Source organism: Bidens hawaiensis, unplaced genomic scaffold (assembly GCF_021521415.1).
Source record: "Bidens hawaiensis isolate Kalapana, Puna unplaced genomic scaffold, B.hawaiensis_p1.1 tig00015059_1, whole genome shotgun sequence".
NCBI lineage: Eukaryota > Viridiplantae > Streptophyta > Magnoliopsida > Asterales > Asteraceae > Bidens > Bidens hawaiensis.
The window spans coordinates 522245-594333 of record NW_027492336.1 but is presented as its reverse complement, the minus strand read 5'-3'; the positions used below and the strand labels follow the sequence as shown (position 1 = coordinate 594333).

At 39.0% G+C, this 72089-nt stretch overlaps 2 protein-coding genes and 1 pseudogene across 2 annotated transcripts; all 3 read left to right on the top strand.

Moving 5' to 3' along the window:
• Positions 1-27197: 27197 nt before the first annotated feature.
• Positions 27198-29226, top strand: LOC143548381 (large ribosomal subunit protein uL2). Its single transcript, XM_077039569.1, has 2 exons — positions 27198-27698; positions 28708-29226. Exons 1-2 carry the CDS (start codon positions 27259-27261, stop codon positions 29045-29047), a joined length of 780 nt encoding a protein of 259 aa, XP_076895684.1. The 5' UTR covers positions 27198-27258; the 3' UTR covers positions 29048-29226.
• Positions 29227-29526: 300 nt separating this feature from the next.
• On the top strand, positions 29527-31599 carry LOC143548370 (polyadenylate-binding protein-interacting protein 7-like; annotated as a pseudogene).
• A 35734-nt stretch (positions 31600-67333) lies between these two features.
• Positions 67334-68689, top strand: LOC143548354 (organelle RRM domain-containing protein 2, mitochondrial-like). Its single transcript, XM_077039544.1, has 4 exons — positions 67334-67519; positions 68033-68101; positions 68187-68293; positions 68368-68689. Exons 1-4 carry the CDS (start codon positions 67360-67362, stop codon positions 68470-68472), a joined length of 441 nt encoding a protein of 146 aa, XP_076895659.1. The 5' UTR covers positions 67334-67359; the 3' UTR covers positions 68473-68689.
• Positions 68690-72089: the final 3400 nt, after the last annotated feature.

The following is a 72089-nucleotide window of genomic DNA, read 5'->3' as shown; positions in this document are numbered from 1 at the left end:
AACCTGATGGAAAAACTCAAAACGGATACATGTCCTATTAAGGTATGTGACGAGTTTAGGTATACTTTTGAAATTTCTTGTGAGTTTGAAACGGCTATGAGAATTGTAATTTGTATGAGTAGGTTCAAGGGGACTAAACTTAGGATAATTCTAAGTAATTTGACTTTGCTCATCCTTTATGCTAACTACTAACAAGTAACAACATGGTTTATCACGCTTCTCTAAAATATATATTTTTTTTGTCAAGTCAAAAACTTTAATATGTTCATTCTTGAATTTTGCTGCTAGTAACAACATAAAGACAACTGATAGATAAACTATATATCTACATAGCCATCTTAACCTTTAAACAAACCCAACTATATTACTATAATAATTAGTTTTTGTTTGGTCCGAAAGAAAATTCTTTTATTGGTCACAAAAGTAATTAAGGACATATCTAAACAAATGTCAAGTAGTTTATTATCGTGATTTAAGGATGGATGTATTACCTATCATATTAAGATGGACACATATCATTATCAACATGACATAGAAATAGAAGAACCGTGTGTGTTTCTTTGATAAATTTGTGTAGTTTTTTTTAACAATATAAAGACAACTGATATGTAATGTTAATAAGTTTCTCGCTATAAAATAACATTATGATCAATTTTGACGTTGACATGTAATGTTTTGTTTTCACAGTAAATGTTACATGTACTCCTTAGTCCTTACTCATAAATTATATCAGGTATTACTTCTTACTTTTTATGTCATAGATTATATTTTTATATAAATCAAAATAAACATAAAAAGTAAGATGATATGTTAATATGTTTTTGATTGAAACCAGTAAGGTTGGTATGGTCGAGTAACACGGCCGGCGTTAACCGCCTCCATGTCAGCCACCACCCTTAACATTGACTGTGACACTCGTCAATTTCAGGTTAACTCCGTTAACTCAAACTCCGTCAATTCAAACTTAAAGATCATTGAATCTATAACGCATATCTCATTACATTTAAACTAAAGTTTTAAATGACGCCTGACAACTACTACATGTGTAGTCTTTCGGGAATTGCACCGAAACGCAAACGAGTTGACGCAAATAATTGGTGAATAAACGAAAAACGTCAAAACAATAATTATGTGATAATTATGTGTTAACATATGTGTTACTTGATTATATTATGTGTGATGCTAGACAAGAAACAAGAACTAGTTAAAATAAGCTAGAAAAGTACAAACTAGAAATTGAGGGACTAAAGTGTAACATGTTATTATAAATAATAATATTAACCTAAAACCCTAACACTAACTCTCTCTCCCTCTACACCGATCGCCCCCCCCCCCCCCCTCCCCCTTGTTCTTGGCTGCCGTCAACCACACACACACACACACACACAAGATCTTTCAAGTTTAATCGAAGATTAAGGTGCTAGGAAGATATAAACAACTATCCTATGTATTTACATGCTTAATTTTGAGTTTGAATGGGTTAATTATAAACCCTAGAATCCGAAAATTATATATATGGTGTTCATATGGCTTGTTTTGATTAGATGATGGTTAATTATGTATTGATTGTTGATTTGATAACTAGAATTGATGTTATTGCATGTTAATTGCTTGTTTTCTTTGATTTTGAGTTCAAGTAAAACCCTAATCATGTATGTGGTGTGTATTTGATGTGCATGGATAGTGATTATGGTGTCTAGAATGTCATATGAACGGATTATGGTCTATAGATGGTTAATATGTTGATTTTGGATATAAACAGTTTCTGGACAGATTGTGTTGTTGATGATCAATTGACTGTAACGGGGTGTGAATGTGAGAATTGGTCGAGATTATTAATACTACAGTGTACTAGGTTGAGTCTAGTTTCTAAGGAATATAAATTTGTAATTTTTGGACGAGTAAAAGTTAATCTTTATGATTTTACAAAAACGTTGTGCAAATCTGAATTGTGAGACCTGCTGTTAGGTTGGTTTGTAAATATTATATCTCATGAACTACAAGACCAAATGGGTTGGTTCCACTTCTGGAAGTTAACTTGTTTAGTTAAGAACCTAACCCAATTGGTCTTGCATTTGTTGGATTTTTCATTTAACAGGAATGACAAATAACATTCTGTTGCGCATGACTTTGACTGTTGTGAGTTTGCTGTAGTAAATTGATCATTGTGAGAAATATATGTGGAATAAAAATACAACAAAATATGTTCTGGAAACCTAACACATGTATGCTTTTGTGATGATTTTTGGTGAATTAATGAGATGATATGATCTGTTGAATAGGATAATCTTTCAAGTAGAATTCTGTCTCGGTAAAGTTAGCTGCTGAACTTTGTGAAAATACATGAAAAGTGCTAGTTGCTAGTTAATTGTTATGTTTTGACCAAATTGCCCTTGCGGGGAATAATTGCTAGATACGTACACTATTAACACTTGACACGTAAGTAGTTACTCACACGTGTAACGTATCACAAGTATGTTTGTTAATTCACACACGATTCACAAACGAAACACGAAACGTATCTCGTGCTTAGGAATTATGTGCCGGGTCTATAGACTCGATAATAGTTCCGATTCTTAGAAAATCTCCTTGTTGTTATAGAACGCTAGTGAGAGTTTTCTGTGACGCGCATCACTTGGTGACTTGTTTTTGGGAATTCTTCGCAAACAGTGAGTTTCACTTTCCCCTTTTTAAACTCTTTTAAACGCTTTTCACTTGGGGGAGATAACATACTCCGAAAACGCTTTTAAATTTTGTTAGTAAATTGTATATCACTTGTAAAGGCTAAGTGGCAAACGAAACAATTGAATTCCTACACATCGAACCGTTTAGTATTGGAAAATAGCGAGTCACTGTTGAGTAGTACTACTGGGTTTGACAAACCCCACCCAACGCTAAACTCGACTGGAGGTCGAGTGGGTGTAATTTTGGCTAACACATTACCATGGTCTGGATGACCTGGTGGCAAGGCACTTGATAAACAGTCAGCTTCGGTGTCGAACACTTAGTAATACTTGCTTTATAGGCTAGCTACCAATAGATATATAATTGATATAACACTATCTGGTAACGCAAAACGCTAAACGCAACATGTTAAACGCTTTATTTTATATAAACTTGTGAACTCACCAACCTCGTGTTGACACTTTTAGTATGTTATTCTCAGGTAGCCGAGGCGGGCGCGCGGTATAGGATCATGCATTGATTGAAACGCTTTTGTTTATGCAAACTGATTTTAAACTGTTGTCATTGGATTTTAAGTCGTCCTGCGTGACGCAACTTTTGTCTTTTGGTTTTTACGCTTCCGCACTTGTTTTCTTTTAAACGTTTTTATGGTTTGATTATAACTAATGATTCCGATCCTGTTAGTTCACACCCTCTGACGGTAAAACTCCGTTAGTGGATTTTGAGGGTGTGACAGATTGGTATCAGAGCCATTGGTTATAGCGAACTAGAAGCTGCATGCATACTAGACTATAACCGCGACGACCCATTAGTTATAATGATACGCACTGCATATGTTTGTGTAGTCTTTGTTATCTTATCTCTTTACCTCTTTCACTCATACGCGCGCATACACGGCTTACCTGTAGGGATGTCGACGCCACCATCATCATCATCCGATCAGATGACTCATGCTCATGGGAAGGAGCCGCAACTACCTACCTCATCGCCACCCCGTGTAGTCCCGGAACTCAAAGCTCCTGCACCGAAGAGGTATCGCTTATCCGGAGGCATGTACGAAAACGAAGTTAGCTGGGATTGGTACCCTAATATGATTAGGCGTATGGTCTATCACGAACAAGTTCCCCCGCTACCTCACCCGAGCCATCCTGCTTACCCCAACACCCTACCACCTATAACCGAACCTGTAGAGCGTGTGCTCGCAGCTGTTGTTTCTTGTTTGGAGCGTGACGTTGGTTACATGCGCTATACGAGAGCGAACGTATCCGGACTGTTAAAAGATGGAACAGAAACTAAAGAGGAAATTTCCCACCTGACAGCGGCAATGAAGGAAATGTAAGAGGCTAATGATCAACAGATGAAGATTATGAGAAAGATGCAAGCCGAGATGATAGACTTGCAAGAGCAACTCCAAGTGGAAAGGACCCGAACCGAGATAGCTTTAGAGCGTTGCGATGTCTTACAAATGCAAATTGCTCAGAACGCAGCCGAACCTGAGGCAGAGCCTGAAGAGGAACCCAAAGAAGATCCCGAAGAGGAGCCTGAGGAGGATCCCGAGGAAGATCCCGAGGAGGAACCCGAAGAGGAACCGGAGGAAGAACCAGCTGAGGAGGAGGCACACTCAGAGGTGTCCTCAGACGATGACATCTAAGGATGATAACACCTAGATGGAGGGGTTGTCTCCATCCAAACTATTATTTTCTATGATTTTAAGGATTGGTTTTAAATACTTTGTAGCGAATACAATGGTTTTAATCATGAATTATTATTTGGATTAATATATGGTTGTGATATGATGTTTGTTTCTTATTTATTTCTTACCTATCTTTTTATTACATGTATGGTGTGTTGCATATGAAGGAAAAATTCATGCTTAACATTTTATGCTGTGATTCTAGGAAATGGCTGGAAGAAATGCTGGACACGGTCGCGGTAACATCAACTTGACCGCAGCAGAACTTCAAACCCTGCTGAATGACCACGCGACGGCCGCTCTAGCCGCACATGTTCAGAACCAAGCTGGAGGTCCAACTGGAATGTGTACTTTCAAGAACTATTTGGATTGCAAGCCCAGTTCGTTTAAGGGCACCGAGGGAGCTATAGGCTTCCTGCGTTGGGCTGAAAAGACTGAATCAGCGTTTGAGATGTGTAATTGTCCACCTGCCAGTAGGGTCAAATTTACTACTGGAACACTTGAAGATTCTGCTCTCACTTGGTGGAATTCGAATGTGCAGATTCTTGGATTAGAACTGGCTAACGCTATGAACTGGAGGAGTTCAAAAACATGATGCGAGAAGAGTATTGTCCGAGAGAGGAGATTGCGAAGTTGGAATCTGAGTTTTGGTCATTGAAGATGGTGGGTTCAGAAATCGAAGCCTACACCACCCGTTCTCACGAGTTAGCTGTGATGTGTCCACGGATGGTAGACCCGCCGAGTAAGAGGATTGAGATGTACATATATGGGTTAGCACCGCAAATTCAGGGCATGGTGACGTCTTCCAGACCAGCCACGATTCAACAAGCGATCCGATTAGCTCACAAACTGACGGATCAAGCAGTGACCCAAGGTGCGTTACCACCTAGAGGTTCAACCACTAAAGCCCGTGACAACCCGAGCACTGACAACAACAACAACAGCAACCCGAGTAATGGAAAGAGAAAGTTCGACAACGCCAGATCCTCATCCTCGAACCCCCCACAGCAACAACACTACCGTAAGCCCGAATTCACCCGGAACTTCAACCATCAGGGTCCCAACAATAGCAACAACGGTAGCGGGCAGGGTTCGAGCGGCTATGTTGGGAAACACCAAAAATGTAACCGGTGCAACTATCATCATGCTGGCCCGTGTGACCGTGTCAAGTGTCTGAGATGCGGAAAAATGGGTCATCAGGCCAAGGAATGTAGGGGAGACCTAGCGGCAAAGGGTGCTCCTAAATCACCTATGACGACTAAAGGATGTTTTGAGTGTGGTCAAGAGGGTCATTTCAGGAAAGATTGCCCCAAGCTAAAACAGAACGAGAGCAATGGAGGCAGCAGCGGTGGCGGAAGCAATGGTAAAGGAAGAGCTTTCGTCATTGGGTCGGGTCAAGCCCGCAATGATCCGTGTGTGGTGACTGGTAAGTTTCCAGTGAACGACTGTTTTGCTTCTGTTTTGTTTGACACTGGAGCTGATAGGAGTTTTGTGTCGAAAGCCTTTAGTCAACTCTTAGACTTAACTCCAACCCCGTTAGATGCTAAGTTTCCTGTTGAATTAGCTGACGGTAAGACTATAGTAACGACTCATGTACTTGCGGAATGTAAGTTGAAACTGTCAGGTCATATTTTTGATATCGACCTTATACCTTTCACGCTTGGTAGTTTCGATGTCGTTGTCGGCATGGACTGGTTATCTGAGAACCGAGCGGAGATTATATGTCACGACGAGATAGTCTACATCACTACCCCTTCCGGCGAGATCATTTCGATCCAGGGCGAGAAGCGCGACATGACCACCAGCGTCATCACCCTCATGAAGGAGCAGAAGTATCTACGAAAGGGTCATGAAGAGTATTGTCCGAGAGAGGAGATTGCGAAGTTGGAATCTGAGTTTTGGTCATTGAAGATGGTGGGTTCAGAAATCGAAGCCTACACCACCCGTTCTCACGAGTTAGCTGTGATGTGTCCACGGATGGTAGACCCGCCGAGTAAGAGGATTGAGATGTACATATATGGGTTAGCACCGCAAATTCAGGGCATGGTGACGTCTTCCAGACCAGCCACGATTCAACAAGCGATCCGATTAGCTCACAAACTGACGGATCAAGCAGTGACCCAAGGTGCGTTACCACCTAGAGGTTCAACCACTAAAGCCCGTGACAACCCGAGCACTGACAACAACAACAACAGCAACCCGGGTAATGGAAAGAGAAAGTTCGACAACGCCAGATCCTCATCCTCGAACCCCCCACAGCAACAACACTACCGTAAGCCCGAATTCACCCGGAACTTCAACCATCAGGGTCCCAACAATAGCAACAACGGTAGCGGGCAGGGTTCGAGCGGCTATGTTGGGAAACACCAAAAATGTAACCGGTGCAACTATCATCATGCTGGCCCGTGTGACCGTGTCAAGTGTCTGAGATGCGGAAAAATGGGTCATCAGGCCAAGGAATGTAGGGGAGACCTAGCGGCAAAGGGTGCTCCTAAATCACCTATGACGACTAAAGGATGTTTTGAGTGTGGTCAAGAGGGTCATTTCAGGAAAGATTGCCCCAAGCTAAAACAGAACGAGAGCAATGGAGGCAGCAGCGGTGGCGGAAGCAATGGTAAAGGAAGAGCTTTCGTCATTGGGTCGGGTCAAGCCCGCAATGATCCGTGTGTGGTGACTGGTAAGTTTCCTGTGAACGACTGTTTTGCTTCTGTTTTGTTTGACACTGGAGCTGATAGGAGTTTTGTGTCGAAAGCCTTTAGTCAACTCTTAGACTTAACTCCAACCCCGTTAGATGCTAAGTTTCCTGTTGAATTAGCTGACGGTAAGACTATAGTAACGACTCATGTACTTGCGGGATGTAAGTTGAAACTGTTAGGTCATATTTTTGATATCGACCTTATACATTTTACGCTTGGTAGTTTTGATGTCGTTGTCGGCATGGACTGGTTATCTGAGAACCGAGCGGAGATTATATGTCACGACAAGATAGTCTACATCACTACCCCTTCCGGCGAGATCATTTCGATCCAGGGCGAGAAGCGCGGCATGACCACCAGCGTCATCACCCTCATGAAGGAGCAGAAGTATCTACGAAAGGGTCATCCGGCAATTCTAGCGCATATTGTCGAGAAACCCACGGAGGAGAAACGAATCGAAGATATACCGATTGGCGAGATTTTTCGGAAGTTTTCCCGGAGGATTTGCCTGGACTCCTTCCTATTCGATAAGTCAAATTCCAAATAGAATTGACCCCCGGTGCTGCACCCATAGCACGAGCCCCGTATCGACTCGCACCGGTGGAGCTTCAGGAGTTGTCCACTCAGTTGCAAGATTTGTTGGATAAAGGTTTTATCCGACCTAGCTCATCGCCATGGGGAGCCCCTGTCTTATTTGTTCAAAAGAAGGACGGGACTTTCCGAATGTGTATCGACTACCGGGAGTTGAACAAGGTGACGATTAAGAACCGTTATCCCTTACCCCGAATTGATGATCTGTTTGACCAGCTTCAAGGATCGAGTTACTACTCGAAGATCGATCTAAGATCTGGTTACCATCAACTAAGAGTGCGCGAAGAAGATATTTCAAAGACGGCTTTCAGAACACGGTACGGTCAGTTCGAGTTTTCGGTTTTGCCTTTTGGCCTAACCAACGCACCAGCCGTATTTATGGATCTCATGAATCGAGTATGCAAGGCGTACCTCGACAAGTTTGTGATTGTGTTCATTGATGATATTCTCGTTTACTCCAAGGACAAGGCTGACCACGAAGAACACTTGAGATTAATTCTGGAATTGTTGAAGAAGGAACAACTGTACGCTAAACTCTCGAAATGCGAATTTTGGCTTCGCGAGGTTCACTTCTTAGGACATGTGATTAACGAGAATAGTATCCATGTCGATCCCGGTAAGGTAAAGGCCATCAAAAACTGGGAAGCACCTAAGACCCCGACTGAGGTGCGGCAATTCCTAGGACTGGTCGGCTACTACCGGCGTTTTATCGAGGGATTTTCAAAGATTGCTCAACCCCTCACCTCTTTGACTCACAAGGGTACTAAGTACAATTGGGGTGACGCGCAAGAATCCGCTTTCCAACTGTTGAAAACCAAACTCTGTAGCGCCACTATTTTAGCCCTCCCCGAGGGAACAGAGAATTTTGAGGTACATTGTGACGCATCGATACAAGGTCTCGGTTGCGTGTTGATGCAACTCGAGAAGGTTATAGCCTATGCCTCTCGACAACTACGGATTCACGAGAAGAACTACACGACCCATGACTTGGAACTTGGAGCTGTGGTGTTTGCCCTTAAGATATGGAGGCATTACTTGTACGGTACCAAGTTTACCATTTACACCGACCACAAGAGTCTCTAACATATCTACGATCAGAAGGAGCTGAACATGCGACAACGTCGTTGGGTCGAGCTACTTAAGGATTATGATTGTGCCATCAAGTACCACCCTGGAAAGGCCAATGTAGTGGCCGACGCCCTCAGCAGAAAAGAAACCGATAAACCCAGGTGAGTGCGAGCATTGCAACTCACGATTCATGCCGACTTACCCGATCAGATTCGCGATGCGCAACTCGAAGCTTTGAAGGATGATAATCTTCCATCAGAACTCATGCAGGGCATGAACAAGCAACTTGAAACCAAATCGGACGGGGTCCGATATTTTGAGAACCGGATTTGGGTTCCACGATACGGAGAGTTGAGAACTCTAGTGATGGACGAAGCTCACAAGTCCCGATATTCTATCCACCCCGGCTCAGATAAAATGTACCATGACTTAAAGATACTTTACTGGTGGCCAAACATGAAAGCCGACATTGCCACCTACGTGAGCAAATGCTTGACTTGTGCAAGAGTCAAAATAGAATATCAGAAGCCATCTGGCCTGCTACAGCAACCAGAACTTCCAATGTGGAAATGGGAACACATTTCAATGGATTTTATCACGGTATTACCCAAAACACCGACGGGATGCGATACCATCTGGGTGATCATTGACCGATTGACTAAGTCTGCACACTTCTTAGCGATTAAGGAATCAGACAAAATGGAAAGAATGACTCGCGTCTACATGAAGGAAGTAATGTCTAGACACGGAGTGCCTGTCTCAATCATTTCTGATCGAGATTCTCGTTTCACTTCGCACTTTTTGAAGTCACTACAAAGCGCATTAGGTACCCGCCTGGACATGAGCACTGTATACCATCCTCAGAAGGATGGGCAAAGTGAACGAACTATTCAGACCTTGGAGGACATGTTGCGTGCATGCGTGTTGGATTTCGGAAAAAGTTGGGAACCTCACTTACCTTTGGTAGAATTCTCGTATAATAACAGTTACCACGCAAGTATTAAAGCAGCGCCGTTTGAAGCGCTGTACGGACGAAAGTGTCGATCACCTCTCTGCTGGGCAGAGGTGGGTGACAGCCAAATCACTGGTCCAGAATTGGTACTCGAAACCTCTGAAAAGATTGTTCAAATCCGAAATCGCATGGCAGCAGCACGAGATCGTCAAAAGAGTTACGCCGACAAGCGCCGAAAGCCTCTCGAATTTCAAGTGAACGACCAAGTATTACTCAAAGTCTCACCTTGGAAAGGTGTGGTTCGCTTTGGGAAGCGAAACAAACTCAACCCATGATACGTTGGTCCTTACCGGATAACTGAGCGCATTGGTCCGGTGGCGTACCGACTGGACCTACCAACGAAACTCAGTGGCGTACACAATGTATTCCACGTGTCCAATTTAAAGAAATGCCTTTCCGATGAAACCCAAGCAGTTCCTTTGGACGAATTGCAAGTTGATGAACAGTTACGCTTCATTGAAGAACCAGTCGAAGTTTTGGATTGGGAAACCAAAACACTCAAGCACAGTAAAATTCCAATCGTTAAGGTTCGTTGGAACTCGAGACGTGGACCAGAGTTCACATGGGAACGTGAGGATCAAATGATGAAAAAGTATCCTCACCTTTTTGAAGGGCTGACCAAACACAGAAAAAACCGCGAAACCCAACAAACCGTCAGAAATCACCGGAGGTATGAATTAAATTTCGGGACGAAATTTCTTTCTACTAGGGGATGATATGACAAACTGAAAATTTTCTTACTTTTTCAGACACTCATCGCGACTTGACTCAAATTTTCGGGACGAAAATTCTTTAACATGGGAATGATGTGACACTCGTCAATTTCAGGTTAACTCCGTTAACTCAAACTCCGTCAATTCAAACTTAAAGATCATTGAATCTATAACGCACATCTCATTACATTTAAACTAAGGTTTTAAATGACGCCTGACAACTACTACATGTGTAGTCTTTCGGGAATTGCACCGAAACGCAAACGAGTTGACGCAAACAATTGGTGAATAAACGAAAAACGTCAAAACAATAATTATGTGTTAACATATGTGTTACTTGATTATATTATGTGTGATGCTATACAAGAAACAAGAATTTGTTAAAATAAGCTAGAAAAGTACAAACTAGAAATTTAGGGACTAAAGTGTAACATGTTATTATAAATAATAATATTAACCTAAAACCCTAACACTATCTCTCTCTCCCTCTACACCGATCGCCCCCCCCCCCCCTCCCCCTTGTTCTTGGCTGCCGTCAACCACACACACACACACACACAAGATCTTTCAAGTTTAATCGAAGATTAAGGTGCTAGGAAGGTATAAACATCTATCCTATGTATTTTACATGCTTAATTTTGAGTTTGAATGGGTTAATTATAAACCCTAGAATCCGAAAATTATATATATGGTGTTCATATGGCTTGTTTTGATTAGATGATGGTTGATTATGTATTGATTGTTGATTTGATAACTAGAATTGATGTTATTGCATGTTAATTGCTTGTTTTCTTTGATTTTGAGTTCAAGTAAAACCCTACATGTATGTGGTGTGTATTTGATGTGCATGGATAGTGATTATGGTGTCTAGAATGTCATATGAACGGATTATGGTCTATAGATGGTTAATATGTTGATTTTGGATATAAACAGTTTCTGGACAGATTGTGTTGTTGATGTTCAATTGACTGTAACGGGGTGTGAATGTGAGAATTTGTCGAGATTATTAATACTACAGTGTACTAGGTTGAGTCTAGTTTCTAAGGAATATAAATTTGTAATTTTTGGACGAGTAAAAGTTAATCTTTATGATTTTACAAAAACGTTGTGCAAATCTGAATTGTGAGACCTGCTGTTAGGTTGGTTTGTAAATATTATATCTCATGAACTACAAGACCAAATGGGTTGGTTCCACTTCTGGAAGTTAACTTGTTTAGTTAAGAACCTAACCCAATTGGTCTTGCATTTGTTGGATTTTTCATTTAACGGGAATTACAAATAACATTCTGTTGCGCATGACTTTGACTGTTGTGAGTTTGCTGTAGTAAATTGATTATTGTGAGAAATATATGTGGAATAAAAATACAACAAAATATGTTCTGGAAACCTAACACATGTATGCTTTTGTGATGATTTTTGGTGAATTAATGAGATGATATGATCTGTTGAATAGGATAATCTTTCAAGTAGAATTCTGTCTCGGTAAAGTTAGCTGCTGAACTTTGTGAAAATACATGAAAAGTGCTAGTTGCTAGTTAATTGTTATGTTTTGACCAAATTGCCCTTGCGGGGAATAATTGCTAGATACGTACACTATTAACACTTGACACGTAAGTAGTTACTCACACGTGTAACGTATCACAAGTATGTTTGTTAATTCACACACGATTCACAAACGAAACACGAAACGTATCTCGTGCTTAGGAATTATGTGCCGGGTCTAGAGACTCGATAATAGTTCCGATTCTTAGAAAATCTCCTTGTTGTTATAGAACGCTAGTGAGAGTTTTCTGTGACGCGCATCACTTGGTGACTTGTTTTTGGGAATTCTTCGCAAACAGTGAGTTTCACTTTCCCCTTTTTAAACTCTTTTAAACGCTTTTCACTTGGGGGAGATAACATACTCCGAAAACGCTTTTAAATTTTGTTAGTAAATTGTATATCACTTGTAAAGGCTAAGTGACAAACGAAACAATTGAAGTCCTACACATCGAACCGTTTAGTATTGGAAAATAGCGAGTCACTGTTGAGTAGTACTATTGGGTTTGACGAACCCCACCCAACGCTAAACTCGACTGGAGGTCGAGTGGGTGTAATTTTGGCTAACACATTACCATGGTCTGGATGACCTGGTGGCAAGACACTTGATAAACAGTCAGCTTCGGTGTCGAACACTTAGTAATACTTGCTTTATAGGCTAGCTACCAATAGATATATAATTGATATAACACTATCTGGTAACGCAAAACGCTAAACGCAAAACGCTAAACGCAACATGTTAAACGCTTTATTTTATATAAACTTGTGAACTCACCAACCTCGTGTTGACACTTTTAGTATGTTATTCTCAGGTAGCCGAGGCGGGCGCGCGGTATAGGATCATGCATTGATTGAAACGGTTTTGTTTATGCAAACTGATTTTAAACTGTTGTCATTGGATTTTAAGTCGTCCTGCGTGACGCAACTTTTGTCTTTTGGTTTTTACGCTTCCGGACTTATTTTCTTTTAAACGTTTTTATGGTTTGATTATAACTAATGATTCCGATCCTGTTAGTTCACACCCTCTGACGGTAAACTCCGTTAGTGAATTTTGAGGGTGTGACATTGACCCCTCCCCCTCTTCCATTGTTAACCCAATCTCGCATGCCCTAAAGCCGACCCAGTAACACCGCTTCAGCTTGATGTTTAACGCTTGAAAACACCGTCATCCCTACAAAAGTGATGCCACGTCAACAACCATGTGGGTCTAACACCTCACAATGTATAGCCTAATCACAAATGATATGGAAACATATGTTTTCACGCCAATAATAAATAAAAAGAATAGTTGTTTCAGTCATGTGTATAGCCGTACACGTCTTCCATTAACATGATCATTGAATTAATTAGGAGAGATATAAAAGGTTGATCAAGAAGATATATTAAACTAACTTCTGCTTCCAACTAAGAGTTCCATTGTTGTCCAAGTTCAAAAAATCATAAAAAAAAATGTTGAAAGTTGGTACGCGTCAGTTTCTAAAAACAAAAAAGATTGTTCTGGGTGAGAATGTATACATTTTTTTTCAATTTGTTATATATATAGCTAAATATACACAATGAAATACTATATTATGACAAAAGAAGCAGTGCTCTAGAAGTATCCGCTGAAAAAATATTGTATGTGCGTCAGTGATTTTATCATAGTGGGCTAGAGGCGGTGGGAAAACTTGGAATTGGTGGCGGGTCAAGTTACTAGCGTTGTCTACAATCGTGAACGTATATGGCCTTTTGCCAAAAGTTGTACCCTGATGACGGGGTTCGTTGGTCTTTAAAAAAGAAAATACAAGATTATGGAAATCTTAATTTTAATTCTACTTCAAATGTGTTAACAATTCTAAATTCTTATTAATCAATTTTTAAAAGGAAAAATGACCAAAGTAGCCATACTGACCCCCCCCCCCCCCTTCCTAAATCAAAATAGCGATCACTTTCATAAACTCTTCAAAATAGGCATCTAAGCCGTTCGATCCGACGGAAATTTTAATGGATCTGATTGTACTCGTTAAAGAACCTCGGGTCTAACGGAACTTTTAATGGATTCAACGAAACTCTTCATCTCCATAACCAACCTCCATCTCCATCTTTTTTAATTTTATACAAAATCAAGCAAATTCACAGTGTAAATCGCTTAGAATTTTTGGAAGAACACAACCATGGTGTTTGTTTTCCATGAACCACGTCTGTTGTTAAGAAATTCATTGTCTTCTAATTCCGTTGGACCCATTAAAAATTATGTCAGATCCATTAAAAGTTCCATTGAATCCGACGCTTTGATGACTATTTTAAACGGTTTTAGATCCATATTGCTTACAAAACTCAATATAAATCTTTATTAGTTTTCTAACTCGTACTTTTTTACTAGAAAAATATTTTCTTTTCTATTATTATATTAAAGTTCACTTAATTTTGTTATTTACTTTTAGATTTTAGATGTAATAGTATATTATGTTTTTCATATTTTCTTTTCCTTTGGGTTTTGTTAGAATTATTTGGTAGCCTCTTAATACTTATGTTAAAAAGCCTATTTCTGAATTAATTAGAAGAGTGTTTGATTCACTTAAAAATACCTCTTAATTGTTCATCGAGCATCTTAAGTGCTTAGTTATAAAAATATGTTGACTTTCAGATGATGCCTTCTTAAATAATCAAACTTTAATGACTAAGCACAAGATTACAAAACAACCACTTAGAGGTTTAGACTATATCATTTTGCAATGGGGGTGTTTGGCCTAGCTTTTTTAGCAAAGCTTATAGCTTTTTTAGCTTGTTTTATAAAATATGTTTAATTTGGTGTTTGGTTTAGCTTTTTTAGGTTAGGCTTATAAGCTTATATAAGCTAATTTGAATAAGCTTATTTGAAGATGGTTTTTTAGCTTATTTGAATAAACTTATTTGTTTAAGCGGGTAAATTACTCATTTGCCTTCAAATGGTGATGGATTAATAATATTGAAGTAACTTATTATTATAACAACTTAAAAATGATGGATTTAACAACTTATTAAGATGTATAATCAATTTGTAAAATATAAGCTAATTCAAACACTTAAAAATAGCTTATCAAATAATATAAATAAGCTATAAGCTTCATAAAGATATAAACATAAGCACAAAAATATAAGCTATACCAAACACCCCCATAATGTATCGGTTTATTTCATTATTGTGATGACAATATTGACTAATTTGCATAACAATATGTATCGGTTTATTTCATAAAGCATACGCCATTTGATATATTGAATTATTTAACATCATCTTTTTCTCTTATATTTTTTGGGCTACATTAAAAGAGAACACTGGGCCCTTGATTTGAGCCTTAGAAGTAGTAACCGTAATTAGATTAGAGGTGTACAGAAACCCAAAATCCGGAACCAGACCCGAAAAAAAATATCCGGAATCGGTTTTTTTATACATGGATATTCTATACCCGAAACCGACCCTACCCGTAGGATACGGATATGGTATGCATTTTGAACTCAATATCAGTACCCGGAACCATACCCGATATATACCCATTAATATCCAGAACCGGTCATACCCTGTTATATACCCTATACTCAATACCAATTTTATTAATACCCGAAATAATACATGAGTTTTGTTAGTGTATTTTTATGTTTACTTCACAAATTTATATTTAAGTTTTTTTTAAATGTATATTATAAAGTAAATAATACCTGAGTGAATTTATGTTTTGTAATATATTTTAAGTAGTTTTATATATTACAAAGCAAATTTAGGTGTCAAACGAATTTAAATATGTATAAAAAATTACAAATTGAAAACAAGGTATTAATATCCGGTCATACCCGCTTCCAATACCCGGTTATACCCGAATTTGATCATACCATACCCTGGGTACATAGTGTTGAGTTTTTCTCCTCAATACCCTACCTGAACCCTACCCGATTTCTCTCAATGCCCAATTTTTCAATACCCGATCATACCTGAAACCGGTTCCATACCCGGAACCGGGTATTAGAAAAACTCGATTTGTGCACCTCTAAATTAGATCCCAGTTGGAGGCTTATCATATTTTTCTCTTATATTTCTTTGGACTACATTAAAAGAGAACACTGGGCCTTGATTTGAGCCTTTGAACCATAACTAGATCCTTGTTGGAGGCTTGGGCCTATGTCTTTATTCCGGGCTGGGTACCGTCGTACCGAATACCTATACTCTGATTCTAACGAAAATCAATTTTTTTAAAATATAAAAAACTACATTTTTATAATAACTCATAGATTTTTAAACATGATTATCCTCATTATCGATTACTCTTTTCCTATATTATATTTACTGTTTTATACATTAAAGTTTATTGATCTTGTTTTAAACGTAATAGATTTTATAATATAAAATTCTATAATATTATATAGATTTTATAAATAAATTTCAATAACAAAATTTTGTACTCATACCGAACCAAAAGGAATATGTCAACCATCTTCCTAATGACCAGCACGTGGGAGTGAAAAACCAGGTTTGCCGAGTAGTGTGTGGCACTTAGATTGTCGCAATAAAGTGCGGGTGAGACGGTAGACTTGTAACCAAGCTCGGACAAGAGAGATATGAGCCATTGGACTTCCATAGTATAGAGGCAACGACCCTAAATTCAGCTTCGGTGGAAGAGCGTACTATGGTTGGTTTCCGTTTAAAGCTCCAAGCAACTGGATTGGATCCTAGATAGACGATGTAGCCCGTGGTGCTACGATAAGAGACCCGTCACTTGCTCAATCCGCATCGGTGAATGCATGAAGGTTTAAGGGAGAATTGTTTTTGAAAAATAACCCATGGTGTAGAGAGCCATGAAGGTAGTGAAGTAGTCGTTTAACTACATCCCAATGTATATTGGTAGGTGAATGTGTAAACTGGGAAAGTGTTTTAACAGCAAACGTAAGGGATAGGTATTATAAGGCGCCAACGAAAGCACGACATAAAGTGGGTGATGGTAGGGGGTGTTCTATTAGTGGGTGTGAGATGGTTCGAGAAGGACATTAGAGTGTTGGTCGACTTGTAATCACACATATCGGATCGAGTTAACAAAACAAGAATATATTTAGATTGGGAAAGAAAAGGACCATTGTTACGTGAAATGAGTTCGACACCTAGAATATGAGAGAGAGTCGAGATATTTTAGGGAAAAGCGTGAAGCAAGAGCGTTTAAAAAATAATTTATGAGAGATGAAAGACTTACCTTGTCTCTTGTGTTCATTTAAATGACGTTCCATCCGAGTGCAATTATACTCAAAGTTTCTGGCCGTCAGAGACTTGTACAGAACCTTCCACCAGTAGGCGAAGTCTTCCCCGATGTCCGTTCTATAAAGACTCTTCAACTTTTTTTTTTATGTTCAAGGAGATGTGCCATCTACATAATTTTTTGGTGGCATTAGGGAAGATTACATTACACGAGTTCATAAGGGCTCGGTCCGAGTCAGTCAATATCACGCATGGCTCCATACAATCGTCGAGTATTCCTTTAAATTTCTCGAGGGCCCATATGAAGTTCTTCTCTCGTTACCTAATTATAAATGTGTGGCCGATACAAACGAATTTGATGTCGACGTCACACTAACAAATTGAACCAACAGCCAGTTGTACATGTTGGTATTGTACGTCGTGTCAATCAACAACACCTCGGGAATGCACGCCACATTTTACTCGACTTATTATGACAGAATAAAATATCCTCCGTCCTGTCGTTGGTAGATTTATCCCTGGTATAGTACACGAAACCATTGTTATGAAAAAAGTTTTCCAGTACATGCATTGGATTTAATAAAACTTAACAAATATTATAAACACATGTTTTATATAGTAAAGTAGGAATGTTTTCAACCACCTTCATGTAGGTATCGCCAATTTTCTTATGATCTTTAATCTTAGTCAAGTAGTTGTGTATGTCCTTGAGTTTAGGTTTGCAACCGGGAAACTGCTCACGTACGGCTGTTTGAATTTGAAGGGGCTTCAAGACGTTCCGGTATAACGTCGCAACCATATCAAGTTAAGCGCTTGTCATTTTCTGAGCTGGGCGTACCCATCCTCAAAGACAACGAGATCGTGGTTGTGTGTCTCGTTTACTACTTCATGCCTCCAACAATTACCAGTAGCGTCGTGCCTCTCTAGGAGTTTAAATGGACAACACTTTTTAATACTATCGGTACGCATGATCGTGGCCTTTAGTTTCGGTTCCCCTCCACGATTGCATAAGGTCCACACCGTTTTTCCTTGACCGTTGGACCACAATAAGACACCCATGCTCTCGTCCTCTCTTCTTGGCCCAATCCCCCAACTCATTACGAGAGTCAAAAATCTGAAACAATTATAAGCTCATTCTTAAAACATGTTCAAAAAAAATAATAACTTAAAAAACATATGGTGTCTTACAGTATTTTGTTTTATACGAACCGTAGACTCCCGTATGTAATCAATATATCACCATCTAAGTTTCCCCCAGCATTATGATTATCAGCATCATGCTCGTTTACCCCGTAATACGGTGACACTTCTACTAGTACGTGGTACAAAGACTGGGTTCTGTAATACGATGCCTCTATTACTGGTAAGTGGTACGAAAAAAACTGACTTCCATAATCCGACTCTTCAACTGGTAACTGGTACGATGACTGACAATCGTAACCGAAATAGTCGCCAATTTTCTTCTGAACTTTAATCTTACTCAAGTTGTTGTATATATCCTTGAGTTTAGGGTTGCAACTGGAAAACTGTCACGTACGGTTGTTTGGATTTGAAGGGGCTTCAAGCCGTTTCAGTACAACGTCGCAACCAGATCAAGTTAAGCGCTTGTCATTTTCCTGAGCTGGGTGTACCCCTCCTCAAAGACAATGAGATCGTGGTTGTGTGTCTCGTTTACTACTTCATGCCTCCAACAATTACCTGTAGCATCGTGCCTCTCTAGGAGTTTAAACGGACAACACTTTTTAATACTACCTGTATGCATGATCGTGGCCTTCAGTTTCGGTTCCCCTCCACGATTGCATAAGGTCCACACCGTTTTTCCTTAACCGTTGGACCATAATAACACCCCCATGCTCCCGTCCTCTCTTCTTGGCTCAATCCTCCAACTCAATATGAGAGTCAAAAAGTCTGAAATAGTTATAAGCTCATTCTTAAAACATGTTCAAAAAAAAATAATAATAACTTAAAAAAACATAGGTGACTTACAATATTTTGTTTTATACGAATACGTCAACTCCCGTATGTAATCATCATCATATTTATATCATCATCTAAGTTTCCTCCAACGTTATGATTATCAGCATCATGTTCGTTTTCCTCGTAATACGGTGGCACTTCTACTGATACGTGGTACGAAGACTGGGTTCCGTATTACGGTGCCTCTACTACTGGTAAGTGGTACGAAGAAGAAGACTTACTTCCATAATCCGACTCGTTAACATGTAACTGGTATGATTACTGACTATCGTAACCGAAATACTCATGACAAACGTAATGGTAACATATATTAGTTTCAAATTAACTGATGACTTTATATTAAATAACTATACAATGAAACCTGGTTCAAATTTCGTAACCCCGGCGTGCTAGGCTAACCGTAAGACTGTTCAAGCTGAATATCATAACCAAAATACTCCTGAAAAATGTAATGTAGCATGGCTTAGTTAAAAAAGCCACTAACGACTTTATACTAAATAAACATACAACAAAACCCGGTTCAAATCAGGTAATCCCGGCGTGCTAGACTGATTATTATACGCATATCCCGGTTCCTCCTCGTTAGAGTCTGGAAATAAATGGCTAAACCAATCCATTTTTTAATTTTTGGTTCTCGCTTAGTGGGTGTATATTGTTACAAAGTGTGTGCATGTTGTGATATAATGTGTGTGTGTGTGTGTGTTGTTATATATAAAGAGAAAGGAGGGAGAGCCGGTGTGCTCAATAATTCAAATGGGCTCAATAAGTCTCATATAACACTATACGGGTCGGGCATATAAGGTACGAATTAACAACCTAGGACTGTCACCTTAATATGCCGCGTTACGGTGTATAGAGGTACAATTTTGTCTTACATGTTGTACTCTATGTCACACCCCGACCAAAGGCGGCGGGACATGCCGGGGTGCAACGTGATTGGACAAATACCCAATACACTATTTAAAGTGACAATATTTAATCAACTTATTTATTTCATAAAGCAATAATCAACACATCTCGTTCACATAAACAAACTAAATACAAGTAACATTTATATTGTTCATTTTACTAATATCCTAATGGTCTTTGTAACGTTTTTCGTCCAGTCCTCGAGTCAACAAAAGTCAAACCTGTAACATTTCATAAAATAAAGTTTGTCAACACAAAGGTTGGTGAGCAATTCATAAGTTTGAGCATATAAGTATATAGTAATAAAAAGCCACAAAACTTGTATACAAAACAATAAATAATAGCAACAATTTAGATATGCAAAAGATAAATAGTTTGGACCCTTTCTAAATGGTAACAACCAGGTATACTCAGATCATAGTGTCCATGAGGCTACCCGCCTTATGCTAAAATAGTTATCGTTAATAAGAATACATTAACGACACCCTGCATAAGAGAATACCAAATGGACTCGGGATTTCGTGAAGTCGTTAATAAGAATACATTAACGGCACCGTGCTATAAGAGAATACCAAATAATTCACGGATTTATGAATCAACCTTCCAAAAGCGGTAAACACATAAACATATAATCATGTAAGCTTATAACACCAAATCGAGCATTTATTTAAGTAAAGTATACAATCACGTTTGTGGGTTTAAAGATTCAAGTAAATAAAGCATTTAGTTTGATAAGTATGAAATGTCACCCCAAAACGAAATATGGAAAAAGGGGTATGAAAGTACTCACCTCGATTGATGAACCGAGAAATAATAAATGATTGACAAATAAATGAAGCTCGAACGGTAAACGAACAGATCCGACTTGAAAGCTAATTGAAAACGAATAAATAAAATATATTAATGAACTTGAACTTTAGTTGAAATTACATTGAAACATTGAATGAGACGGTTCGGTTGTTAATCGGGTTATCGGTTAGTTTGTTAACGATTAGGGACTCGTACTTAATTGATAATTAAAATAAACATAATATTATTTTATTGGGGCTTTTAAATAACTAAACCAATATTAAATAGAAACAAGACGTGTTTTAAATCAAGAGTTCGGTTTTAATAAAATGAATTGATAATAAAGTTTATAATAGTATTATTAATGATAAATGATAGTAATGATAATAATAATTCTAAAAGATAGGTTATATATACATATACATATAAATATAGTATAATACTAACAATAATTATTAATAATAATACTAATATAGTATAATACTAATAATAATAACAATAATTATTAATAATAATACTAATATAGTATAATACTAATAATAATGGTTATATATATGTATATAGATATAAAATAAAGATGATAATAATAATAACAATAATTATTAATAATAATACTAATATAGTATAATACTAATAATAATGGTTAAAGAATAACGATCTTAGTATTTATTAAAAATATGTTGATAAAAATAATAATAATAAATAATATTGATAGTAAATAATGATATCATCCTCGATGTTGGTTCGATTTCTAAACGAGTTCCCAAAATAAATATAACAATATTATTAATAATAATTAATGATAAACAAAACATGATATTAATAAATAACAATAATAGGATCTTTAATAATAATAACTTCAATATTTATAATAATAATGATAATAATAACAATATATAACAGTAACACTAAATAAATGTAATGCTAAGTTAAACCTAATAATACTAATAATAATTTCTACATAGTGATATTAGTATTAATTAGCGAAAATAAATTTGTTAAGTAATAAAAATATTAATACCAAAACCGATCTAGAATGAGACACGAACCCGTCTATCCATCTTTTTCCCAACACAAAACAATCTAATACCTATCCAACTCGTTTCAAAGAATATAACCAAAAGATAAAACTGATTACTAACAATTTAAATATTATAATTGATATACGAAAACTGATAGCACTAAAACCCGAAATTACTTTACCTATAAGATGTGTATATACTCGTGGCTCTACACTGGGAAGAACCCGAGCTAAACCCGTCGGAGACGAGGGCAGCGGCAAGGGAGAGAGAGAGAAACGGATGGAGAGAAACAGAGAGAGAGAAAGAGAAACCGAGAGAGAAAGAGAACACAGAGAGAGAGCTCGCCGGAGAGGGGGAGAACCAGAGAGAGAAGAAGAACGGCGGATAGAGGGAAAGAGAAAGCACGGTTGTGCTCCGATGTCAGCGGCGGCGACAGCGCATGCTGTTGGCGGCGGCAGAAAGTTGTTGGAACATGGTCGCCGGAGGAGGGAGGGGGCTCGCCGGAAATGACAAGGAGGGAAGGGTGTTCGGCTGGAGGTGTTTGGGGTCGCCGGAACTACGAAGGGGAGGGAAAGAAGAATGACCGGAGGTTCGTGGTGCGCCAAAGGTGGTGGCCGGAGGTTCGCTGTCGCCGGAAAACGGCCAAAGGGGGGCGGCGCCTGAAAGTGGTGGATGATATAATGAGATTAGGGTTAGGGTTGTTAGTTTATATATGGTTTATAAATATTACATTTTGGCCCCTCAAGTTTCAATAATGGTTTAATACGAGCTTAAAGGTTTGTACAACTCGTAACGACTTTACGAAAATCGTTTTGAACTCCTTATGTTTTTTTCTTAACGATAGTATAATATGGCAAACATCGATTTATTTATGATCGAGGTCTATAATAATATTATATAATAATTAATTAAAGTTCTAGAAAAGTTGAGTCGGGTTTACGTATTAAAAGTTTACAAAAACGAATATAATTCGAGGTCTGAATTTGACGAATGTCACACTCTATACGTCGCGTATAACACTATACGGCGTATTAAGGGGTGTCTAGGGTTTCCCAAGTAAGACCCTTTAATATTTAAAATTAGTTTGAGGCCCGTGTATTACACATGTAATTGATGAAAGTTATAAACTTTAACCATAAACATTAAGTGAAAAACAGTCAACAAAATAATCATATATTGTTAATACAATTACAATTTACATTAATTTATAGAAATTACATAACTAAGATCACACAAATATTTTACAAATAGGCAAACATTTCTTGTACACTACGTTTGTGATTGTAATATTGGTCGGTATATATTTTTTTATAGAAAATCAAAATCTTTAGTCCATGTCTGTTTGTAACTCTTATTATTAAAATGTAAAATTTAATGAACTTTTATAACATATTTTAATAATAAATGTTATACTTGTAAATTATCTTAATTTTTTTTGTGTATAGCTTTATTATTTTGAATATAAACCATAATAAACACTTTAATTTTGTACTGACCAACAAATAACACTAACATAACCCCAATTCGTTATATTTGTATAGAAATAAATTTAATAAGTTAATATAAGATTGAAATTATGTAATAACATATGGAAACAATGTTCTAGGTTTCAGTATCCTAAATGATTTTTGGAAAGAGAAAATAACGTAATGAGAATGAAACATATTTTTTGGTTTAAACTTTTGAATGCTTTTAATCAAGTAATTTGTCTTATAAGACATATCAAATTAAATATATCTAAATATAGAAAAAAAAAATATAATTCAAGTGATAAAATATATGTTAGTGAAACATTTGGTCTTAGTTATGGAAGAAAATATTGAAAACTAAATATTAATCTTCTTATTGATAAACCATTTATAGTACACAAAAACGTCATATAAATAAAGACAGATTGTTCATATAGTAAATTATTATACATATGAATTATAATTATAATAATCAACTTCAATAATTTAATGCTAAACACCCAGATATATATATATATATATATATATATATATATATATATATATATATTATATAATATGTATTATCCATGTTTGTAATATTTATACAAACTGTTTGGAAAAAATTAAGAAAATACACATATTCTTGAGTTCGAATGCATATAAGAAAATTTTATATCCAAATTTGAAACCAATCTTATATAAAAAAATTATGCACTGTTACTCGAATCGCAGTTTAAAAACAATTTGTAGTTTATAATAGAAATCCAAATTCTTCGACAATGATGCACATTTGCAATTAACTATTACCTTAAAATATTATTCTAACAGGCATGCAACTTCAATTTTGATATTTCCTTATTTTCTTATTTCACCATTAATGTTAATGAATGAGCTGTTATGATTTACATTTAATAAACATAAGGATTATATATTGAAATGACTTAAAAGATAATGATCATATATTGAAATTGGTTGGAAAAAACATGAGAAAGACTATGAGATTGAAAAGTAGCAATAATGAGTAGTCTTTTATTCGAATAGATATATATATCACTAATGGGGCGTACTACCCGTTGTAGTGCTAATAGCCTTTATCTATCCTATTAACATTTACATGACTCTTTCTATCAGTTTTTTTAAAGTTGTTGAAACATTTTATAGCTTTTGCTTTCTAAAGTAACAAAATACACCCATGCTTTATGACTATAATTATCGATAAAACATAGCGCGTAAGACACGGTTAGATATTGATCAATGGGTAAAGTTAAAATACAAAGGGAGATAAAAATGAAAAGTGTAAGGATTTGTGACCACACAAAAAACCCCTTAAAAATAAATTAAAAAAATTAAAAAAATCATAACTCAAAATATAAATAAAAAATGAAAAAAACTAAAGTGTTTCTGCCATCATTCTCGTTCAAAAAAAATACGAAAAATATAAAAAAATTTGACGAAAAGACACAATGACAAAAATGAACAAAAGACACAATTATAACTAAAAAAAGACAATAGATTGTAAAATATAACACAATGCCGAACAAAATATAGCATGTTGAGTAATATAACGCAATATAAAGAAAAAAAACACAATGTCAAGAAAAAAATACAATTAATGATTAAAATAAACACAAAACACAATGATAAACAAAAAGACACAACGACTTTTTCACTTACCATTGTGTTTTTTTATGAGAATGAGAAAGACGGTGGAAACATTTTTGTGTTTTTATTTTTTATTTTTTGTTTTTTTATTAAGTTTTGAGTTATGATTTTTTTATTTTATTTTTTTGAAAGGTTTTTTTTTGTGTGACTAAAAATCTTCTCATAGTTTTCATTTTCGTTTTCCTTTGTAAAATAACTTGACCTTTGGATCAATATGACAACAAATATATGCATGAATAAGCTCTAACATCTTGCTTGCTCACCATTCACCCTTTAGGAATCACATTTCAATGTTGCTTATTGGTAAAACGATCGGTACATATTGTTTCTCTCAAAATTAGTTTTCGTAGTATAATCTACAAAATTTTCTGGACTCTATACTTTTCAGTTTTCATACATGCATACATTGTTGGCTTTTAGTGTAGTTGATTGAAAAATTAGTCATCCAATTCTTGTCATGATCGATAGAAAATATCAATTATCCGGTTTTACGTGACCTTTTTTTTTGGTTTTTATACAACTACTGTACACCACACCCTACATTTACACAACTATACATTACTGTACACTCATATGACCCTTTTTTATTTCTATGTGATATTAAAAATAAAACATATCAAACTAAATTATAAAATGTTTTGCACGGTTTTATCATTTATGTCATGATTCTTCCAATTTATTACGTAACTTTTTCATCGTGAGAGATTTCGATGTGCAAAGCTAAGCCGTCATCACAACAAATCGAACAAGAGATTTCGATGTGCAAAGCAAAGCTAAGTGTTAATATCCCTTTTATCATACTACAACTTTATTTTTTGTATTTTCTTTCTCATTTGTTTAGCACATGGCCGACTTGGATAGGAGGGCAAGGTGGTCGATGGCCACCGGCCCGATCAGCCCGCTAGACCCGATCTATTTATTAATTTCTATGAAAAAATTTGTAATTTTTATGTTTAAATTTATTTACTCAACTCATTTAAGCCTATTTTTATAAACAAAAAGAACAACCCAAATAATAATCGTTTAAAAATTTAACTTTTAAACCTAAAAAAAACTATTTTATTTAAGGCCCAATTTTTTTCCACATTCGGCCCAAAAACAGTTTAACGATCCTCTGAGATGGTCTATTGTAGCGTATATAGGTACTATAACATGCATCATAACGACCCGAATTGATACCCACTGAGTTCACACCAAGTCCTGGCCACAACATCCGGGTCAATAACACTAATTACAAGATAAATCATCACTCTTTTTAATCTGCAACAACTAGTAGAGGTGTACAAATATGGTATTATTTAAACCCGTTTCTAAGTGTGATTGGTTATTGAAAAATTGGATATTGAGCAAAATCGGGTAGGATTCGGGTATAACCATGTACGACCCCGATTATTAAAACCCAGTTTTAAATAGGAAGTTTCGTTTTTAAAATAATTAATTTAAAAAATTAATTTGGTTTGTAATTTGTAAAAATTGATTCGGGTACGGGTTTTGGTATTGAAAAGCATACCATATCCATACCCTATGGGTAGAGGTGCACAAAAATACCGAAACAAAACCCAAAAAAAACCCCGGAATCGTTTTTTTATACCCGGGTTTTTAATACCCGACCCTACCCGTAGGGTATGGATATGGTATGCTTTTCAATACCAAAACCCGTACCCGAACCGGACCCAATTTGTACCTGGTAATACCCGAAAATCAGAACCGGTTCCATTCCCGGAACCGGGTTTTTCCAATACCCGATCTGTACTCGAAATTACCCGAAAAATACCTCAAAAGTGAAACCCTTAAAAAATCCAATCTATACCAAAAAAATACTCGGAAAAAACCCGAAAATATGGTTTTTTTCAAAACCCGAAAATAGGGTATTTAAATACTCGGTTCTATACCCAACCTGAACCCGATACAAAGGGTCTTGTTTTTAGAGGCAATACCCGGACCCGACCTTGACCCTGGTATTACCAATACCCGGCCATACATAATCCCGGTTTCATACCCGAACCCTAGTGTTTAAAAAACCTGATTTGTGAAAATGTGAACACCTAGTTACCCGTTATTCCGTTACTGGTCTCTAGTCTCTACACTCTACACAACATATCTAACAGCCCATTAAAAGGCCCACCATTGCCCAAGACAGCCCTAGGTCAAGACTGTATCCCTTCATAAACCCTATATCACTCTCACATCTTCATTTCCATTGCACCTCTCTCCAGTCCACCAGCCGTCACCTCAAACCCTAACAACCGCAATGGGTCGAGTCATCCGAGCTCAACGTAAGGGAGCAGGGTCGGTCTTCAAGTCCCACACCCACCACCGCAAGGGCCCAGCCAAGTTCAGAACCCTGGACTTCGGCGAACGCAACGGGTACCTCAAGGGAGTCATCACCGAGATCATCCATGACCCGGGTCGTGGGGCCCCGTTGGCCCGTGTGACGTTCCGTCACCCGTTCAGGTACAAGCACCAGAAGGAGCTGTTTGTGGCGGCTGAGGGTATGTATACCGGACAGTTTGTGTTTTGTGGGAAGAAGGCGAATCTGATGGTGGGTAATGTGCTTCCGCTGAGATCTATCCCTGAAGGAGCTGTGGTGTGTAATGTGGAGCATCATGTTGGTGATAGAGGGTCGTTTGCTAGAGCTTCTGGGGATTATGCTATTGTTATTAGTCATAACCCGGATAATGGTACTTCAAGGTATATTTTTCTCTTATTGCTTATTCAGATTTATTTGTTCATGTTTTATATATTTGTGCTGTGTAGTTTATATTTGCATTAATGATGTTATTATATTGTAGTTATGATTTGTTATTTAATTTATGTTTTATTATTTAATTCTGTTAAGTAGTTTATGGTGATCCTATGTTTCAATTTATGTGTTTATGTTTTCTACATTGCATAGTTTATAAATTTATGTTTGGTCTTAGGAATTCTATATTATTCACAATTTTGTATATGTATGTGTTGTTGATTGGTGGTTACAAAATGTGGATTTTTAATATGGTTTACTTTATATTCTTGTGTTTATTTGCTCATGTTTTCTAGATAATTGTGTTGTTTAGTTTAGAACTTTATGTTGGTTTTTAGGACGATTATGAGATGAACTTGTATTTTTACTAATTTGTGTTTTGTATCTTTTACTTGCTAGTTCATGCATGTTTTTGGTGATTGGTGGTTACAAAATGTGTTTTTTCAATTATTTTTGCAAAGGATTAAATAGCTTATTCATGCTGTTAATTAATTAAATGGTGAAGATGTATTTGACAATATAGTTGATCATTTGGTGAACATGACACTAGTTATAACTGAATAAGTTATGATATAATCTATGCAAGACATTCATGGGAATAATATTGACATAATGAACTTGTATAGACATTATTTTTGTAGTTTTACTTTGTTAGTTAATATTTAGATTCTTGTAATTTTTTTGTTGTTGTTAACCGTGATTAGGATATGCATTAATAACTCACTAAAACAAATTAATTATGTTCATGGTTTGTTCTGTGTAAACAATATATATTTGTAGTTATACTTTTTATATTCATACTTTTGTATTTTTTTGTTTATGTTAAGTTTGATTCGGATATGCATTGATAACTCACTAAAACAAATTAATTATAATTATGGTTTGTATTTGGATTATGATATTATGAAGCTTTTTTTCAAGCTCTTAAACATTTTATGTTTGCTTATTATATTGTAGAGTGAAGCTTCCATCTGGAGCCAAGAAGATTGTCCCAAGTGGATGTCGTGCTATGATTGGTCAAGTTGCTGGTGGAGGACGTACCGAGAAGCCAATGTTGAAGGCGGGTAATGCTTACCACAAGTTCCGTGTGAAGAGAAACTGCTGGCCCAAGGTTCGTGGTGTGGCTATGAACCCAGTGGAGCATCCCCATGGTGGTGGTAACCATCAACACATTGGTCACGCCAGTACCGTTCGTCGTGATGCACCACCCGGTCAAAAGGTTGGTCTTATTGCTGCAAGGAGGACTGGTCGTCTCAGGGGTCAAGCTGCAGCCACTGCTGCCAAGGCTGATAAGTGATAAACTGGTTTTATGGAAGTTGAATTTAGTTTTTTTGTGTTTGGATCTGTTGCTTGTATTGTTAGTTTTTTCTGGATTACTATTTGCTGTTATGTTTTTGAGAATACATTCTGTTATGTTGGAAAGTTTTGCATTAAGATGCTGATTATTGAACATTTTTATTGCGTTTATGCTTTGTAGTATTGTTGCTGATTTGTTTGTTTGAAAAAATAGTTACATCGTTACTTTTCAGTTTTTCGTTGAGGTTTATTATGTAGGGGTACTCAAATTGAATTAGTGATTGATTTCTAAGTTTCGTCGTAAACCTAATTGGTTACTTTCAATTATGTAAATCAATAGTTCAAACTGCACTTAAAGGTTGGCCATTTCCTCTTTTTTTAGAATCTTTTGTACTAGAAACGATGTTTTCTCTAATTATTGCCCCCTTCTTGAAATGTAAAATGTGTCTCATGTCTCTTCTCACCATCTTTATTATGTGAATGTATGCATTTTTTATTAGGGTCGTATTCTATTGTTACGATTCGGGTCGTAATGCCAGAGGAATCAAGCTTTTAGCGAGTCTATCTCAAGTATCTCATGATCGGCTTGGTTCATTCACACCCATACTCAAAAGGCTGGCTGCTGTGCATTTGGCACTCTTGATAAATACTTCCAGTTCCAGACATGTAATTGAAAATCGCAGATATATTTCATAACGCCATACTTCAACTAAAAAGAGCATATGTCACTAGCTCCTGTTTTCTTGCATTTTTATATGGACTTTTACTCACATCCATAATTAAATTTAAATTTTTTTGATATTAAAAATCATGACTAGTATGTTTTGGATATTAACTCATTTAACTCTGTTTTTTTTATAATTGCAGCTTCAGGTAGATAATGGACTGAAACTGAACCCGAATCTAAACTCCAAAATCTTATCTGCTCCAAATCTCAGTTCCCTAGATTTTCCCGCTCTTTCTCCTACAGACAACCAGAATAACATACCAACATTTTCGGTTCATGATCATCAGCAGAATAATAATAATAATAATAACTCTTATCGTTCTTTGAAAAAAGAATTACTCATGTTCAAATCTTCCTCATTTTCTCCATGCATCTTTGGGTGCTACAGATTTTGCATCTGCAGTAAAAAAATGGCAGCACATGACTCAAGCATATGGAAGAATGATAATAACCGTTCACCAAACTCCACAGGATCAAGTAGAAGTTCTCATAACTTAGCCAGCGGTTATGGTTATGGTTATGGTTATGGTTATGGGGATCGGTTGGTTCACTGAAGTTCAAACCGTTTCGGCTCTGCTCCTGTCTGGCTTGAAACTGGTGATGCAGTTGGTAATGTCTTTGATGAAACATACATGTAATTAAATAAACAATTTTTTTAATTTAATGGACTGTGTCTATGCACTTAAACTTCATTGAGATCGCAGCAAATATGTACTCGGAAGAAGCTGGCCCCACCATTTCCCCTTGCTGACAGTTTGCCGGATTTCCCTGTCATGGTGGTCTGGGCTTTAAAGTCCCCCTTGCCGCCCACTTTAAAGGCCACAGCGGACAGTCTTAGTAACATAGCCAACAAAGGTGTATCCATAACAAAAATTAGATTATTATTTTGAATTCATAATCAATATTTTTGTATTTTTTTAGTTTTTAAAGTGGGCAAATAGTTGTTTTGTATGTCATCCTGACCGGTAAAAGATGTTTGGTTTTAAGTAGGGGTGTAAACGAGCCAATCCCATGATCGTCCAGGCTTGAGATCGAAACTATATAAATAATAGGCTTGTGAGCCAGCTGGGTCGATTATTAAACAACTTGGCTTTTTTATGCTTGAATCAATTCTAGCTTTTAGCGAACCAACTTCAAGTAACTCACGAACGGTTTGGCTTTTTTACACACTTAGTTTCAAGCCTAACTCGTTGACCTTTTTACCTGTCATTTGGGGTGTTCAGGGTTCGTTCTGTTGGTTTTTTTTTGTTGTTGTCAAATCATAAATCAAAGCGTGACAGTTTTTGACATTTTATATGCGTGACCCGTCCATCTTGCCACCTCTAATTTTCTTGGGCATCTATTTGTTTCTACAGGAATTCTGCAAGTTTAGATATGCAAGGCAATGAAACAGGACAAGAAATTATAATCGATCTTCATGGGCTGCACGTGAACGAAGCCATTCACGTCTTAAAGCGAGACCTCATGACACTTAGAAACATACTCAGGTCAACCGATCAGCGGGTGCAAGTCTACATTTGTGTTGGAACGGGCCACCACGCCACACCAAAGGGATCCGCACTCCTGCTCAACTTCCAGTTGCGGTCCAAAGATACCTCTTGGAGGAAGAAGGCCTGGACTACTCTGAGCCCCAGCCTGGCCTACTACGCGTTGTGTTTTATTAATAAAAAACCAGGGTGGTATACGCGTTTTTTGAAACCATAACTCGTTTAAAAAAATAATATTTTCATGAAAAAAGAACCGAAAAAGTGTAATCTTGTATGTGTACATGGAAGTAAGGTTAGAGGGTAGTTTGAAAATGGAAGTAAATGGAAAAGTGAATTGTATCAGTAGGTGGAGGTAAACAAAAAGTAGTATAGGAACAGGAACCGATATCAATATCGGTTTGGTAGGAACTTGTTTGAGATTGACTGAAACCGAAGGTTTGTGATCGGTTTGGAGTATTTGTGTGTGGAAGTGATTTGGAACTTGCATAGACTTAAGAGACGTTTATAAAAAGTAAACAGGCTCTGGTAGAAAAACCCAGCCCGAACTAGAAAACCGAGTTTTACATATTATCAAACCGAAGGGCCGGACCAGTTACTGGTCCCGTCTTAACGGGGTGTGTTTGGGACTTGTCGGTCATGTTCTAAAAGCCATACATAGTTACAAACAATCGATTAAAAGAGAAACTAATACCAACAGGACTTGCTAGCCACATTTGTCATGGTTTCATTAACAAACATTCTGAAAAAATAAACATGTAAATCTCAATTAACAATACTTGAATCTGCATATATCTTTGATTACACAAAAACCTGTCAACTAGCTAATTAAAACCAATCCATGCACTCTACCATCTTCTTCTACATTGCCTTTTGAGTGGTGGCTTAAGCTCTTGACGTGAAACCGCTAAACTGATTTGTTCATCATACGACAACAGCTGGATTCTTCTTTTTTTCTTCATGTTCTCATCATCCAAATAAGATTTCTTCAAGTTTGTAACTGCTGTTCTTCGGCACCATCACCAATCAGCCGTTTCTTCAAGTTTCTCGAATGAACCTCGTTGATCTTTCTTCCCGTGTTCAAACCCGATTCCGTCTTCCGGTTTTCAACCATGTAAATTCTTGGGAACCGAGTTTCTAGTCAGGAACCCTAATTACCGATCTTCCAGTTCCCGTTTCGTTTAGCGTCTCCATAGATGAAGTTATCTTCTTTAACGTTTGATCAGGAGCATCAAGAACAGGTTTCAACTTTCTGATCCGGAGTAGCCGGACTCTTCGGATAATGATTTTTCAACTTTATTCTTATGATCAACGATCGGGGCTTCTCGGTTTCATGTGGAGGGTTTTGAATAGACTCCAGTACCTTTGATCTGTTGTTGCACATTGTTTTCATTATTATTATTATTATTATTATTATTATTATTATTATTATTACTATTCAAGCACTCGTCTACCATTGCTTTCCATTGTTTCACAAGCGTTCTTGACGGATACTCCGACTCGCGTTAACTTCAGTACGTTCACCGACATCACCATACGTTGAAGCTTCGATAATGAGTCGAACAACACCGCTTCCGATTCATGACCGCTGTCAAGAATGGCTTTCAGGTTCAAAACTTTAGCAGCCACCGTTGTTGTTTCGTCTTCCTCCGCATTCGTAAGCCGATCATCACCGGAGATCATATCTGATTGCATCGATCGAAGTATTATTAATGTTGTTGTTTCAAGGGTTTTGTGGACTTGAGTTTTGTTAAAGAAAGAGGCGGTTAATTAATTAATCTTTAAATGAAATATTTCAAAATTTATTTTCGTGCCAAACAATTTTATGAGAATTAAATTTTTAACAGCAAAAAGATTATATGCCACTAGAACACTAAATTGGGGTATTCTAACACTACACGAGATTACATACACCAGTAATAAGAAAAACATCAATCTAAATATGAACTAACAGATCTTTCTTAATAAAAGAACAACAATTGGGACATTCTAACACTACACGAGATTCGCCGTTAAAGTGTATACACGGATGACACCTACTCGGTGGCATAGATCACCTTTCAGTGATAAGATATCGTTGGCATAGACTTATAAAAAATTTAACGTTATGGTGACTTTTTCTAACGACATATAGTCAGCATAGCTTAGGCGGGAATTCGAAAATATCTAGAGTAGTGAAGAGGTAAGTCCCCGCAAAGCCCAATTGGACCCGCAAGACTCACCTTGAAGAGGTACGCCTGCGCAAAGACCAACTGGATCCGCAGGACCCACCATGCTCAGAGATGAAGACCTTACATGCAGTAAGCCAGCTGTTCCCGCAGGAAAGCCTCCCTTGGTACAGTACCCTGCCTGTCCCCGCAGCTGTGGGTACAAGCTAAGAAGGAAGGCTACCCGCACTAACAGTAAGGCTACACGCATAAGGCACTAACTCTTATACTTCAGCAATGTCACCTGAAGAAGGAATGAGCAGGGCGGGAATATTCCCGCCCAAAAGAGCCAGTCCGTACGCTTCTAGAAGATCTTTTGTACTATACCTACCAAGGTATGGACAAATAGACAAGATCTGACAAAAGTAGCCCATGAACCAATCACAGGGTGACAGCTCACTGACAATAGTACGAGGAGGAGCACGCTCCAGTACAAAATGTCACTATCAGCCGCTGCCTACCCACCAACTCCCATCGTGGCACGAACGTAGCCCATAGTTGGTGGAAAAGGAATATTATATACAGCTGGCCGTACCTGCTTGGAAACCTTCCTTCGGCTATAAATACTCCAACACCTTGGAACGGTATTATCATCTTCTCTCTAGCTATTTCTCTCTATATACATTTATATTCAGAGCAACCTAGTCTGATTCTCATGCCGGAGGGTGGTCACAAGGAGGAACCCCCCCCCCCCCATTCTCAGTGACGAGCTTACGGTGTCTGTTTTGCAGGTTGAGAAGAATAACCATCTTTGTCGGACCTAACCCTCGTGGGAAACATCTACTTAACCCTAAGATTATCCGTAATCTGCCGGGGTCGCCATAGTGTTTCTTCATTGGCGCCATCCGTGCATTAAGCTAGAACTTAATCTTCCTTTTTCTCAGTTTTATCAAAATTCTGGAAAGATGGTTAAGGTTACTCCGATGCCAAAGCCACCAGGTAACCAAGAAATTCCGGTAACCATAACCCCATCTACTGGGGGGAACACCGGTGAATACACGATTGTTACAAACACTACCCCGGTTACCCAAGCCGGGGCAAGTGCAGTAAACAACCCCCTCCTGGGATTCATTGATACCCAGTTGTGGAAACAACAGACGAGACTTCCCCGAAAAACACCAGAACAAGTTAAAGCTTGGGCGGAAGCGCGTCAGAAAGAATTCCAAGCCGAGTTGGACGAACGTTTACGTTCACTCCAACAGGCCAATGACAAATTCGGAAGCACTCGACAACAGCTCAACATGAGCAATGATTGCAAGTATGCGGACGATGAAGATTGGGAAGAATCTAACAGTGACGCAAACCCACGTCATAAGGCGAAAAGGAAGCGTAAAGAAGCAGACTTCCACTCGAGAAGAAATTCGAAGAAACTTTCGAACCAAAGAACACGGGGGGAAACCCACGTGACTTCTCAAAAACTTTCAGACCAACTGTTGCAAATGCGGGGACGTCCAAATTTGCAAGGGACATTGCGGAAGCAATCGCTCCAAAGAGTGCCAAACAGATGTCCAACATAGGCACTTACGATGGCATATCTGACCCAGACGATCACATAAACAGATTTATAGCGGGGGCAACCGTCAGTAATTGGACGGAACCCACATGGAGTTACATGTTCCAAATGACGCTCGTCGGGGCAGCCAGAGCGTGGTTTGATCGTCTATCGGTCCACCACATCTACGATTGGGCAGACTTCCAGCACAAGTTCAGCCAGCACTTCAGTCAACAAAGAAAATATACTGAAGAGCAATGGACGATCCTCAACTGCATCCGAGAGGAAGACGAATTTTTGCTAGACTTCATCACTCGCTTCAACTCAAAGAAGCTAAATCTGGGCACTATTAGCGAAGATCTTGTTCGCGCCGCTTTCATTCAGGGCGCTGAGTACCCAGAGCTCATCCGCACGTTGACAGGTAAAGACGGCATTGTCACACCCGGCCCTGAACGGCGGAAACAGCCGGGCGCGCGCGAGTGGGGATTGATAATTAAGCACGGGTCATTGCAAACATTCAAAGTAAAATTTCCATTGCACATGAAATGTTTTGTACTAATACATTACATTGTTTAAAAATTTCAGATAAAAACATCCAAGTATGAAAATCATTGAAGACTTCCGCGCCATATCCCCTTACGTGGCGGGAACAACCGCGTGCGTCGAAGGGATAGAACCAAAATCTTCCAAAAAGCTAACTTTAGATGTTCTGCGTGAGGTGCTCTATGTGTGACTCCATGCGCTACCTAGTTGTCTCCTGAAAGACACGTAAAAACATTTGAATCAGTATAAACTGAGTGAGTTCACAAGTTTTAGTAACTTGATAAATCGTATTGCATCATAATCTTGATACAACCGTACTGAAACATATTTCTGATAAAACCATAAAACACATGCTTTGTGAATCCGTATTGAAACATAGTTCTGATAACATATTCCTGATAAAACCGTTCCGCGGGTTACGCGCGAACATTTCTGAAAGACGTGCTCGTCTATGCAAAGTGGCGCTGCCACTACGAGCAAAATAAAGTAATACCGTCCCGCGGGTTACGCGCGGACATCTCTGAAAACCGTGCTCGTCTATGCAAAGTGGCGCTGCCACTACGAGCGAATTAATAATACCGTCCCGCGGGTTACGCGCGGACGTTGTGCCGGAAAAACAAGGCGCTCGTCCATGCAAAGAGGTGCGACCCCTACGAGCGGGCTCAAACCCATAGTACTGCCCCATGACCATACTAGGCACTCGTCCATGCAAAGAGGTGCGACCCCTACGAGTGGGTTGATCAAACCAGCAGTCCCTATCCTTAGAGTTCCAATGGTAAAGTGATCACTTACTCGAATCTTGCGCACTTACATCGAAAACCATAGATAACCGTTTGCATTGCTCGTAAATATACCATAAGGAAACATATTTTAAACGCATAATTGCTTGCATTACTTGTAAAAGTACCATGATAAAGCATAGTTTAAGTACGTGTCCCTCGCCCCGAAAACAGTTTAAAAACAGTGAAAATAGTGAAAATAGGGGCTGTGAGACTCACCTGTGGTTCTTGTTAAGAGACTAATCGAGATTCGGGTTTCTTGGTGTTAGGCTCGAAATTGAAAGTCTAGAATATGATTAAATTAACAAGAAATACATATTAAGATCAAGAAATCGGAGAATATAAGGGTTGGAAAGTAGATCTCAAGGTTATAATTCTCGGCTTACCTAGTACAGGAACGGAAATGAAACGGATGCTGATTTGCAGTTTTAAGAGTTTGAAGTGTGTTTGGGTGATAATTTAGGTTACATATTTATAGGCAAACTCAAGGGAACACAATCCTTTGCTTTAGGGGATTGTAATCTTTTCATATCTAGGTGTAATGATGATAGAGTATGAGATTTATTATTATTTATTTAGGGATGGGGGTGATGATCCTAGGGAGTGGTTAAGAAAAGATTCTGATTGATTTTGACAGGACATGCAGAACTGTGGTTGGTGGGAGTAGGTACGGCTGACAGCTGACTTTTCGTGTTACAGTATACTTTTCCTGGTACTGTTGTCAGTGTGCAGTCAAAAGGTAAAAATCTCTGAAACACGCTACTGGTCCCTTCTGGGCGGGGGAAATCCCCTTACATTTGAGAGACTTAAGTGTTTTGTGCGTGTAGCTTTGTGCGTATAGCCTTCTGCGTGTAGGCTGTTTCTTTGCTGCGGGTAGGTGCGTAACCTTCTCGCAGTCAGGGACGTTGAGTTTCATTTGTAGATTCTCCATGAGGTCTTGGTATTTCAACATAGTGATCAGTTATGTTGAAGTCAATTCCATCCTGGAGCTTCAGACAAACTAGCTCTCAATGTTCCCGCCATGCGGGGAGGTTAGCCCCCTTTCCGCACGCGCATAAATGATTTGGGATGCACCCGCCTTAGCATCAGGCGGGGCGTCCACCCATTAGACATGATAAAAAGTTAAGTTATATGAAAACATAAAGCCAAAACATCCGCGCATGACGCATATAACACATGCCCATGCTCTCTAACATGGCGCGCTCGCGCATGGCGCATATAACATATGCACGCGCTGATTCTAACATGGCGTGCTCGCGCAGGGCGCATATAACATAATTACCTAATAATTAGGTTGATTACTTGGTTTAAGGGATTGGGAAATTACCGGGTGTCACATTCTCCCCCTGTTAGAAGAATTTCGTCCCGAAATTTAGGAGACGTTGCTGGCAGAAGCCATGCTTTGAAAGAGGTGTGGGTATTTCTTGCGCATTTGGTCTTCTCTTTCCCAAGTGAATTCAGGCCCACGCCTCGAGTTCCATTGAACCCTTACTAACTTGATTCGACTTCTTCGCAACTTTCGTTCTTTCCAATCGGTTACTGCTGTAGGCTCTTCTACGAAGTGTAGTTGTTTGTCGATGTGAATCTCGTCCAACGGTAAAAATAACGTTTCGTCGGATAAGCACTTCCTGAGGTTGGACACATGGAACGTATCATGAACTCCACTAAGTTCGGCGGGTAAACGGAGTTTATAAGCAACCGGACCGATCCTTTCCAGAATCTCAAATGGTCCAATATAGCGGGGATTTAACTTTCCTCGCTTGCCGAAACGGGGGACTCCTTTCCATGGAGAGACTTTCAAAAGCACTTTATCCCCTACTTGAAATTCCAATGGTTTTCTTCTCGCATCAGCATAGCTTTTCTGTCTGTCGCGCGCTGCCTTAAGGCGATCCCGTATCTGAAAAATCTTATCCGTCGTTTCTTGGATCAATTCTGGACCAGTCATTTGTTTGTCACCCACTTCAGCCCAACACAGCGGGGACCTACACTTGCACCCATACAGGGCTTCAAACGGCGCAGCCTTGAGGCTTGTGTGATAACTGTTGTTGTATGAAAATTCAACCAATGGGAGATGAGTATCCCAGCTACCTCCGAAATCGATCGCGCACGCGCGCAGCATATCTTCCAATGTCTGGATTGTTCGCTCGCTTTGTCCATCCGTTTGGGGATGATAAGCTGTACTCATGTCAAGACGAGTACCTAAAGCCCCTTGTAACGATCTCCAAAATCTTGAGGTGAATCGACTATCTCTATCAGAAATGATGGACACCGGAACTCCATGTTTTGAAACTACTTCTCGAATATACAATCGGGCTAACTTTTCCATCTTATCGGTTTCCTTGATCGGCAGGAAGTGTGCTGACTTAGTTAGCCGATCTACAATAACCCAGATCGTGTCGTAACCCCCAGGTGTCCTTGGCAGTTTGGTAATGAAGTCCATAGAGATTTGTTCCCACTTCCACATGGGAATTTCTGGCTGTTGAAGCAACCCTAATGGTTTCTGGTATTCAGCCTTCACCTTCGAACACGTCAGGCACTTACTGACATACGTCGCGATGGCGCCCTTCAGATTGGGCCACCAATACAGCGCTTTAACATCTTGGTACATCTTGTCTGCGCCAGGATGTACAGAATATTGCGTTTTGTGAGCTTCGTTTAACACTTGCTCGCGCAATCCTCCCTTGAAAGGGACCCATATGCGGTTAGCAAAATATCGAGTGTCGTTCTCTTTGAGTTCCAAATTCTTATTCATACCCCCAAGGGATTCGTTCTTGACAAACTCTGGTTTCAAGGCTTCTTGTTGAGCTTCTCGGATGCGGGTGGTGAGATCTGCGCGAATGGTCAATCTTAGAGCCTTAACTCGTAGCGTCCTTGCTCGCTCTTTCCTACTTAGAGCGTCTGCTACCACATTCGCCTTTCCAGGATGATACTTTATTTCACAATCATAATCATTCAATAACTCAACCCATCTTCGTTGCCTCATGTTTAAATCCTTCTGATCAAATATGTGTTGAAGGCTCTTGTGATCCGTAAAAATCAAACACTTTGTACCATAAAGATAATGGCGCCAAATCTTTAGCGCGAAAACAACTGCTCCAAGTTCCAGATCGTGCGTGGTATAGTTCCTTTCATTGACCTTGAGCTGACGAGAGGCGTACGCTATGACTTTGTTTCTTTGCATAAGGACACATCCGAGTCCTTGATGTGATGCGTCGCAGTAGACGACGATGTCATCCGTCCCCTCGGGTAGAGACAAAATTGGCGCACTACATAACTTTTGCTTCAACATTTGAAATGCCGCTTCCTGGTTCTCGTCCCAAACAAACTTCTTATCTTTCTGGGTTAGCGCAGTCAGAGGTAAAGCTATCTTGGAGAAGTTCTCAATGAAACGTCGATAGTAGCCAGCTAGTCCTAGGAATTGCCTCACCTCAGTTGGGGTTTTTGGCGCTTCCCAATTCTCGATGGCTTTAACCTTGGAAGGATCGACGTGTATTCCCTTCTCGTTTACAACGTGACCGAGAAAGTGAACCTCTCTAAGCCAAAACTCACACTTGGAAAACTTCGCATACAACTTTTCTTCCCTCAACAATTCCAAAATCAATCTCAGGTGTTGCTCATGCTCGGCCTTGGTCCGAGAGTAAATCAGAATATCATCTATAAATACAATCGCAAACTTATCCAAGTATGGTTTGCACACACGATTCATTAGATCCATGAATACAGCCGGCGCATTAGTTAGCCCGAAAGGCATCACTAAGAACTCATAATGGCCGTATCTAGTTCGGAAGGCTGTCTTCGGCACATCTTCCTCATGGACCCTAAGTTGGTGGTATCCTGACCGTAGATCTATCTTCGAATAATAACTGGATCCCTGCAATTGGTCAAATAAGTCGTCAATCCTCGGTAAGGGGTACCGATTCTTGACTGTCAGCTTGTTCAGCTCCCTGTAGTCAATACACATTCTGAATGAACCATCCTTCTTCTTTACAAACAGTACTGGAGCTCCCCAAGGTGAAAAGCTTGGGCGTATGAAACCCTTATCCAATAGTTCCTGCAACTGATTGGATAGCTCTTGCATCTCAGATGGAGCTAATCGGTAAGGCGCTCGAGCCACTAGCGCAGCTCCTGGGACCAAATCAATTCGAAACTCGACTTGTCGCGGCGGCGGTAATCCGGGCAAATCTTCAGGAAAAACTTCTGGAAATTCGCGCACTACTGGTAAGTCTTCAATCCTTCGCTCATCTCCTTTCTTCTCTACTACGTGCGCCAGGAAGGCGTAGCATCCTTTCCTCAGGCACTTGCGCGCCTTTAGACACGAAATGAGTTTCGTCGCCACTCCACTTCTTTCCCCTTGAATTACCAAGGTTTCTCCGTTCAACAGTGGGATCCGAACCTGCTTCTCATGGCAAATAACCTCTGCGTGGTTCTCGACTAACCAATCCATGCCTACCACAATGTCAAAACTTCCCAAGTCTATTGGCAACAAGTTAATATTGAACCCGTGACCTCCCATGACTAATACACATTGCTCAGTCCTTTTGTTCGCGCACAACTGTCTACCATTGGCTAGTTCTATAGTATAAGGTATGTCTAGCCTACTGGTCGCTAGGCCTAGGGAGTTTTTAAACTCAGTGGATATGAAACTTAGGTCAGCGCCAGTATCAAATAAGACAGATGCAAAATGGTCGTTAAGTAGAAACGTACCAGTTACTACATTCGGCTCTTCTTTTGCTTCGCCCGCGCCGATCACAAAAGCTCTCCCGCGAGCTTGGTTTCCCTTTTGCGGGCAATCCCAACTAAAATGCCCTGGCTTCCCGCATGCGTAGCAGTTGTCGGGGCAGCCAGAGCGTGGTTTGATCGTCTACCGGTCCACCACATCTACGATTGGGCAGACTTCCAGCACAAGTTCAGCCAGCACTTCAGTCAACAAAGAAAATATACTGAAGAGCAATGGACGATCCTCAACTGCATCCGAGAGGAAGACGAATCTTTGCTAGACTTCATCACTCGCTTCAACTCAAAGAAGCTAAATCTGGGCACTATTAGCGAAGATCTTGTTCGCGCCGCTTTCATTCAGGGCGCTGAGTACCCAGAGCTCATCCGCACGTTGACAGGTAAAGACGGCATGCCATCCACGTGGGATGCCATCATGATGGCAGCTAAACGCTTTGCCGAAACAGAGAAGCAACTGGGTAGAAATCTTCCCCAGAGCACAAACCTCTACACTCAGAGAACAAGAGAGAATAACGTCCGTACCGCTCGACATAACAAAAAGAGGAAGCTTGGTATTTGGCAGTCAAGGGTAAACTTTGACACCTCATCCAGCTCTCGCCCTCTTTTAGGCGGAAGGGACAACATGCAGCCGTCGAACCAGAATCCCAGATGGACGCCACTCACCAAAAGCGTCACCGAGATATTTGCCACCGAGAAACTCCCATGGTCAAAGGCTCCAATAATCTGACAGCGTCATAACGCTGATCAGAGCAAATCTGGGACTTCCACGGGACAAAAGGCCACACCACGGAGGAATGCACATCCTTGAAGGATGTCGTCGAAACATTCGTCAGAGATGGGAAACTCACACACCTCGTGGCGTCAATCAAGAACGGAGGGAGGAAAGACAATCGGTACAAGGGCAATGGAAGGAAGCCCGTCGACATCAGCATTCACATGGTTCACGGCAACAACAGAGAAAGGAAACGACGAACAACAGAGCCAAGTGCGTGGAAGGAAGCAGAAGTGCGCTTCCCGCGTGTGCCAGGAGGGCCCAACAAAGAAGGCCCCATAGTCATCAAAAGCCAGCTGGAGCACTACATCACCTCCCGCACCATTGCTGATAATGGCGCTTCGTCAACGGTCATGTATAGGCAGTTCTTCGACAAGCTAGACGACGAAGACAAAGAACGCCTAGAAACAGTTTACGCCTCGATGGAAGGGTTTGACGGCAGCACAAACACCCCCTTGGGAATCCTATCTTTCCCCGTCATCTCACGGACGGGAAGTACTCCCGCACAGAAGACGTGAACTTCGTTGTAATGAGGAAGCCACACCACACATACGACATTCTCTTCGGGAGAGATGGGATGGCAAGATTTAATGTCGTGGTGTCTTCGGTCCATGGTATGATGGGATGGCCAACAGCTGAGGGAGTCACTATGATCACAGGCATTCCCCAGGTATGCATCGCATCTGTCTCATCTAAACCCAAACCAAAAATGGCTAAACCAACCACCTCTGAGCCAGAAGAATGGGCCTTCAATGGCAAATACCCTGACCAGGCCGTTACCATTGGCTCAACGATCACTAATCCCACACGCACCTTACTCAAACGCTTGTTGCAAAAAATGCTGACATCTTCGCGTGGACACCAGCTGACATGACTGGTGTACCCCGAAGTAAGGCTGAGCATAAGCTCAAGTGTGACCCGGCGTTTGCGCCGGTCATACAAAAGCGTCGCGTAATGGGTGCTGAGCAGGCTAACGCGTGTAGAACCCAAGTCAAGGAACTCCTTGACGCAGGCATCGTACGCGTTAGCAAATATCAAACATGGGTTGCAAATCCCGTCATGGTACCAAAATCCAACAAACAATGGCGCATGTGCATAGATTTTAAAGACCTAAACAAAGCATGCCCCAAGGATTGTTACCCGTTACCCGAAATTGACCTTAAGGTAGATTCATTAGCATCGTTTCGCCTTAAATGCTTCCTTGATGCGTATAAAGGGTACCATCAAATCCACATGGCTGTTGACGATCAGGATAAAACCGCATTTCGGACGCCCGATGGCACATTTTGTTACCAAATGATGCCATTCGGACTAAAGAATGCCGGATCCACATACCAACGCCTGATGGACAAAGAGTTTCATGCCCAAATCGGGAGGAACATGGAAATTTACATGGATGACTTGGTCATCAAAAGCCTCGAGCCAGAGGCGATGTTGAAAGACATCGAAGAAACTTTCAACACACTCAGAAAAATAAACATGAAGCTCAACCCGAGCAAGTGTTCCTTTGGGATGGAAGAGGGGAAGTTCTTAGGAGTCATCGTTACCAAAGTTGGCTTCAGAGCGAACCCTGAAAAGGTTGAAGCCATTATGAAAATGGAATCACCTACTACCATCAAACAGGCTCAGACACTGAATGGACGACTAGTCGCACTTAACCGCTTTTTGGCAAACCATGCGGATAGGTCGTTCCCATTCGTGTCAACATTGAGAAATTGTTTGAAGAAAACGCACTTCCGCTGGACACCAGAAGCGGAAGCAGCTTTTCAAGAGATTCGGTCACGCTTGATCGAACTCCCAACACTCACAGCACCAGAAGTTGGGGAGGAATTAATTCTCTACCTCTCCACCACAGACAGGGCAACTGGGGCAGTCTTACTAGTAGAACGAAAGGGCATCCAGATGCCCATCTACTATGTAAGCCGCGTCTTAACAGACGTGGAAACCCGGTACTCCACCCTGAAAAAATTAGTCTTAGCGCTTGTACAGGCTTCACGCAGGCTAAGACGATATTTCCAAGGCCACCCAATCACCATTTTCACCAACTTCAAACTTGCAAATGTCCTAGGCAAACCCGAGTTGTCAGGGCGCCTAGCCAAATGGGCAATTGAGTTGGGAGAATACGCGATAAAATACAAGCCAAGATCAGCCATAAAAGGTCAGGTCTTGGCCGACTTTATTGCAAAAGTCCCCGCTTGGGGGGAAAAAGAGTGCCAGGAAGAGGCTTAACCCTCTCCAGCACAAGACATTAACGATGTCTGGCGACTCTATACTGATGGAGCAGCCAACAACGAAGGTTCAGGCGCAGGGTTGAAACTAACTAACCAATCAGGCCAAGAATACACTTACGCTATTCGGCTGGATTTCCCAAGTACGAATAACGAAGCGGAGTACGAAGCATTCTTGGCCGGATTAAGAATTGCGCGTAAGATGGGGGTGAAAAACTTGGAAGCCCACGTGGATTCCATGCTAGTAGCCAACCAGATAAACGGGACGTACACGGCCGTGAACGACACAATGGCCCTGTACCTCGCACAAGCAAAAACCCTTATGCGTGATTTCAACGATTGCAAAGTTGTATACATCAAGCGAAGCGAAAACAAATCTGCGGATGCGCTAAGCAAGCTTGCATCGTTAGCCTTCACCCACTTGGGAAAGGACATCCGCGTTGAACTTCTTGGAGCACCATCAGTCCCGAACAAGGAAATTTGTGTCATCCAAACCGGCACGGAAACATGGATGACACCAATCATAAATTACCTTGCGACGGGTGTACTACCAGAGTCAAAGACACAGGCAAGAAAGATACGCTGTAAATCACTGAACTATCAACTTGTTGATGACATACTTTACAGGCGTAATTTTCTTGGCCCACTCCTCAGATGCGTTGACGACCAAGATGCCGACTACCTCCTTAGGGAAGTACACGAAGGCATCTGTGGAGTACACGCAGGTCCACGCGCAGTTGTAGCTAAGCTAAACAACGCGGGATACTTTTGGCCGGGGATGCATACGGATGCGCTGGCCTACATCAGAAAATGTAGATCCTGCCAGCTCTACGCACCCAACACGCATCGCCCGAAAAATGAACTTGTTCCAGTCACTTCTTCATGGCCATTCCAGAAGTGGGCCATCGATGTTACGGGCCCATTTCCCACAGCAGCAGGGAACGTTCAGTTCCTAGTGGTAGCCATCGACTACTTCACCAAGTGGATAGAAGCAAAACCCCTAGCCCAAAAAACCGCAAAACATATCAAAAAATTTATTTGGGAATTTATTATTTGTCGTCTTGGACTTCCACAGAATTTGGTGAGCGATAACGGCACCAACTTTGCTGACCAGAAACTACAAAAGTGGCTGAAATAGCTTCAAATCACCCACACCTTTACCTCAGTGGCACACCCGCAGGGTAATGGTGAGGTGGAAATAGCAAACAAGAGCATCGTCGATGGCATAAAGAAAAGACTCTTGGAGCATAGATCCGGCTGGGTGGACGAAGTTCCACATGTCCTTTGGGCAAACAGAACGCTGAAAAAAGCAAGCACGGGCAAAACCCCGTTCAGCCTCACCTATGGCACTGAAGCCATGGTTCCAATCGAGATTGGTCTACCCTCACCAAGAGTCATAACTCAACCAGAAGACAATGATGCGGAAAGACGGTTAGACCTTATGCTAACCGAAGAGCGCAGAGACTTAGCCGCAGTGCGTGAAGAGAACTACAAGCGACAAATGCAAAAGTACTACAACACGCGGGTGAAACTCTGCAACTTCAATGTCGGAGACTACATACTGCGTAACAACGAGGCTTCGAACCAGGAGCGCACAGGAAAGCTGGCCCCGGTCTGGGAAGGGCCATACATCATTAAAGAAGTTCTAGGAAAGGGCGCATACCGGCTCGAAAGGCTCGATGGCACCCCCATCCCAAGAACATGGAATGGAGCTCAATTACGCAGATGCTACATGTAGATCAATTCCAAACTTGTAACGAACAGGCCTAGAGCCATTTCTAATGGAAATGATTCTCCTTATCACATTAATGTTGATAGCCTTACCTTTATACTTATGAACTGACCACACTGATATGCCGGTATTCACCGCATAAATAAGTGAGGGAGGAAGTAAGTCGTTGCGTGTGGAAAGCAGCACAATCCGCATAAACACAAAAACAGTAAAAATTTCTAAGGGGAAGATGAGGAAAACCTTCACGCAGGTCAGATATAGATGGAAGTTTGGTCATCCTACTAAGTGAAAGTGACGGTCTTACCCGCATAATCATGATAGAGGAAACAGAACATTAACCTATTATCTGACACGCGTCGAAATGTTAACTTATTCAAAACACTTAGAAAATTGCTAAGTTAAACTAAAATATGCATGAGCAAATCAGATAATGTTTACAAGGCAAGGCATTAACAAAACATTTATATTCACGATAAAATCTGTTCAAACATTACAAAATGGCTAAGGAATCTACCCGCCTACAAAAAGTACAAATCTATCCTAACGGCTTGGAGGAATCAAGATTCAGGCTTCGGGACCACTCCCTCCAAACCCACTTGAACCCGCACCATCAGTTGGCTGCGGCTGTTCAAGGAAAGCTTTGAGAACAGCTAGCCCGTCATCAGCAGCAGCAACTTCATTAACCTTCTCCACAACCTGATGAGAGAGCAGCATACTGGTTCACAGCTTGGTCATAGGCAGCTTCAATGTCAACATCGTGTAGAGGAAATTTGGAAGGCGGGATGTCTTTCTCTGCAAATCCTAGACCAAGTAAGAAACCAGCTTTCTCTCCATCCTCATGAGAAGCGTTGAGGGCTGTACTCATGGCATCATCATAGGATGTGTTCGCGAAAATCCGATGCACAACCTACAAAAAAAAAAATTCTAAGTATAAAAAGCAAAAAGAGCAAAAAGCAAAGAATAATGGAGCTATGCGTACCTGCGGCAACGCTTCTCGTAGAAGCCAATCCTTATTGGATAGAGCCTCTTGAAGGGTAGCTTGAGCTTGATCGCGAGCACGTTCGGCCTCATTCTTGTTTAGGTTGGCAAGCAACACTTCCTTGGCAGCAGGCTCCTCAACGCCTTTAAGCTTGCGCTCAGAGCGATCAAGCACACCCTTCTGATCCAAGAGCTCCTGTAGCTTCTTGGTGTCCTCCAGAGCCAAAGCCTCATGAGCCTGCTGAAGCTTCTCCAGTTTAGCTTTTAGTTCTTTATTTTCAGCGCGTAGAGGCTCAGCAACAGCTTCAGCCTTTGAGGCCCTTTCAGTAGCATTGCGCGCAGTTTCCTTGGCCAACCTAAGTTGTTCGTTAACAGCTTGAGTAGCCTTGGAACGGGCCTCATTGTAAGGCCCCGTCACCGGTAGCCCTACTTTAACGTCGGATTTACTCATAAACACAGTCCTTCAAATCAGAGTTTATTAAAACTTTTCGCGGAATATAAACATAAATCATTTATTACAAAACATTAAATCTTTCCTTTGATACCATAACACAAAACTTTATATTTAAAACATTTTTACTTCATTCTTCAGATGCCAGCCGTTCAATCCATGCCGTGTGTCATCCTCATGCTAACTCTATAATCAGCTCACCTGCGTGCATACTAAAAGTCAGCTACGCTGAGTGAGTTCTAGTTAATCGATCGCCATACAATACATACACATACATATATATCCGTAGATACATATCCATACTTCACTAGTTACCCTTCTGTTCTACATACATACTTGCTACCACACATACATACAAATCTACAATCACTAACCTCAGTCTACCGAGAGTATGTTCATAGCTCACCGTCTATACCTGTACTCAAGGTCGTGAACACGTACAAGGTTCGCAGTCCTTACCTATGTTCACCATTTATGGTACGTACAAGGTTCGCAGTCCTTCCCTATACCATAATACATCCACAACACGTACAAGGTTCGCAGTCCTTCCCTATGTTGCAACCTAACTCATAGCACGTACGAGGTTCGCAGTCCTCCCCTATGCTACAAATACAGCACGTATAAGGTTCACAACCCTTTCCTATGCTGACGCCTATCTACATTACGTATAAGGTTCGCAGTCCTTATCTACGTTTACATATATCATCTACTTCACGTATAAGGCTCGCAGTCCTTAACTACGCCATTACCAGCCGAGTCTATGTCCGACAGAAGCTAGAGGGATTTGCCATCCTAACTTACTATGTCGAACGTAGAACTCACATGCCATTCGTGTACCCATACACACATACTTACATTATAACATAAGAACACTCTAGGCATTCTTTACCTCATTCATTTAACAACCATACCCCTTGTCGACACGTGCAATATCCGAAGATCGTTCACGCCCCGACAAGTATTCATTTGAAACATTCATACATCTTCGATATATAATATTCGTACCTTTATTTTTAACCTGACAGTACGCGCAATATCCGAAGATCGTTCGCGTACCGACAAGCAATCATTCATATCTATCACACATATGACATACACTTATCACCTAGGATAAATGTATTAACAACACATCGAGTATGCACACAGCCCCGAAAACATAACAAGGAATGGGGCTAGAAACTCACCTGAACACGGTTACGTTCACTGTTAATCGTAATTCCTTTCTTCAGTTGTGCACGGCTGACTGTATAACAAGTATACGTATCAATTAACTATCACTTCTCATAATGTATTTCTAGCTTTATATGACCCACAATGAACGGGGGTCCGGGGGCAGCGCCCCTGGCAGCGGGGTCTAGGGGCGGCAGCCCCTAGCAGGGTCCAAGGGGCAGAGCCCCTGGCTGGGGTCGAGCTGCCAGGTCAGCTTGGAAAAATTTTATTTCCATTAATTGTCTTAACACATTTTCCATTAGGTTTTTAATTTATTTTCTAAACGACCTTCACTTTAGGCGAAGTTAAACCTCGGGCGAACTTGGCTTCAGGCGAAGTTAAACCTTAGGCGGACTTGGCTTCAGGCGAAGTTAAACCTTAGGCGAACTTGGCTTCAGGCGAAGTTAAACCTTAGGCGAACTTGGCTTCAGGCGAAGTTAAACCTTAGGCGAACTTGGCTTCAGGCGAAGTTAACCTTAGGCGAACTTGGCTTCAGGCGAAGTTAAACCTTAGGCGAACTTGGCTTCAGGCGAAGTTAACCTTAGGCGAAGTTACGCTTGAAGGCGAAGTTACACTTGAAGGCGAAGTTCATCAGGCGAACTTAATCTTGCAGGCGAAGTTATCGCGCTGCAGATCTGTTTGCCCATAAATCCCTCGTTTCTTAGCCAAATAACTCGATTTTGGTACCCACGGAATCGTATGATCGGCGCCTTCAAATCCCAACCATTAAATCGGCCTAAAATCGACGTTTTAGGGGTCCGATTTGGGCAGTTTGGGTTTCGAGTCCGGTTAACCCATCCAACCCTAACCATTTTCAGTAATATTAGCTTTGTTGGATTTGTTCTTACCTTACCAACTCAGATCTATCAACAAAATCTCGGGTCTCGGCTTCGAATCTTGATCGGTTAGAATGTGTGTGTATGTGTGTGTTAGGAGTTTTAGGGTGTAGGGTGAGAATGAAGATATTTTGGGTTTAGGGGATATTTATATCCCTTAAATCCCATTCTCATTTAACCCATCTCAAATAATCCAAGTCCACAACCCGCATCCATTACCCAACACTAGCCCGATTCATACCAACTCCTATTCTGTTATTTATTTCCTGATAACCCGAGTAAACTTTCCATCTATTTATAAGTAATATAATTAATATTACCTATGAAATTTCGGGATGTTACACTCATGCCTAGCTTGCATTTCGGTCTCAAGGTCCTTGAAGGCCTTTTCTCTCTCAGTGACGGCGGCGGCAAGCTTCTTGTTCTCTTCCCTCAGCGATCGCACCTGAGCCCCCTCCAAGCTACGCGCAGTCCTTAACTTATCGTTTTCACGACAAAATAATTCGACACGCGGCTGCATCCGGGCGAGTAGAATTCGGAGTTCGGTGGACAACCGGCCTTCCTGGTAGCTAACCATTGCCTCCCCCAATGCACCACTTGGAGCGGCATGGCGCGTCCAGTCGACGCAGTCTGCAGCCGTCCTGAGAGTCGTTCCTCGGCGGATATTCCACCTTGGGGCATAGACCTCATTGGAATCTGAAACTGCAAAAAAAAAACAGTTAAGAAAAAATGACTAAGGATGGATAACAGGCTAAAGTAACCCCACGCACCTGTAGGGTCGATAACAGGCCGATAGCCGCTAAACCCATCACCCGAACCTAAATGATATCCATCCAAGAGGTCAAGGAGATGGGAAGGAGGCAACGATCGGACCCCCTCATCAACAGAGGTAAGTCTAGAGGTCTCAACTCTAAACATACCTGAAGAACCGGCCAAGGACGAGGTAGTCGTTGACGCCGAATGTGACACTGTAGAAGCCACTGAGGTAGAGACCATCGGAGATGAACTCATAACCGTGGTAGCCGCTGCAGATGAGCTCACAGAAAAAGTCATCGCCGGTCCGGTGAATGACGTAGTAAATATGGCACTGACGGCCGGCGAAGAAGTTGAACTACTCAACGCAGCAACGAAAGTGGACGCCATCGTCGGCACAACAGCCATGACAGATGATGTCATAACCGGAACAGTTGCTTCAACAGTATAAGCAACTGAACCAGTACCAGAAACAGGCGCAGCCGCCTGGGTCATCGCCTCGGATAGGTTGACCAAACCTATCGTTGTGGGTCCTGAACTAGCTCCTCCCGCACCACTTTCTTCAAAAGCATATAAGTCCACTCCTGCATAAAGAAAAACCAAAGATATAAAAAACAAAGGCGGAAGGAAATGCGGAAAAGGTACACAGTATACTTACTGGTTTTCTTGATCTTGAAAGCCATGACAGGCGGAGATGGACCCGATGAAACTGGCCTCTTCACGCCAGTTACCTTCGCAACGCTTGGCGGCTCGGAAGTGACAGCTGTTGTCTCAACCTCTGAGACAATGGTCTCGTCACCACCACCAAGGTTCCTCGCCGCCTCCTCACTCTCAGTCTCGGAATCAGACTGATCCCCCAAGTCAACGAAGGGAGCAACCTTCGTTTTCCCCTTCACGCCAGCCGCCTTCTTTTTCCTTACAATAAAAGGCCCATCTGTGGATCCCTCATCAGAAGATGACAAGATCAGAGGAATTCCAGCAGAAATTTGAGCATGAAGAGGACGAGGATTAAAGAACTCCTTACCTGGCCGAGTGGCGCTTAAAATGTCATGGCCTGGCAGGTAGACCTCTACGAACCTATCCGCGGTTTTCTCCAAAATGGGCAACTCGTTCTCATCAAGATCACGAGTACCCAACCGCGCGGGACAACCAGTCTCCCGCGGGTGCAAAAGCGACTGTAAGCCGTTCCCTTCTAAAATAAAAATGATAACAATGTTAGAAGGACAACCCTAAACAAACACAAAAGACGGGGCATACCATAAAGAATATAGTTCAAACCGTATTCAAGAACGATAGGTATTTGCGGCGTCCCAGACCCGGCATCCTTCCACACGCGGCTCATCCCAAGCATGACCATCCCAGACTCCGCGAAGCGATAAACAGGAGTCCAAATCTGGGAAATCTTGGTGAACCACTCCGTCTCCTGGTAATTGGAAGCCGGAAGATTAGGGAGTGCCCTCCCATTCTTGAACGTCATCGCAAGGGGAACGACGCGAGCGGAAATGTAGAAAAACTCACGCTTCCAAGAGCGGAGACTACGCTCGGTAGTGCAGATCTTCAAACCCTTGATCCGAGTGACAATGGTATACCAACCCTGGACGCACCTCCAGGTATAGAAGGTCATCAGGCGGTCGACTCGAGGCTCGATATCCAAAATACGGCACACCCATTCGAAATGGCGAACTTTAGCAATTGCCATTGGGTGCACCTCTGTCAAATGAACACCGTGTTTCTCTAAAACACGGTATACGAACTTCGTTAATGGGAATCTTAGATTCCCATATATGAAGAACGAAGCGTAAACCCCTATCTTGCCCTTAGGGGCGTCGTATACCGTCTGGTCGGCCTCTGGGAACTCTGGCTCATAGGGCTCCAGCATGAACTTCTTGACGATGTAATGGTATACATCGACAGAAAGAGTACACTGACACTCGCCAGCAGTACTCTTATCGTCCTTATCGGACATGGACGTCGGGTTCTCGGGGTAAACGTCGGACTCCTCGACGTTAACCTCTAGGTCATGAGAAGAAGACATTTTTTAATGTTAAAGGAAAGAAAGCGGTTTCAGGAGAATGCTCGCCGGAAAAGATGAGTATTCGACGGAAATCGCTTAAAAGGAAAAGGAGAGTGAAGTGAAGATAATGGACGAAATACACCCTCTCCCCCTTATATACTCATCGCAATGAATGTGATGAATTTAATGCGGATGAGAGAGAAAGCGCAGGCACAATGACACGGCGACACGTGTGGATAAAGCAAGCTGGCAACAGGTGTCGGAATGGCGCGTGTCATGAAACTCGCGCCCACGCGCCTGAAAAAGCATCCTGATTGACCACATGCTGTCACGTCGTCATAACTTCCTGCACATCCTGAAACCGTCAGAAGACGCCAACGTCCCTTCAACCGTTTGGACTGTCCTTATCCTTTCACCAACTCTCCGAATTTCAAAAAGATTCAAAAAGATAAAATAAGAGGGAATATACCCCCTTACCTTGGAAAGCAAGAAACCATAAGACAAGTGCGGGTACAGTGTCAAGGCGAAACCCTTCACATACTTAGCACTTGCAGGGAATTGAAACCAAGAAGATCGATCTTATGGGCCATGCTTGCGGAAAGAGAAATAACACCCCCGCATGGCGGGAACGTTGAGAACTAGATTGTTTGAAGCTTCAAGGTGGAATTGGTTGTTTAACATAACTGATCACTATGTCTAAAACTACCAAAACCTCATGGAGAATCTACACAAGTGAAACTTAACGCTCCCGACTTGCGAAGAGGTTACACACCTACCCGCATCATACCCAAAGATCATGCAGAAAAGTCGGGAATTTTCTGCAAGTGATATTAGGAAAACTGCGGGAAGAATCCCCACGGAGAACCTTAAAAAACGAAAACCCCTCTTTAAAACCCCTTGCTTAAAGTCCAAAAGTTCCCCTCACTTATTAACAATTCATGAGAAGAACAATGAACTGGGGGGGACTTGAAGAGGTAAGTCCCCGCAAAGCCCAGTTGGACCCGCAAGACTCACATTGAAGAGGTACGCCTGTGCAAAGACCAACTGGATCCGCAGGACCCACTATGCTCAGAGATGAAGACCTTACATGCAATAAGCCAGCTGTTCCCGCAGGAAAGCCTCCCTTGGTACAGTACCCTGCCTGTCCCCGCAGCTGTGGGTACAAGCCAAGAAGGAAGGCTACCCGCACTAACAGTAAGGCTACACGCATAAGGCACTAACTCTTATACTTCAGCAATGTCACCTGAAGAAGGAATGAGCAGGGCGGGAATATTCCCGCCCAAAAGAGCCAGTACGTACGCTTCTAGAAGATCTTTTGTACTATACCTACCAAGGTATGGACAAATAGACAAGATCTAACAAAAGCAGCCCATGAACCAATCACAGGGTGACAGCTCACTGACAATAGTACGAGGAGGAGCACGCTCCAGTACAAAATGTCACTATCAGCCGCTGCCTACCCACCAACTCCCATCGTGGCACGAACGTAGCCCATAGTTGGTGGAAAAGGAATATTATATACAGCTGGCCGTACCTGCTTGGAAACCTTCCTTCGGCTATAAATATTCCAACACCTTGGAACGGTATTATCATCTTCTCTCTAGCTATTTCTCTCTATATACATTTATATTCAGAGCAACCTAGTCTGATTCTCACGCCGGAGGGTGGTCACAAAGAGGAACCCCCCCCCCCCTTCTCAGTGACGAGCTTACGGTGTCTGTTTTGCAGGTTGAGAAGAATAACCATCTTTGCCGGACCTAACCCTCGTGGGAAACATCTACTTAACCCTAAGATTATCCGTAATCTGCCGGGGTCGCCGTAGTGTTTCTTCAAGTAGCTAATAGCTAATAGGGCTGTCTATGAGAATGCGTGAACTTTTATAGGTTGTAAAAGTCGTTAGGCGGTCCTAGGCGGTCGACTGGGAGTTGCGAGTACTCGGGAGTAGTCGGGGATTACTCGGAAAATATCTAAGGAGTACTCGGCCGAGGCGGGGAGTACTTGATCTAGGCAGGGAGTAATCGGGGAGTACTCGGCCGCCTACTCGGGAGTTTTACAACATCGTTACAAGTAAAAAAATAGGCCCTACTATAAACTCATGTGTATGTGTGTGTACAGTGGCGGATGCAGCTTGTATGGACGGTGGGCAAAGGCCCACCATACTAAGTCTACAGTGAAAGAATTTTAAGGCATTTTTTTATGTTCTAGCCTTAATTTGAAGACAGTGCCCACCGTGCGTTCCCGGCGAAACCGGAGGAGGGTACTTATATTTCTGATCGTCGGACGGTGGGAGCAATTTATTGAGCAGCGGCAAGGGTTTCCTCGAAGAAGACCGAAGAGAAGATAACTTTTTACTGGGCCTTTTTAAAGCAAATATTAAAGCCCAATACAATGTATAATAAATATTTGTATACTAGTTTGAGCCCCGTGTATAACACGGGAAATTGATGAAAATTTTAAAATTTGAACATTAATCAAAATAAAATCGGCAACACAATTATCATATATTGTTAATAAAATTACAATTTATATTAAAATTAATGAAACTACTAAAGAAACATTTCGCAAATATTTACTAATAAGAAAAAATTTCCTTGTACACTACGTTTGCGGTTGTATTGGTCAATATAATTAGTTTATCAATAATCAAAATTTTTAGCCAATGTCTGCCTGTAAATCTTGACAAAGCGGCGTATAAATGTCCGTGTGAAAACACGGGTTCTTTCAAGTACAAGCCAACTATAAATAATAAAACAATATTAGGTATTAAATCTTAATCTTAATATATATATATATATATATATATATATAAACCAATCCTCCTTAAATTCTCTTAAGCCACCAGATTGTTTTATTTGTAAATGAAGCTTTCTCATGCATTTAAACCGAATTCACGGGTATAGGTCTCACCAAACTCAGATAACTTCTTAAACGGGTTATAACATCTCATTATATTAAAAATTAATCTCATCAAATATTCGATATGAAAATCATATAATATACGGATATACTAAAAATTAGTATCCGATTTTTTAAAGATATTATTTATGATCAAGAAACAATTATATAGGTAAAAAAGTGGGTCATGGGTCTCACCAAACCCATATAACTTTTAAACCGGGTTATAATATTTTATTTATTTGTAAAGCCCTTTCATCATCAAATTCTAAGTATATTAATAACTTCCTTACAATAAATAAAATTAAAATCCAAAAAAATATATTAAATACTAGAAACGAATAATATAAAACAACCCGTATTACAGGGAATAAAAGTTAATTATATATATGATAGCTAAGAAATGAACTTACTGATTATAGCTTTCCAAAATAAAACAAAAGAATAAATTTAAATGGTTAGTATGTCGATAATGGTTGATGTTCATTTTCTATAGCTAAATTGTTTCATTTTATTACTTAAGGATAAACATGACGTTAAAATATAAAAAGAAAAGAAAAGAAGAAATAAATAACCATTAACACACTTGCTTAATATATACATAAAAACAAAGCTATTTGGGTTAATAACAAAATGAGTTTAAAAAATATGAGGATGGCTAAGAGAGTAACAAGTGACACTAAGTAGTAGTCTTTTATTTTTTATTAGAGCGGTAGATTTTGTGTGAGAGTCTTCCAAGTCAAAGGATGCGAGTTCTTTTGTTTTGTTTACTTTTTATTTGATTGTTTAATCTTTTAATTTATATATGATTCATTTTCATTTTTTTATTTTTGTATACATGTTCTAACAAAAGAATAAAATGACAATATGTTATTCATTATACTGTTTAAATAATTCAAGTAGTATTTAAAAAGTTCCAATATATCTATTAGAATGGGTTAGTAGAGTGGTTAAAACGTGAAATAAAATGTCACTGAGTTCAAACCTCATAGAATAACAAAAATTTATCTATGAATGCATAATCCAATTTCTACCGGGATCCCTTACAAGACACAGCCGCAACTAATTCTCCATATCATGTGTAATTATTATTTTCAAATTAGACCTTTTTTTTCATTTAAAGTTAATATTATGCCTTATTCATAACCAATTAAGTTATAAGTACTATGTATTCCGTAGGTAGTTCATCACTGCTACTGATTGCATCGATCGAAGTATTATTAATGTTGTTGTTTCAAGGGTTTTGTGGACTTGAGTTTTGTTAAAGAAAGAAGCGGTTAATGTGAAGGTATTTAAAGAAACTCGATGATGAAGTAAATGTAATATCGAGAGTTTAATTAATGAGGACAAATAACAAACTTTTAATCATCTAATCTAACGTTTTAATTTTATTTGTTTTTCCGGTATTAACGTATATATTTGAATTGTGTATCTTGGGATGCAAGTAATTATTAGTATATATTTGAAAGGTAGAGATACTGTATGTTAATGTCTTAACGTACGATAGGTATGTGAGACGCTCAAAGGCAAAAAAAACGAAGGCAAAAGTACTGTACGCTCAAAAAAAGGCTCAACCAAACCCTAAACCGCTCAACAAAAAAACCTAAAACGCTTAAAAAACGCTAAAAACGGTTTTCGTGAAAAAAAAGTGAAAAATTGATCGATTAACCATCCAAAACTGTTTTTTCGGTGAACCAATGATTAATTGGATATGTATTGACGGTTCCGAGATGTTTGGATGCGATTTCATTGATCGATTTCGTGAAAAAATGGATTCACGTAACTATTGTACGTTAAGGTGTTATTGTATCTGATCTTTTCCCTATATTGGAAATGTTTTAATTTATTTATTTTTCAATGTGGTTAATCTTTCCATTATTAAAAAAGTTTTGAATAAGTTGTATGAAAATTAATTGACTAAACTCTTTAAATCAAACATTTCAAAATTTATTTCCGTGCCAAACAAGTTTTTATGAGAATAAAAGTTTTAACAGCAAAGAGATTATATGCCACTAGAACACTAAATTGGGGTATTCTAACACTACACGAGATTACATATACCAATAATAAGAATAACATCAATCAAAATATGAACTAACAAGACTTTCTTGAACAACTATTGGGGCATTCTAACACTACACGAGATTCGCTGTTAAAAATAGAGAAAGAGATTGACCCTACAACGACAAGGTATATACACGGATGACACCTACTCGGCGGCATAGATCACCTTTCAGCGATGAGATATCGTTGGCATAGACTTTTAAAAATTTTAACGTTATTGTGACTTTTTCTAACGACATATTGTCAGCATAGCTTAGGCGGGAATTCGAAAATATCTATAGTAGGGCCGTCTCTGAGAATGCGTGAACTTTTATAGACATTATACGAGTAAAAAAATAGACCCTACTATAAACTCATATGTATGTATGGATGGATGGATGAATGTGTGAGATTAGAATTTATAAAATTTAGGAGACAACATAAGAAACGTTCACAAAAATAATGATCTTTATTATTCAATTTATAAAACACATATTTTATACTACTAACCGCATATAGAATTTATAAAATTTTGTTACTGTTAGATTAAAAATCATTCACTCTAGCAAAATATATTTCTTTTGTAGAAAATATAGTTCACAATGAATAACTTAAAACAATATATGTAATTTGTTAAAAAAATTAAAGTAACAAAGTAGTATGAAAGGTTTGAACAGGGTTTTAAAAGGGTAAAAAAAATAATAAAGTCGTTTTAGAACCTTCAACTAGAGGTGAAAAAAAAACCTGAATTCAGAACCGGACCCGAAAAAAACCTAGAACCGGTTTTTTTTAAACCCGGTTTTTAATATCCGAACCCGACCCGACCCTACTCGTAGGGTACGGATAAGGTATGACTTTCAATGTCGAAACCCGAACATGTACCCGATCTAAACCCGATAATACCTGAAACTTGGTTCTAGGTATACCCGAAACCCGGTTTAGGTTATACCCGAAACAAACGAACATGAACACATGTTTCGTTCATTCATTTACGTTCGTGAACGTTCGTTTATTTATGTTCATTTATGCACGTTTATTTATGTCCGTTTACATATTAATAGCAAGTAATTAAACATTATCCGGAAGAGTTATATACTTAATGGTTTTATATTTGTTCATTTGTGTACATTTAAGTGTGTTCATATATGTTTGTGCTCATTTAGATTTGTTCATTTATCTTTGTTCAGTTATGCTCGTCAACTGTTCGTTTAACGAACATTAACAAACACGAGCATATTCATTTTTTAAATAAACAAACACGAACACAAAATATGTGTTCGACTAAGTGTTCGTGTTTGTTTTAAGCTAAATGAACGAACATGAACATGCCCTTGTTTGTATTTATTCGGTTCGTTTACTGTCCTACTAATCTATAATCTTCAACACCAGTCAACAAATATTGGAAAGATAGGGAGCCCAGTTATTGTCTAAACGGTATATCAGTTTTAGCAAGAAAATAAAAACCAATTATTGTGCTACGTGTAAAATTACCAAAGTATCTCTTCCTTTAAACAACTAACTATCTAGTTCCTCAAATAACAAAATAAAGAATGACTCCTAATGCCGCTAAGACAAATGCCCTTTATTCAACTCTGAAATCTACTATTATAATAAATAAAAATGATGGTCAATCACATATCCCTTAATTAGCCTAATATTTTGCCAAGTGTCACCTCTATCTTTCATCTTGAATTTTTAATTATTTTATTAATATAAATCATTTAAAATATTGCATAACTTATATCTTTATCCATATCACATCAAAGCATCAAAATTATAACATTTTTTCCCATGAAATATTTAATTTCTAATAAATGAAATGGTACTTAATGATTTCCCTTTTCAATATTTGTTTTAAAATTTGAATATAACATTCCATTATTTTTTATAATTTAATGATTTATACAAAATAAAAGTCTTAATAACTTCATATTAAAAAGTGAATGCATTAAATTTATACTTAATCTTATTATTAAATTAAACTATAAACTACATTTAAAACTTTAATTCTTGAAAACCATTCATGATTTTTAAAATCATTCACTTTCCGACTATAATTATAAATTCTATTATATTCCAAAAAAAATATAATAATAACGTTTAGAAACTAATTTTTATATTATCTTACTATCCTATGTGTTTTATTAACATTTGTTTATTTCATATAAAAAACAAATGTATAAATGTTACAAGTTTTGGACAACCATTCAACAACGGTAATATTCATTGTCGGCCATGCAACATGCTCATGTGCATCAAATCTATATAAATACCTTTCAGGAAAATACATGTGAATATTACCAAAATATCTTACAGTCGATGTTATCCAAAACCTATATTTGTTTCATACTGTTTGAGATGTTTTATTGTTTTGAATAGTGAAGCGGCATTTTATATTTAAGATAATGTTTTTTATGTTTTAAAGTACTTTTTCAGTTTTTGTGGATTCGTATTGTTTTAAACTCTTAGTATCATGTGTTTTGATTATATATATATATTGAATGTTAAACACAAATATTAGTTTATATTGCTTTTATAAGAATATATTTATTTAAACTTTGAGTAATGTTTATTTAAGTATCTGTATGAGTTGTATCAATTTTTTTTAAACACCATTATTCTTAAAAATATAAATCCTTATATCAAATTAATATTATTACTAAATGATATATATTTTTAATAACAATCGTGTGTTATTGGTAAGAAAAGTTGATTAAATAAATTTTAGACATTATATATAAGGAAAACTTTTGAGATTTATGTTGCACTTTTCTTGATTAATACTAAGAGTGTGTGCGTGGTACTGTTCGGTGTGGTTTTTGGCTAAAACCAAACCGAAAACAAAAACTTCGATTTTTGGAGTTTTTGAAACCGTTCGGTTTTGAAATTTTTGGTTTTCGTTTTAGTTTCAGTTTGGTCTCGGTTTTTGCCGTTTGAGCTTGAAAATTTTAGGCCTTAAAAAAAGTTTACAAATAATAATTAATTTAGGTATAAACAATTTTGTTAATTGTAAATAACAGAGTATTATACATTTGATCAAAAATATTTGAGTTACATATTTATTAAATTTTAATAAATTACTTAAAATAAAATATAAAAAAAAAACAAAAAATTAGGAATTCGGTTCAGTTCGGTTTTTTACATGCAAAACCAAAACCGAACCGTGAGTGCGGTTTTTACAAAAAATTTCGGTTTTTTGGGTTTTCGTTTTGGTTTCGGTTCGGTTTTGGTTTTTGTAGTTTTTGCCATTTGAGCTTGAAAATTTTAGGCCTAAAAAAAGTTGGCAAAAAATAATGAATTTATATATAAATAAGTTTGTTAATTGTAAAATAATAGACTATTATACATTTGATAAAAAATATTGGAGTTACATATTTATTAAATTCTAATAAATTACTTAATATAAAGTATAAAAAAAATAAAAGTTTAGGAATTCAGTTTAGTTCGGGTTTTTGTTTTTTTACATGTAAAATCAAAACCGAACCGTGAGTACGGTTTTTACAAAAAAAACATTAAAACAAACCGTTTGTTTTTGTTTCAGTTTGGATTATTCGGTTTCATATCGTTTTTATTTTCTTGTTTCTTGCACATCCATAATTAATATTAGATATGGAGTCAATCTTCTATTATTCAATGAAGAGGGTAACTACAAAAATGTTGTATATTAAGAAATTTTTAGAGGTTTATGAAAATTTATCATCTAATTTTCTTTTCTTTTTTTTATGAAAATTTTATTTTAATTCAGCGTTAGTAATACATATTCATATTCATTCATTTAATACCGAATTTGTATAAGTATTTCATATTGTGTTGTTCTTTTGTTAATATGGTTTATCCGACCTGTGTATACACGGGTATTTAACCTAATTATTATATATTGTAAGCGAGTTATTCATCGATATATGGGAATGGGACCGACACTTCAAGGCCCAACTGACACTTCCAAGGCCCAATAGTAAAAAAATTCATGAAGGTGATGTGTATGGCCCAGTAAGCCTATGTGTATAGTGTATGTGTAAGTGTGCAATTGCAACTACTTCTCCTCACGCAAGAATAGTAATTAACATTTTGGGCTTGGTCCAACCTGTCCAATTTTGATGGACCTAGTACATTTTTAGTGTCTAAAATATTAATTATTTGGACCGAGGGGAATATGTAACATGAATCCTTTATTTTAATAAAATATATATATTAAATAGGAGACTTAGTTCTCATCACAAAGTAACTATTCAATTTAATGTAGCATATAACATACTAGTGCATGTGTTTTATTATATTTTATTGTACAAGGCTACATCAAGTAAATCAAAGACTAATACCTTTTATTGTTTTATTACTAAAGCTTTATTTTTATTAATTGTTATTCATATATGTTTTTTTTTCATACTATCAAATGGTTATTATTTCATTTATTTTACTTTTCGTTTATTATAATATTTAAAAACTATATTTCTGAACCTATAATATAGGCGAGTGTCAGTATTACATGTTTTATTTATCCGTTAAACGAATTTTTTTAATGTTTGCTTTGGTATTTCTTAATGACTGAAACTTTTTCATGATTTAAAATATCTCGTCATCACATATGTTTTTATCTACATTTTGATGTTTGATACACATTTAAAATATGTTTATTTGCTTACTAATTTAAGTTTACGATTTAGTGTCGGTACCGCCGCTGCAAACTGAATTCGCATTGATTCGTAGCTGTAACGTACCATCTTTTTTTTGGTTCTACAAATGATAATTTATTGTATTAATCATTGAAGGATTTTGTTCTGATTCCGCAAGCCGATACATATTGAATTCATGTCGACATGCAACGTGTTTGTGGTTTAACATTTTTACATATTTTTTATTGTTCGGTTTAACAGTCCTGTTGCGAAGCACGGGCATAAATACTAGTTGTAGTGTAAAATCAAGTTTAAAATTCAAGGTTTGTACTTATACTACAGCACTATGTGTGTTATCTAGGGGTAGTAATTCATGACATGACTCAAACACGACATGAAAACGACATGAAAAAGTACAGGGTCGTGTTCGTGTTAACCTATGTAACTGAACGGGTCATGTTCGGGGTTGAAATACTTATTAAATTATTAGTTAAGTACCATGATCTAATAATCTGTATTAACTTCTATATCGATCTAAATATATAAAACAAAGTTTGTAACTATGAACAAGAGATGAAGAGTCAAAAACAAATAACTACACCGCAACAATTACAAAAAAGTTTCATTGTAGTCGTAGTAATTCACAACAATTGTAACATCACGTAAAATTCGGGTCAATAGTGTCAAGTTTCCAAAGTTGAAGGACCAATTCTGTCAATTTTCAAACTCCAGAGGCATAAATGAAAAATATGTTTCCTTGACCCATCGCGCTACGCGACAGGTCAAGGGAGACACCCATCGCGTACCGCGATGGGGTGTCTGACAGATTGTGACACGTGTGCCACGTGGCACACGGTGGCAACAGTTGCCGCCACGTGTCACCACGTGGCACGTATACTCTCTGACTCACCAACCCTATATCGCGGTACGCGATAGGGGAGCCAGGGAACCCATCGCGTACCGCGATGGGATCCAATTTTGGCTATAAATAGGCAGTCACGGGTTTGAGCCCCTCACACCTCAATTACACACACTTACTCTCTCTCTAGCTTTCTCTCACTACCTCGAAATACGTGCCAACAATCCGTCTCGATAAACGTGCCCGAAACCTCGTTTTCTGTGCCCGTTACCTCGATTTTCGTGCCACTCCTTATAGTCACTTATTTTTCTTTTTATTTTTTAGAAAGAGAACTTGGGTTCCCTCACCTTTTAGCGTTCTGGGGCCTTTAGAAAAAAAAGAAGCTTTGCCGCCTATTAAGAGAATAGGTCCCGTTCAAGCGGTCCACCTTTCTTCATCTATACCAGCTGCCACGCACGAGCCCATAGAAAGGATTTAGCGCCCCTCTCTAGATAAGAAGCAGAACGCGCCATCACCTACAACCCTTTCCTCTGCCGGGGACTTCCACGAATCCCGAACAAGAAAGAAGTGCTGCCCGACGATTTCCTCGAAGTGTGTGCCAAAGGTGTCTCGAGAAACGTGCCAAGTGTGGAAAGGAGTGTTGATCAAGTGAACGTTGAGAAGAGAGTAGCGTCGAAGTGCTGCCCGAGTGTGAAGGGTATTACTAAGCCAAGCAAGGTAGGCATAATGCCGACCAAAATAATATTAAAATATTATAAAAGGCTTAATGCCTAAGTCGGAATTATACTCGATGAATATAAAATGAGAAAATAAATAACAAAGAAAAGAAAGAAAATAAAATAAATATATATGAGAATATATATATAAGTATATAATTATTCTTTGTTATATAATATATTATTTAAGTATTATGAATATGCTTAAATAATAAAAGAAATATGTTTCTTAAAGAAGAAGAAACGTCGGGTTTTTAAATATAAACTAAAGGTTTATAAATAATACTTTATAACTAAAGGTTTTAAAGTAAAAGAAGTAATGAACTAAAGGTTCATCGAGATGATAAGACTAAAGGTCTTAAGCCGGATCGTGTATCCGACTAATGAATGTTATACTCGTACTATAGGTGCGAGATAGCGAAGGAAAGACTAACGGACGGTGTTGGAAGCCGATCCCATTGAAAAGGTGAATACGCCCCATTTTTACAAACTTGTTTTCAAACAAACAAATGTGTTATGTGTAAAACTTTACATGAGGCTACGTGTCTCTAAAAACATTATAAATAAGAGTATAAGCCAGCCCTCAGGCTATGGTATACGTTTGTCTGGATCCTTACATATGTGGAACGTGGTGGGCACATCGCACCACGCTTGGTCACGACCTCCAGCCACGATGGGCCGGACCTAAGTTACGTCCGAGTGGGGAATGGCCATGTGTATATTTATGGTACCTAAGTTATGTCATAAACGCTGCGGTGTTTCGCTGAGGTGACCTAGTGCAGAGACTCGAGTTTATAATGATTGTTTAAACTTGATTATTCCTTAGCCAAGATGGGTCGAGACTTACGTGGTCTCGAGGGGTAATTAAGTAAAGAAAATATTTTTGCATCGGCATATTCACCAACATTCGTTGCTGACGTATTTTATTTACATTTTGCAGGTAATCATGAATAGAGCTTGAGAGACGAAGAAGCTCATGAATCCGATGGCTCGGATAATTTTGTGTAAATATAAAATATGGTGGTTTTGTAAACTTATAAACAAGTAAAACTAATCGAGACTCTCGTCTCGACTTTTGTAATGTAAATATTTTATAAATATGATCCTTATGTTTTTATAAAGACTTCCGCATTAACTCGCAACTCTGATTTATTTACAAATATGGTACCAACTATGGTTCACACTCCTAGGCCTAAAATTGGAGTGTGACAACAATTACAAAAAAGTTTCATTATAGATATAGTAATTGATTATTTAAATTACTAAATGAAACACTCAACGTCAAATAAGGAATGAAGCAAATAAGGAATGAAGCATACTAATATGCTTGTATGGAAATATAATCTCCACTAAATAAAACATAAGAAAATTACACGAATCAAGAGGACTTTGAAAGGGGGCCGACACCAGAATTAAGTTAAAAAAATAAATTCATCAACACCTAAATATAACAAATTAATATATTTAAAAAACAGATGTGCTTCCGCAACTAACTGATGCGAATTCGGTCGGTATGGGATCATGTCAAAGAAACTACGTTCCTACCCGCCACAGACCGACATGAATTTTATTGGTGTCGATGGTGTTGACACAAAACGTTAAAGCTAAATTAGTAAGCAAAAAAAATTCAACATGAAATATATATATAACAAAATGGGACTTGGCACTTAAGCAACTCATATAAATTACAAAGGAGAAATTTTAACCAAAAAAATTCCATTGCAAGGAGGGTCGAACATGTGCAAGGGCTACTTAAAAAGCTTTTAGAAAACCACCTTTAACCATCTCACCGCATGAGAATATTTTAAAATTTGTGAAATAGTTTACCTAAATCCTTCTAAAATCTTTCATAAAAAGACTTTGTGGCATTAAAATTTGATATTTATTTATAGTTATAATTCCAAAATTTGATATTTATCTATAGTTATAATTATAGTGACCAAAATTGAATACAAATTTAAAGTAAAAAGGTATAAACGTGTTTCATTGCTCAGTATACTTTAAAATTGTTTTTGTGTTATATCCTAGCCCTACGGCTGTTTATGTAGGCTTATATCGAATGTGGTAGTTTTCCTGTCGTACATAGCGTAGAGCAGTGTGGTGACTGTATTTATGCTTAACATTGCATTCTTGAGTTTTTTATTTAAGAGTTTGGAAAAGAAAAGATAAGAAAACTTTTCTTTATTCATTCTCAAGTTTTGTTTTTAATAGAAAAGAAAGGGAATAGAAAGAAAAGTTAAGGTTTTTTTCCTTCAAAACTTTCTTGTCAAATATGGCCTGATTGTGAAAGAAAGTTTATAGCCTATTACCATATTAATAATTTACCCTATCATAATTTTCTTTTCCATATTACTATGAGGACATAATTGTAAAGTTACAATTTTTTCCTATCTTTTCCTTCCAATCTAACTCAAGAATGTAATTAACACTTTTTTTTATTTAACTCGAGAATGCCTTTTAAGTACATAATTTCTTCTCATTTCTTCCTCTATCCAATCTTATAATTTATTTTCTTTGTATTTTAAACCCGAGAATGCAGTGTAAGTGTCCTTTTGGTGGATTTAGGTTATGGGGCGTACGAATGCTACCGTAGGTGTGAACGTCTAACCCGCTCTTAAAAATCGGTCTTGGCTAGTTTGGGAGTATAGTACTTTTCTGTTTTTAAGGCTCCAACCAAGATTCTTAAAAAGTTAGAAATGAAAAGGAGAAGATTTATGTGGGGTGGCAATGAAGAAAAAGAGAAGATAAGTTGGGTCGCTCAGCAGAAATATTATTAGACAAATGTTAGGGGGGGTGTTTGTGTTGGACGCTAAAGGCTGCTAATGTAGCCTTACTTGCTAAATGGTGGTGAAGATATAAAAACGAAAGCACATCAATATGGGTAACTAAGAACTATAGCGACTGTCCATATTGGTGTTAAGCAATTGGTAAGTTGGAGATTGATGCATGTCTTAGAAAAGCAGGATGATATTTATGTAAATGATTGTTATACTCAGATTAAACAACAAGGTGAGCTGGATTTGGAGATGGAACAAGCATCTTAACATGGCCTAGTTGAACAAAAATTTCAGATGTTGTGCAGAGTTGGTGTCTAATGTAGAGGTGAAAAAAAAACGAACCCGGAATCGGATCTGAAAAAAATACCCGGAATCTTTTTTTTATACACGGGTTTTTAATACCCGACCCTATCAGTAGGGTACGGATAGGATATGCATTTCAGTATCAAAACCCATACCCGGAACCGGACCCGATTTATACTCGGTAATACCCGAAAACCAGAACTGGTTTTTTCAATACCCGAAACCTGGTTTTTCAAATACCCGATCTATACCCGAAAAATACTTGAAAATACCCTAAAAAGTGCAACCCTTTAAAAAAATCAAATCTTTACCCGAAAACCCAAAAATAGGGTATTCAAATACCCGGTTTTTGAATACCCGCTTCTATACCCGGCCCGAACCACACCCGGTTATTGCCAATACCCGATTTTCCAATACCCGGTCATACCCGAACTCGGTTCTATACCTGAAACAGGGTATTTAAAATACTCGTTTTGTGCACCTCTAGCCTAATGTGTAGGTCAAATTGGGCCCGAACGGTATTTGGAAGCAGTGACGGCGCCAGAAATTATTTTCATAGGGGGCGACGTCGGGAGTTAACACTAATTTTAAGAGAGGTGATCGGGATTTTCACATACAAATAACACTAAAAAAATTTATGTTGGGCGGCCGACCCCCATTCTCAAAGCCAGGTCCGCCCCTGTTTGGAAGAATGGGGTTGGAACGGAATTGAGTTACATGTTTAATATGAAGGCTCAACGTTTGTTATCAAATTAAGTTGAATTTCATTGTCGAATTATATAATGTCATTTTTTTTTGAATATTTTTATTAATATTATGGGTTATATACTTTGTTTGATTATGTCATGTCGTTATTTGTAATAATAGATACCAAACTTTTAGTCCCAATTACATTGGTTTGGTTACAATTAACCGACTCATAACCTACATAACTGATTAACTAAAACCGCCATAATGGATCAGAGTTATGATTATGGCTATCCATTAATCGAAATATTGGTTATGGTTGTGACCGTCTCAAACCAAACCACAACCGTGAACCGTCTAGAAACACGTAGTAGTTAAAAATCTCAAATCAACCCTAGTCTCTAATTAAGGGTTTTAGACTGCGATATCTTTTGTTGCCACCGATCTCAAAAACCCTGAGCTAAGAAGTAGAAGAAGAAGAATGGCGATGAAGACTGCGACAACCGTGGCGGCTGCCGGTCCACGTGGCCTCAGATCTCTTTACTCAACTCTTTCCACTAACTTCCCGTTTCCTTCACAACCCGCCGCCAATCAGCCACAGAGGCCTCAGGCTGAACCTTCAACCAATCTCTTCGTATCAGGCACATCTCATTCTCCGCTCATCTATTTCATTTTCATTAATTGTATTCTCGTGGGGGTGTGTACGGTTCGGTTTGGGTATTAGGCTCAACCAAATTAACCAATCGGTATTTGGTTTATCCGTTTAGTGTATTCGGTTAGTTTGTCGGTTTTTCAGTTAATAACCAATAGCCCAATATCAAACTTGGATAATTTTTTTGCTTAGAAATACATGAAATGGGGATATGAATATATAAATGGTTCGGTTAGTTTTCGGTTAACTAAGGGTACACAAAAACTGAAATTTGGTTTTTGGTTAATTTCGGTTATTGCTTACCTCTAGTAATCGTTCAAAATGATTAAATGAATTGTGGTGGTCTGAAATTGATTTTAATGAATTTAGGTGTAGGTTATTCGATGTTTTGTAATAAATATCAAAATGAAATCGTTATTCATTCATAATCACAAATATATGGGGGAAGACATTGAACTCAAGTTTGGGCAAACTTAGTGAGGTTTTGTTGGTCTAATTGTAGGTCTCAGTAAACGAACAACTGACGAAGGGCTTCGAGATTGCTTTGCGAAGTTTGGTCAAGTGCTTCATGGTTTGATTGACCCTTCTCCATAAATTATTATACTTCCGCTAGTGTTTAAACATTAATTACCATTTTTCTTGTGTTATATTTGCAGCTAGAGTGGTAAAGGACCGTGCATCGGGTTGGTCAAAAGGGTTCGGTTTTGTAAGATATGCTACTCTTGAAGAGGCCGCTGCTGGCATTGAGGGCATGGATGGGAAGGTCAGAATCATCACCTTATTGTTTTAGCTTTGATGGTCATGTTAATGATTTTGACTTTGTTGTTTATATTGCAGTTTTTGGACGGGTGGGTTATATTTGCAGAGTATGCCAGGCCAAGAGATAATCCTCCGCCATCACCGCCTTCTTACATGAACAACAACCAGTATGGCCGCCAATGAACTCTCTCTTGAACCTATATTATTGGTTACGAAATATTGTTATCAACAGTGAAGATCAATTCATGAACTACATATTTTATTTTCAACTGTGTTGGGAGTAAAGTTTTGACATAAATGTATTCTATCAAGTGTCGCGATCCAGACGGGTAATATTTATGTGTTGCTTTATAGACAATTTTTTGTTTGCTTACCGGAAAACTATAATTGTGCTGTTATATTGGGACACGTTTGTTTTCTTAGATTAGCCACTAATTGTCGTACTATAAACTCTGCTCTATAGTTTCTTTTGAAAAAGCGAGTGGTAGAATTATATCCGAACTGAGCTCGAGCTCAACTTTCAGCCCGGTTGAGTATTAAAGGTGAACTGAGCTGTTTGGTTTATTTCAAGCTTGAGTTGAACCCGGCTAGGTTCGGTCTTGGAACAATTTCTAGTTGGAAACAACTCTAATGTATATACAATTCTGGTTATAATTACGGAACTCACTTCTGGTGATAAAATATGAATTATATAATACAAATGCTAAACATGATTAGTACCTTGCTATTGAGAAACTGTAAAACTCATCTTTACATGTATATAAAAGAAGCGATGTCTTGATCATTGAGTGGACATTGAACGGAGTGCCTTGAGGGTGGGTACGGGAGGTTTCGGGATCATCGGGACACCACCTTGTGTCCCTTGGACCCAATAAAAAACACCCAAGGCTCGGGGTACCACACTGATATGGGAAGGAGACAAAGTATAAAAAGGCAGGAAGCGGAGCAAATCTTGGGGGAATGTCTTGGGGTGGGCGGGAACCCCACCTCGCCTTCTCCGGGGCTGAGACAAGATGATCAAGGTGAGATGGACGCCCCGTCCGTAAGGTGAATTAGTTGGCAATCCGTTTGTGGCACTAGTTTTTGTGTTCGGTTGTGTGCCGATATTTCTTATATATTAAATTTGTTCTTTATAAGTCACTCGGCAAACGAAATCTAAACAAATTGTGTTTCTAGATACGTTACATTTAATAAGTTATTAGAGTTCTAAAACTTATGTATCCTTCCATCAAGCGTTGAGGGCACTAAAGTTGATGTCATATGTGACCTAAAGTCGTAGAAACAACTTCTTATAAAAATACAAGGTAGGGATGCACATCATGCCTAAGCCCACTTTAAAACCTTATGCACTAGGTATATGTACCCATCTATATTCTTATAATTATAAAACAAAGGCGGTGGTGAAGATGATCTAGTATGACTAGATGGCCATGATTCCTCAACCTCTTGTTTCCTTTTTAAGAGCGATTTCAATGGAGAACTAGTTTTTGCAGCCAAAGAAAATAATAGTTTTGCGACTATAAATGATGTTACCTAAAAATTTTAATGCTTTTATCTTAGGCACGATCCGAGGTAGTAAAAAGGCAAAGGCGTGTCGTGAAATTTACTATAGGTAGTGTACTATATACGGAACATTAATGTGAAATTTCATGTAGTAGTATATATGACGATTAAATAATCAACAAACAAAATGTCACATTAAATCATTTAGTGTACAATATCCTAAGTACAAAATTCAAACTCTAGAAAGAAAACATTGACGTCTTCTAACATTTAACACCCAAAAGTTATTTTTCCTTTAAAGTGGTTAGAAACATGTGATTAATACTTTATAAGGTAGACTAACATAACCCAGCAAGGCATATTAAAATTGCCTGAACAATGGGTTATGCGTGGATGCCATGTTCCTCTAGGATACAACTGGTGTCAAATAGCTTACAATCCGTGTCAGGTACGTAGCTAAAACATATGTTTATGGCGTCTAGTTTATTCTCCTCAATATGAAAGTTATAGATCATCTTGTAAAGGTCGAGTATGTTAGCTAACGAGTCAGACTCGCTGAATAAAAAGAGCCAAGTTTAAGCTCGAACTTAAGTTCAAACTTGCTTAAATTAGGCTCATTCAAGCTTATACTGATTCTACCTCGAATAGTTTTTTTTTTAAAACGACGACTTTATTTTATTTAGGCTACCACACTCCCCAAATTTGGAGAGCCTCGTTGCCCTACTCTGATCAGATTATATTGTCGAGGATTCAGAGTTTGATTTGGGCGCTCCTTCGGGAAATCATACTACCGACTGTCACTTGACAGTCGTTGTGCCACCACAAGAGCAGAACTCTCTGACGTAACACACGGTGGGACGAAAACCCAGGTGCGCTCGGGATTCGAACTGACAACCTTGCACAAGGCTTACCTTAAACCATTTATTGCCATAATCCACAAAAAGTAACACAAGTGGGGATCGAACTTGGGTCTCTATTGGAGTGCCCAAACCTCTTACCACTAGGCCACAAGTGGTGGATTCTATCTCGCCATCAAGTAGTTCGCTCTCTTCAACGTAATAATTGTTTTAAACAAAAGTGTTCCTTAAAATAATAAAAAAAAATTCAAAATTTAAAAAGATATAGATACCTATTTTAAAATTTTTAATGAGATTTTAATTTAGGTTTCTGCCTTTCTGGTGAGACTTCAGGCCACATTCCACATCCATTAGAACTTTTATTTTCATCAAAAGTGGATGAAGTAGGCGACCCTATTTTAGTTAAACCAATCATGGTTCACTTATTATTACGCTTAACCATATATCTAACTATGTAAGTGATGTAGTTATGACCCGATGCTCTAATTAAATAACTGAAGAAGTAGGTCCCAGCAGAGCCCAGTTGGACCCGCAAGACTCACCTCAAAGAGAGACGTCTGCGCAGTTGAACCCGCAAGACTCACCTGCAACAGGGACGTCTGCGCAAAGGCTAAATTCGCAAAGACTCACCTTGAAGAGAGACGTCTGCGCAGAAACCAACTGGATCCGCAGGACCCACAATGCTCAGAGACGTGACGTCCTTACGCGCAGTCTGCAAGCTGTTCCCGCAGGAAAAGCCTCCCAATGGTCGACGTACTCCGCCTGTTCCCGCAGCAACGGATACTAGCCATCAGGAAAGGCTACCCGCGCAGCAAGGCTACACGCACAAGGCACTTAACTCTTAAATAATTCAGTAATGTCACCTGAAGAAGGAGTGAGCAAGCCGGGAACACTCCCGCACAAAGCCGGGAAAACTCCCGCCCAAATGAGCCAGTCCGTACGATACTGGAGGATCTTTTGTACTGTACCTGACGAGGTATGGAAAAAAGATCTGACCAAAGATACGACAGCTCACTGACAACAGTATGACGAGCAGCACGCTCTTGTACTGTATGTCACTATCAGCCGCTGCCTACTCACCAACCTGTAGGAGGACGTGCATAGCCTGCAGTTGGTGGAACAGGAATAGTACACAGCCGGCCTGGTCACTATCAGCCGTTGCCTACCCACCAACCACCAGCATGGCATGTGCGTAGCCCACAGTTGGCAGAACAGGAATACTATTCAGCCGGCTGTACCTTCTTGGAAACATACCTTCGGCTATAAATACTCCAACACCTTGGAACGGTATTATCATCTTATCTCATACCATCATATCTGCTCTAGTCATTTCTCTTAATATACACTTATATTCAAGAGCAATCTAGTCTGATTCTCACGCCGGAGGGTGGTCACAAGGAGGTACCCCCCTTCTCAGTGACGAGCTCACGGTGTCTGTTT

What these genes read in the sequence shown, in the direction of transcription:
- LOC143548354 (XM_077039544.1), top strand. Translation starts at nt 67,360, where the DNA reads ATGGCGATGAAGACTGCGACAACCGTGGCGGCTGCCGGTCCACGTGGC. An exon ending in GTTTGGTCAAGTGCTTCATG is followed by an intron (nt 68,102 to 68,186) that starts GTTTGATTGACC and finishes TTATATTTGCAG; the next exon opens with CTAGAGTGGTAAAGGACCGT. An exon ending in TTGAGGGCATGGATGGGAAG is followed by an intron (nt 68,294 to 68,367) that starts GTCAGAATCATC and finishes TTTATATTGCAG; the next exon opens with TTTTTGGACGGGTGGGTTAT.
- LOC143548381 (XM_077039569.1), top strand. Translation starts at nt 27,259, where the DNA reads ATGGGTCGAGTCATCCGAGCTCAACGTAAGGGAGCAGGGTCGGTCTTC. An exon ending in CCGGATAATGGTACTTCAAG is followed by an intron (nt 27,699 to 28,707) that starts GTATATTTTTCT and finishes ATTATATTGTAG; the next exon opens with AGTGAAGCTTCCATCTGGAG.